Here is a 64,696-nt window from a genome sequence, read left to right as displayed (position 1 = left end):
GACTATAAGGGAAGACTGTGAAGTAGCTCACCTCAGTCGAACAAAACATAAATTATGATTTTTGTAATATAGAATATCAAAAAAATTGTGTCGAGTAGAAAAATAAACATGATGTGATGATCTGTATGTATTTGTTGTGCAGCAACAACCAAAACATGACCAGCTACGATAGGCTGACTGGATGCACAGGACCTGAAGTGGAAGAGGTACTCAGATCTTTTACTTAAGTAGCAATGCAAGAAAAAAACCTGCATTCAAAACCTCACTCAGGTGAATGAACAAAAGTATTACCATCATAAGAGTACGAAAGTCTGCATAGGGAAAAGGTCGACGTGGATGGATGGGTCAACAAAACATCATACTTAAACACTGCAGACTGCTGTTCATTTAAAGTTTACTCCTGACTGTCAAATTATTTATTTATTATTATTTTAAATAAGCATGACAACAATCTTTCTCTTTAACATGTGTTTGTTATTGTAACCATGGTGACGAAGATCCCCTTACCCTAACGATGTAATCATTTTGATTTTAACGCAAACCACAACCTAACCAAACCCTAACCAGAGCTTGTAACATCATGAGATCATTGGCTTAGGTGCGCCAAATCAAATGTATAGTTCTTTCTAGAGGGCATGGGCAAGCTACGTATTTTGTTGTTCCAATGAAATATGAGTTGTTTTAAGCCAGATTGAGAAAAAAAATGTGAACCTTTCGTTTAACAATGCTTTTTAATTATGTTAAAGATCCATTTGAAGCATGACTGTTGGGTCAATGAGAGGTACTTGATGTATCTAACAGGGTCTGTGGGGTTGCATCAGACAAAAAAGCTTGGGAACCACTACTCTATATCTTCTCTGATAAAGACCATGTTGGGCTTTGGCTAAAGATTATATTGTTCCTGACACATCCCTCCTCGGCCTCATCCAACCCTCCACCAGACTTCCATCATCTCAGCACAAATTCACACTGTGCACAGACCGAGTCAGGCTCTGTAAACGCTTATATGTAGGAGTAGCGAATGTCAGCAGAGGTTATTAATATTTGGCTAATCTGATGGAGATATTCATATCAGTTACAATAATTCTTATCACACCATCTCATTCTTTCTTCTCTCCTTCCTCTGAGTTCTCTCATTCACATTTTTGCAGAGCTGTTCTCCCTCTCCGCTCTCATGTGTACATCTGCCATGTGTGCGATGTTTGAGACGCCTCCATCACCTGCTCATTAGAGAGAGGATGATGGTCCGACGGTCCCCCATGACTCTGCTCCAAAAATAACAGAGCCAATTTCCCGCCTGTTAGGCGGCAATTTCACACCAATCTGAGTTGTACTGCCAGCTAGGCCTGTCAGAGAGCGAGAGGCTATACGAGAGAGACAGAAATAAGGTGGAAAGGAAAAATGTAGGTCAGAGTGTAATTGATCGAAAAATACAAGTTCTTTATCACATAAACACACCGCCCTCATCGGCCTCGAGAACTCTATTCACGTGCAATTGTGGCCATTTTCGGAGAGCTTACATTTTAAAGGAAAGGCTCCGTGAATAACCCTTAAAAAACACACAAATTGACACACAAGCTAACGAACGTCAGATTGTAGCTTCATATAATTGTACAGACATGAGTATGGTATCAATCTTCTCATCTAACTTTCAGGAAAAAAAGGAAATAAGCATATTTCCCATAAATGACGTACTGTTCCTTTAATCTTGTGGGTTTGTCTTTAGTAAATGTCCCTAAATAAATGTGTGAGGTGTCAATAGTGGCCCAACCGTAAAGTTTTAACCCAGAGGCCTCTAACAGGTTAATTTACAACACTATGTACTTTACTAATAGCCATACATTTTTAAAACATATGATCAATTTATAAAATAAGATGCATTGTTAAACAGTTTATTAAACTACCCAACAGAATATAGTGAAAATGAGCTCCACCCTCACAAGACACATATTACCTAACATTAATGCATCAGTAATAAATATCTATCTATGTCCATGCCTGTGTATATTGTATGGTGGTATCCCTAAGCTTGAATTGAAAATACTAGATTCTGAATTATCATTGTTTTCCAGTTGTGACATTGCACCAAGGGGCCCGTTCACAATGGTTTGTTCAAATAACCATTTATAATTTCATCACATCAAAAAGTTGTCAAAGCAGTGAGGAGAATAGGTTTGGGTATAATTTCAACATTTCAAATTTTTAATTGAAGCCAGTTAAATGAAGCTACAAACTGTAGCACATCAAATCAAAGTCAACTTTTTTTCAGCTTGATCAGTTGGAATGAACACCTACTTCCACCATTATTGTCTTGTATTTCTAAAAATTTCACGCCACCAGAATGATTTGAAAGATGCTATAAAGATAGAAATGTGTCCCAGAGGGGCTTTAAGTGAAGGATTTGAATACTTCTTCCCCATATGTCTGTCAGTCAGTCAGTCACAGATGTAAACCATGGTGGCGGGCTAGAACAAGTGTTGCAATGAAGCCGGTGTGAGGTTACGGTAAATCTCTCCGTCAGCCACGTCAGTACGGTTACCCCTCCAACCCCCTCACACCACAAGCTTTATGAGCTGTGCGCCCACATGTGACCTCTAACGGACAGGGGCTTGTGTTTGTCCGTGTGTCTACGAGTGGCTGTATGACTTGGATGATGGAGGCAGACTAGCTGATTTCCAAGAAGTTTGTCCGCTTTATTATTTGCAAACATTTGAAAATATTTCATTAGTATTTGTTCAGAATTATCACCTCAGGCTGCATGTTTGACTTTCTGTATTTCTGTAGCCATTAGGGTCGTTAACAGGAGAGAAAATAAAATGCGAAGTAACGGTGGGTCATGAATAAAGTTGTGGAAATCGGTATATATAGAGCCGTATTTAAAAAGAAGATTACTGCACAGAGCATTTTTGTCCGATTTTAATAAATGTAGATGTTCATTTTCCCACATAGCCAAAGGACGTAGCTCGTGCCAAGACCGTGGGTTACCTCGTGGACCAACTTGATTAAATGTACAGTATGTGAGCGCGTGTGCGAATAATTTGTCTTTCTACAACTTTTCGTTCAGCTGACAGAAATTCCAATGAGAGAAATCTTTCCCCCCCTTCCTCTCAAACTGGAGCAACACATTTTATTCATTCGTTTGGCAAACTGTGATAGTGAATTAACTTTGATTCCACAGACGCCCATCCACCAACATACCTGCAACTCTCAGCGCTTTCTATTTAAATATGTGAATATGAATCCATGTTTGTGCTTGTGAGGACCTTCCACTTAATGCACTCTGTCACACTAACCTGAACAATTATTTGCCCCCAAACAGCACTTTGAAGAGGTGAGTACCAGATAGTGTCTTCACTATCTAAAACTGTCCCCAATATTTAAACATTTTGCACAATGTCCCCTTTTTTCATAAATATCCCTAGGTTCCAAAATAACCTCATTTTCCTTACTTTCAATTTTTCAAAGCCATGTTCAAAAATCTTCCACCTTTCCAAAGTGTCCTCGCTTGGCAAATGTCCTCACTTACAATCTAACAATCACATTGTTCACACACACACACACACATACATACACAAACACATATTTTGTCTACTGGCTCCACCATGGTAGAGTTGAGTGCTAATGTGCTGCCGTGGGAACTAAGAAGTGTGTAGCGCCTCAGCAGAAGGAAGCCTGCAGCACTGTTACTGTACACACACTTCCCACATCATTTCTCACACACTGCTGGGCAGTAAAGGGCTGCATGGCCCTCTGCACGTACACTTGTGCACACAGACATTTATCTCCAAAACCTTTCATCGACTGAGAGAAGAGAAACTTTGTTAAAGCTTTGTAAGATGATCCAAAAAGCCTTTTCAAGGGATTGATTAGTAATATGAACGGCCGAGAATTTATTTACTGCACCTCCACTGTACCTTTTAGTCTATTAAAGCTCATAGTTTTGGTTAAATGGCACATTTACTTTTTGTTCAGTCTGTGTTTCATTAAACAAGCTCTGATAAACCGACTGTACACTACCTGATTAGCACCAAACAGCATACAAAATTAGAAACTAGCTGGTCAAGAAAATGGAGCATGTAGCAGCTTAACAGTCATTTTTTTCAGCTCAGGAGTTGGTGGAGAACAAACCAGAGCTAAAAGGAGAGTGAATATTGGACTTGTATTCATAAGTTAGACACAAACACGACTCAAATGGGATGTAATGTTGCTCTGGGTCTGTTGGAAATGTAGGTAACCGTCTGCCAAAAACAACTTAAAAAGGTGATATTATGTCAGGGCTAGTTGTCTTTCAGTTCAATTCAAAGTTGCTTTGTCTCTGCCATTGTTAAGAAACACAAGACCAACTTCTTATTTACCACCTGACAGGACCAACAACAAGTTGTACTAAGCAAGAGACGTTGTGAGGTATCTTCATGGGATGTCTTATACTACACTACACCATATGGGATTGTATAAGAGTGTAAATGAGCAACGTCTATTGGGTAATCTGGCAGTGTATCAGCTTGTTTTTAAATGTTAGTCCTCGAGTGGCTAAATACTTATAAATGCCGCTTTTAAAAGGATCAAATGTAGCAATTTTTTATTTTCGTCTTCCATTGGACAGAGACAACATGTGAACGTCAGCCATTTTTTATTGGTAAGGATGTTTCCACTGTTCCCCTATTGTTTTGTTTTGTACCACAATTGTTATTCTTAGCACCTCACTCAGTGTGTGTGTGTGTTTGTGTGTGAGAGTGTGTGTACGTGTGAGTGTGTGAGTGTGAGAGTGTGTATGTTTGCTGCAGAACAGTGTTGTTTAACAAGCTTAGCAGGATCAGGTGCTGAGTAATCTGCCGGTAATGAGGCTCACAGAGGTGTGTGTTTGTGAGTGTGAGTGTGTGTGTGTGTGTGTGTGTGTGTGTGTGTGTGTGTGTGTGTGTGTGTGTGTGTGTGTGTGTGTGTGTGTGTGTGTGTGTGTGTGTACATACATGGTAGCATTTATGTGTGTGTCTTTCAATTACCAAAACCCACAGCTTTACATCAGCACCAGCTCACATAGTGTGTGCCACGTTTCTATTTCTATATTCTCCTTTTTTCCTCAAACTGACACCCCCAGTCATCCGGCTTCACTTTCTATTATTACCAGCTAAACATGTATGTATATTTCTGTATGACTGCATGCGGTCTTGCATCTATGTGGTGTATTGCCTGCCTGTTGGGCAGGTTCTAACTGAATTAAGATGACTGAGGCTGGTGCTCTTCCCCATCACCCCAGATTGGGTTTTGGAGTGAAAATCCTCCAGGGAAGCACTAATCCCTGACTGTCGGGAGCAATTTTTATTCCGTAAGCAAAGCTTTCTCGCTCTATCTCGCTCTTGCTTGCTCCCTCTTCTGCTCTATCGCTCTATTTATAGCCCTCTTAAGCTGCTCTGCGTGCCACTGTTTACATTTAGAGCCCCAACTCTTTAGATTTAGCGCTCCCCACACACAAACACTTTTCTCCTTCTCCCAGTTGTTCCTTGGCTGAAGAATTAAAAGCAGCACATCTCTATCGGCTAGCGTGCTAACATATAGAAGGGGTCCAGATGGACAGATATAGAGATTATGAGGAACAGAGCAAGACAGATAGAGGTGGAGAGGAGGGAAGACAAAGACCAGGGAGATGCGAAGTGACAAGCAGATCCGAATGTGTATTCCAGGCGGTCAGGCAAGCTGTCTGTGTGTTCTGAGATGACAGATTGAGATAGAGAGGAGGAAGAAGAGGAAGAGCCAGATAATTTGTGTCTTGTTTAGAGGAGCAAAGAAATGGAGATACGGATGATGCAGATATTTTCAAATGACAAGCTATTAAGGACCGAATGTCCTGTGCATTTTATTTTCTGGGTGTTTAAAGGAAGAGTGTGACACAGATACTCTTATTTGCTTTCTTGTCGGCAGTTAGACGTAAAGATTGATACCACTGTCATGTCTATACAGTTAATAGTTGGAGCAGTCGGTTATTTTAAATTATATCTTGTTTGGTTAAGCTGTAAAAAAAAAAAAAAAAAAAAAAAAAAAAAAAAAGAAACACGTTATGTGCCGGACTATTTCTTCATCACTTCTTCAACAAGAAAGAAAATTTGTGGATTTCTTAAAATGTCTCACAAAAAAAATAGAAGAAAATCTTAACTCCCGAGGAGTTGTTTTTCTTTCACACAAGCTACAAATTAGGTTTTTAATTTTCGTTATATCTTTTAGACCCATTATCGTAACTTTGATTGTTAGCAGTAAGCTAGTGAATGAACTAAATATACAACCACTTCATTCAGCATTTCTCCACAAGAATCTAAAGCAGCTTTAAAACCACCACTTAATAGGAATACATTTCACAGAAAATTGATAAGTTAAATTAATAAATAAATGTGTAGAAAAGACTGACTTTTTGTAGTCGATTCAAAATCTTCTCTAAGGTACACGCCAGTGAGAGACATCACCCATTTATTGATTATTCTTTGTTTCTTTAAAAAGAAAGAAAGCTGTAAATGTATGTGTGCGTCCATGGTGATGAGTAACTTGCCCCCCAGTGTGAAAGTGTGGCTCATCAATGAATATTTAACAGTTTCTGGACAACAATGGAGCTCCATAGCACAGAGGAAGGTGATACTGTATATCAGGCTTTGATACACTCATAACAGGCTACTTGTTTGTAGGATTATTTTACTGTTGCTTTGGGCATTATGTTTTTTATTGACAATAAAACAGATATAGAATATCATCACACAATATTTAAAAATTGAATAAAATTTGAATTCTTTTATAGATTTCCATCATTTTATGTTAACAGTGTCCCCTTCCCCAAGCCTTCCTGTTTGTGTCTGTGGAGGTCAGCTTGCCCCTACAGCTGAGAAGTAGCAGTTAAAGGCAGCAGCTAACATTTAGCTCATTATGTAAATGCTAATCATCAGTTGTAGCACAGACCCTGGGGGTTTAGAGAGGCTCAGGCACAACTAAGGTTATTAAACCAGCACGCTGCATTAACAATTCTAGTGAATAAACAAACCGATTAATGGTTTGCGAGGGCTCCGCGGTGGTAATCTGTCAGTTTTGTTCCCTGCACGCTGTGAAGCAGCCGTGATGTAAACTAGTTACGTCACTTAATGTGATGGAGAAGCCTTGTCCTCTGTGTATTTTACACTCAGATGAGGCACGCTTCCACTTGTGCTTCCTGCCCAGTGTCAATAACATAATCAGATGTGGGGCTCACAGCTGCTCTACCTGTGAGTGTGTGTGTGTGTGTGTCTGTGTGAGCAGGAAAAACAGACGAAGGAATAAAGTGCAGTGTTTTTGTGGTGTTGGCTCTGCCTTCTAGTATATTGTATTGAAATTAAAGTCCCAGTGAAATGTTTTTTTTTTTTTCCAGTTGAAATCCTGTGTCCCTGTGTTCATTTGTCACTTGTTATATGCCAAATATATATCAAAAAGTCTGTATCAGTGTATTTTGAGATCAAGATCCCCATCAAATGAACGTCCGCTGAATGACACAAAACTATCCGTGAAAAATCAGTGGAGTTTTGCTGGCGTGAGCTCTGGTGCTGCGGCAATGGACGGAGGCAGGGATTGATCTGTATGTACTGCCTGCACTGAAGTTATACAGAGCCAGTTGAAAATTGGCAAATTTTCCCTTCAATCTCTCCCTAGTTCTTCTCCAAATCTAACGAAGGTGAGGGAGGTGTGTATGGAGCCACCAGTCCTCTGTAGATCTGTATCACGCTACGCTATAAAGCCTCGGTTAGACTGCCCGCTAGGACGGTCGAACGGACATGAGCTGATGTTCCGCCGCAGGATTCTCCTTTGAGACATTCTCAAAGCTCTTCAAAGTTTTCCATTTTGTCTGTATGTCTGCGTCCCCTTAGTTTGAAAATTTTCGATGTACACGGACAGGCATTAACCTGCCGCACGACACGCCAGTGAAGGGCCTTGTCTGATGGTGTGACGTCACTTTGTCCGTGAGGGAACGCGGCAAGGATGCGGCAAGGATAAATCACGCTTAAGCTTTCCTATTTTTTAGCATTCAAATCAAATGCTAAGCATTTTATTTAAATCCTGCATGTAACTTCACAGTGCTCAAAAATTCACTTTAAAAATACATTGTATAAAAGCTAAAAACTCTCTGACTTCCCTTAAACATACAATGACTAAAAGGTGAAGCTGCTGATTTTCAGCTTTTGTTTTTGTTTAGCTCAGATTGGGTAAACAGTGTAGGAACTAGAGACCTGACTTTGTCTTGCTGTTTTGGGGCTGGGGTTTATCCAACATGCCCAGTTTGGTATAATGTTTACACTTGAAGAGTTGCAAAGTCTCCCGATAAGACAACTTCTGGAGAAAAGAGGCCTCTGCACCATAGTTACTTGTAAGAATAGTAGCTGGGATTGAAGCTTTATTTTTATCTGATTTTGGCTTGTAAAAGTGGTTCTGAATTGGGTTATTTAATTGAAAAGACCGCGGTGAAATTGGCAAGCAATCTTCCAGTTTGACCATCTTTTGTGGAAAAGGCTTTTGAGAATTTAAAAAAACAATTGCAAGCTCTCACAGATTGGGAGTTGTCTCTTGATGACCATCACAGAGTTAATCATTAGCACCTCTGTACAACAGGAGTGTATCTGGGGCTCCACAATGCTGCTCATCCATTTAGCCTCCACTCATTAGCTCCTCCTCAGCCAGCTGAGAGCTCTGATCTGCAAACATTGATTGGGATCAATAATTCACACCGCCGCTTTAATATTTGATGTGTGGAGCTATAATCTGTTTGGGGGATAAGTGCCAGCGTTGAGTGTGAAACACACACACACACACACACACACACACACACACACACACACACACACACACACACACACACACACACAGACACACACACATACAGCTCCTGGTGATTTGTGATTATTTCCCTGGCTTTTTCTCCTTTCTGTCTCCAACGCGAGCTGTTTCATGGGTGTCACAGAACTGCAGCTGAATATTCTATGTGTCAGGTTGATTGTGAAGTGGACCCCAGTCACTGAGGGTTTCTCTGTCTCACGGCCCCGGCTCTTGCATTGATCAGAATTGCCGCCTGCTACTCCCTCATCTGAAAATAATGAAGCTATTGAACTGCACTCGCAGAACAGGTATTACAAGCGAAATGCTTCTAACTTGTGTTAACATCCGATCGTTGAGAGCACCAACCTTCATTACAGTCTTCTCTCTTTTATTCATTCTTCTTAGCCTGCTTTTAGAGACACATTGTCAGGATGATTTTAAGGTTAAAGGGCAGGTCCATTTTTTATTTTTTTTAGGTCTTTATATCATTCTGTAGCTTCCTACATATATGTTTATATATATACATACATGTAAATGTATATGTATATATATGTAAATGTATATATATATATATATATATATATATATATATATATATATGTGTATATATATAGGAAACTACAGAATGAGATAAAGACACCAATTACCTTATTATACCTTATTTGTTTAAATACCTACAAAAGACAAAAAAATAATAACTACAATTTATATTTATTTTCAAAGGGTTATGCACAGAACTGATTAAGATTCTTGCCTTTTTGTTGCCACTTTCCCAGAGGTCATTACACTACTTTGGTGAATAAAAATGATGGCCCATTCTACGGAAATAAGACCAACGTTGCAATAAATGGGATTTATTGTTTAAAATGGGTGTTTACATCCACACCAGATTAAGGCTGCATTCACACCAAATCGTAGCGAAAACGCCAGTCCTCCCATTCATTTTAATGTTGGTAGTGAGTTAAGCCAAAGAGGCATAGAATGTTGAACCTAGATCAACTTTCACGTCGTCACACTGCGGTGGCCAACAACGTAACCTGCGATCAATGGGTCATTTAAATTGATCGAGTCAATCAAGGGAGTATCATGCCCCTTTATAAACAGTTCCCTAACTTTGGGAGGCCAAAAGTAATAAGACATGAATAAAGCAATCATATTCATTATTTGCTGTCCTTTGAACTTAGACTGTCTTTAGTCTCGGACAGATTTGTACTGCATCCTACTTCACTATCGACTATGCTAATCACTTCCTCTATTTTATGATACACCCTACTGTGATGAGATTAGAGCTGGTGTATAGAAGCAGACTGAAGAGGTAACCAGTAGTGGAATAAGTATTTTGTAAAAATATCAATATCAAACTGTAAAAAATACTCTGTTACAAGCATTTAAAATGTTACCTCAGTAAAAGTATAAGCAACAGGTATCTATTAGGCAGCAGATCAATGGCACCTTTCATTGAAATGATACAGTATCATAATTGATATTTTCCAATTAATTATAATTTTAACTAGTATACTTTATACACCTGCAAGTACATCAAAATCCAACCTCAGAACAGTGCTTGAGAAATTAACTTTGTTACTTTCCACCACTGGTTGTCGCCCAGTTAAAATACACAACATTTGTGTCGTCCAGTGGAAGACGCAGCAGCAACCACTCACTGTCTGAAAACTTCAACATGATTCATGAATGTGAACCTCAAGCACCCTTTATAAAGCTGACAGCCAGCACTTTAACCTCAAAGTCACTTTTTATACTTAATTTAATACATAGGGACTGCATTGTAGAGTTATAGGTGTAATCTGCAGCCTGAAGTATATTTACCCTTTCTAACTTAATTCTTACTGAATCATTTGATGAACCATTTTAATCTTTCTGTGATTCATCTTTAGGGTCCAACGCAAATGTTTAACAGCTAGAACGTTAATAATGTGCTGGTGCATGACGAGATGTTTGAAACATATTTTCTTTATATTCCTGTACATCTAGAGTTTAGATAGCTGTAATCTGTCATGCCTGGATAGTCAAATAGAAATGGAGCATCTTTCATGCTGAGGGTGGCCACAATAACTCAGGATACAACCTGCTGTGTGACGGATTATTTGTTCACAAGCTTCACTAAGAGTAGGAGTGTCAGCAAAATCCATTTACCCTTTTTACATGAGAGAAATCCTGCACTATATTCCACTAGGATGACTTTAATTCTACTTTGCAGTCCACAGGGACTTTACATACTCCTAAAAGCAGTTGCATGGAAGAAAGTCATTAGGTTGACGACTGCTGCTCCACAGGGAATTATTATTGTCATTATCTACCTTATGGTGGAGTATTATTTAGTCACTGTGGCTCGGAGGTGTCGGGAGAATTAAAAGCCTCCTTTTTCTTTCAAACTAAAGACCAGAAATTGTTTATTTCTTCTCATAAGCGGCGAAGAGCAGTTATTTTATTACTTTCAGTATCAGATTCAAGTGTTTTTTACAACATGACAGGAAGATTTTATCATTCATTTGAAATGTTATCCATTCAGGATCACATTCATATTTTAATCGTGTTCATGTAAAATTCCCTCACAAGCACTCCGAGGGAAATTCATGAAAAACACCGACAATCTGGCAGGCTTTTTATAACTTTCAAAGACACAACTGGTGCCATATGAAAGAGTTCTGAAACTGCACGCGAGTGTGTGTGAATGTGTGTGTGTGCAAGCAGATTTGTGTTTGTGTATATTTAAATGATAGTTGCATTGGAAATGTTTTTCAGCTTCCCTCCGAAATCTCTTGCAGGGAGAGATGAGAGGAGTTGACACACAGAATTAAAAATATCTCTCAATAGCACTCCCACACACACACACTGCAACCCAAGAGGCCACACACACACACACACACACACACACACACACACACACACACACACACACATTTACACACTTTAACACACAGCCTACTGCTGAAGACTCTTTTTGGGTCTCCTTCATCGTTTTTCATTTCTCCTCTTGTGCATATGCATGCATACGTATGATCTGCTGGCTATTGTGCACACAGAGGTGCAGCGGTGTCAAAGACAGCTTTAAAGGTTTTATTTATTGGCTCATCGTTTTGACCCCGTATTGTAGCATTTTTATGCATGCTAACAACATGTAATAACGTCGGAATAAATCCATTTAGCTCCGCACAGTGATTATGCAGACAATGCGGTTCACAAGGTCTTTCAGCGGCTGTATAAATATCGGTGTTTATGCATGAGAGCTCGTTTCTGTGTTCATCCATTCCTCTCTTCCACAGGAGAGACATGGAGCTAATTGTGTTTGTATGAATGGCAGCAAGCAGGTTTATTCATGAATGCAAACAACACTGCAGCAGCTTCCTCAGCCTCGACAGAGCACTCCTATTCATGAATGTGCTGAAGATCCCAGTCTGCTAAGGTCCCATTTATCTGTGTCTGTGTCTCCCTGCCAACTGGCTGCCATCACACACACACACACACACACACACACACACACACACACACACACACACACACACACACACACACACACACACACACACACACACACACACACACACACACACACACACACACACACACACACACACCGGGTCCATGGACAGGAAATCACCTGGCTATGATTAGGAGAGCGAGGCGCCTGACAAATCAAAATCAAAGCTGCAATCTCAGGGTCACCTGGTTCGAGGCGGTGCTAGACTTGGTCTGACATTTTCAAAGTTTATTATAAATTTATGGATTTACTCACTCTACACACATTATGCACACACACACACATCCTCGTACCACACACAGCTACCACTGTATCTGTCCACCTACCTCCACTCACCCACCTTCTGTGTTTTTGCATGGTTGGTGGGAAAGGTTTTGTGTGGTTCGGTCGTCACCTCTAAAGCTTTCATACGAACACCACCCCGTCCTTGATGTCAGAGCCTCAATTTGGAGAAATGTCAGCGAGCACAATGAGCCGACAGGGCAGGGCGCTGTGTCACCGTGGCGCAGACAGATACAAACTCATCAGCTGTTCTCATCATCTCAAACCACCTGAAAGAAAGTCAGAGAGAGAAGACAGAGGAGAGCGACAGAGAGGGAGAGAGCCAATGTGTCAGATTGGGAAACACCTCAGCAGCATATCAGTCACAACTGCTAGCCTTACTGCCTCAGTTGCCATGGCAACGGGGGGACTGTCAAGGCATCCTGGAGGGAGGGATGGTCCGAAAATCTGCAGCTGTCACTTAAAACTTAAAAAAACAACTTAAAAAAACGTAAGTCAGTGAGTTCCATTTATAATTTACAAAAAGTGATGAGGTTGTTTAAAGCCAGACTAAAATTATGGTTTAAGAGGTGCTTAAAAGCCTGAGTTGATGATTCTGTCCTCCTAAACTTATACATTTTTTAATGAATTAACTGGTTAAATGCAGGATAACCATGGCTTCACCCGTCTTAAATAAGGTGGTGGAAGTATCAAAAAGCTCAAACTGGTAGAATAGATATCCGCACACCTAAATCTATGCAGAGAACACTTTATTTTTAGCTTTCGGTCTAAAGGACCTTCATCATAGCATACATGGTTCAGCTAAAATGGCAGGTGTAGAAACAAACAAATCACCACCCAATCACTGTATGCAGAACACCTGTGCACACCCTGGTGGTAGAGGCTCCGCCTCCTGTGGACTACAACAAGGGGCTATGAAGGGGTATCAGGCAGGGGCCTTCATAACACATAGATCCCAAATTCTACATTAAATAACTTTGATTACAGCATAACACCAATATCAGAATCACAGCATAACACTCATATCAAAATCCTTATTGAGGCCTATCAGCTGAAGTGAATCTAAAGTGTCAATCCCAAAAAGCTCCTTTGTTGGCCAATCTTTCTTTCCATATTGCCCCCTCTTGGCAGTTCAATATGTTCAATGCCTTGGAATCCGAGAGAATAGACACAGCGTGAAAATTGTATTAAAATGATGGGCAAAGGATAGTTAACAGCATTGCGCCTGACTTTTGTGCTCACCGATCCTTTGTTTCAGCATGCATGTCATTTCACCTAAATACATCTTATCACATGGGCATTTTAAATTTATAAATACCATTTTCTGTGCTGCGTGGGATAAACCATTAACAGAAAAACTCTTGCCCAGTCTTGGATGTAGTTTTCAATGTGTTGTGGCACTGGGCACAATTGCCGTATGGATAATTCCCATCTTTTAGGGGAAGATTTGTTTAGAGTCTGTTAAGGACCTGCCTAAATGTTGGCTTGCACAAGCTTGTTATCGTAAATGATGACCTCTTCTATAGACCAAAAGGGGAGGATCCTTAAACTGCAGGGCTAATGCTGGATCAGAGGTCAAAATAGGCCAATATTTTAGAATTGATTTCTTGAGAATATGTGCCTGAGGGGTATAGGAGGTGATGCAGGAGACAGAGTAGCTTTTTACTTTGTTGACACTTTGTTAACCTCTCAGTTCAGCACTTTTTGTTTCTACACCTGCCATTCCAGCTGTACCATGTATGCTCTGATGAAGGTCCTTTAGACCGAAAGCTATAAATAAAGTGTTCTCTGCATAGATGTAAGTGTGCAGATATCAAATCTACCATATTAATTAACTGCTTAGAAATGCTAAATTCTAATAAAGTGTTACCATTCATTTATGTCTATCTCACACTCACACAGTTTATCTTGGCCGCTTATTGGAATTTTAAACCAAATTTACCAAATAGTGCTGATAAACGTTTTATCACATAATGTACCACTGGGGGCCATCCCATTCACTTAGTCAGAATTTGGTACGGTGGGCAGCAGAAAGTGAACTCTATAAGTGACATATATTTGCAGCTTATCAACTTTATTCATTGGCAAGTAAGTCCACTGAGAGATTTCCACTAAAGTTTGGAGCTTGAAATCTTCGGACTAACTGTGCGACAGAGCATGACCTTTAGTATGAGATTATAATGACATTAGTTATAATCGTTTGAGTCTACCCCCAGATAGGGGTCAGAATGTCTTTCTGCACCCTATTGATTTCAACACGTCTGACGATGGTGGATATTGACCACTTACTAATTGACTGTGCATGTAGAGACTTTTTGTTATAGGGCGCTCAAAGTGCTTCACATTGACTTCTTCATTGATGAATTCCTCGGAGATTTCAGCGAACTGAGACACGTGACAACAAAAAGCAAGGTCATGGGTCAGGCCACCAAAAAGCCCTCTTTTTGGTTTCAAAAAGGAGTATTTTTCATTTTAGAATACTTATATTTTTGACTTTCTGTCAGATCAGACCATTAAGACTGATGTTAAGCTGTGAGGAGGCAATATATTAAACACATACGAATAAATGTTTGTGTTATTATGTGAATTCTTGTGTATTTTTCCCATCAATCAAACAGACAGGTCGTGTCATGTTCAGTGCCATTTGGAGGCAATCCCTCAATAATAGCTATGCTCTGAATTTGGAATTAGTGACCTTTAAGACTAGAATATTTTCACTGATACTAATGCATGTTATTTAGAATCAGGGCATGTTTATTAGTTTTAATTATTCAAATAAATCAGATTACCACACACCTGGGGCCATGTGGTACTTCAGCATAGGAAGAATGAAGAAACGAGGGGTTAATAAGGGTCCAGCAATGCCCCTGGCCCCCCAAAGAGGTTAGTCTTTGCATACAGTACGAATCAATATGGATATATATAAATACTTCCCATTATTTATGACTGGTACTCAGGTGAGCGCTTAATGTGATATTCTAAAGACCTCTGCTGTTCAAATGACTAATTAGTTTACACTACAGTTCCCTTATGATGTGTAATTCTTATCTCAGACAGCCTATTCTTAAATAGGGTGAACTTCTAATGATCTTTCTCCATGATGTTATTCTGCTACTATATATTATGCTATTTTGCTGACATTTATTTTTCCATATTGCATGTTTATATTCCTTCTATGAGTTAATATTCCTTCTATGAGAAAGTTATATTTTTAACTGAAGTAGGCCTTTATTCTGTTACTGTTTGTTCTACAACTTTTGAATTTTGACTTAAATTCACATTCAATAACCTATATGACAATGATAAACGCTACCCTTTTTGGATGACTCATCACCATTTTGATACAAGCACATTTGTGGATATCCTGCATATCCCTGCTCATTATATTCTTATATAACATGCTCATTTTTTTTTCTTCTGCTATTTTTCAGACCATTTATCCAATCTTCATCTCCCATACTTTATTCCACAGTTCTTCTGAAGGATTTTTGTTGGAATTATCACTTGCATATTCATTTTACTGATGTGCCTTTTTTTCCCACCAGTATTTGTTCTGCAACGACCGGATTTAAATCCTCGTGGGTGTTCAAGTTTCAACTCAAAGTCAAACCTATAATGCAAAGAAATGCACACAGCCATCATATGCACAAATGCATGCACATTCAAATATGCATATAACATGCTCTCAACCATAACAATGGTGCATCACAATTTAAGATGCACGCCATTATTCCTACATTTTCATTGTTAAGTCGTGAAGAGAGCTATTTTTAGCCTCCCTGCACGATTATATACGATGCCTCTCTTACGTTTTTTTCTGTTAATTCTCTGCGCGAAATGAGCACTTGACTCTGCAATAAAATATATGAGGGGAAGAGATGCGGGAAATACCTAATTGTTGCTATATTGGACCATCCACCGGTGCAGCTGGGCTATTTTTAGCGGGGAACTACATCAGCTCTGACTGCAGACACTGAGGGGAAATCACCGGCGCTGTTATGCTGCTGTCTTCACCCAACCACTGTGTGTGTGTGTGTGTGTGTGTGTGTGTGTGTGTGTGTGTGTGTGTGTGTGTGTGTGTGTGTGTGTGTGTGTGTGTGTGTGTGTGTGTGGTCGTCTCAGAGGGGAGAAAAGGAGAGAAAGTAAACCAGGAAAAATATTGTCAAATTATGTTTTTTTGCTCGCAGAGTCTCGTGGTGAGCTGTCTTGATTATCATCTTACAAGCGCGTGGTCCTTTCCTGTGAGTCCTTTTGAGGCGCACGAGCACCGGTTACCCTGTGTGAAGCACCGCAGGTAGTCCGAGAGGGAGAGAGGGAGGGAGAGAGAGGGAGGAGAGAGAGAGAGAGAGGGAGGGAGAGAGAGGGAGGGGAGAGAGAGAGAGAGAGAGAGAGAGAGAGAGGGAGGGGAGAGAGAGAGAGAGAGAGAGAGAGAGAAAGAGAGAGGGAGGGAGAGAAGAGAGAGAGGGAGGGAGAGAGAGAGAGAGAGGGAGGGAGAGAGAGAGAGAGAGAGAGAGAGAGAGGGAGAGAGAGAGAGAGAGAGAGAGAGAGAGAGAGAGAGAGGAGAGAGAGAGAAAGAGAGAGGGAGAGAGAGAAAGAGAGAGAGAGAGAGAGAGGGAGGGAAAGAGAGAGGGAGAGAGAGAGAGAGAGAGAGAGAGAGAGAGAGAGAGAGAGAGAGGGAGAGGAGAGAGAGAGAGAGAGAGAGGAGAGAGAGAGAGAGAGAGAGGAGAGAGAGAGAGAGAGGGAGAGAGAGAGAGAGAGAGAGAGAGAGAGAGAGAGAGAGAGAGAGGGAGAGAGAGAGAGAGAGAGAGAGAGAGAGAGAGAAAGAGAGAGGAGAGAGAGAGAGAGAGAGAGAGAGAGAGAGAAAGAGAGAGAGAGGGAGAGAGAGAGAGAGAGAGAGAGAGAGAGAGAGAGAGAGAGAGAGAGAGGCGTGCTGCACATTGGTCGGGCTACTTTCCTGACGACACACCAACACTCTAACCTGTGGACAGAGCGGTGCTCTGCTCCCTCCGCTGCCACCCTCTCCCCTCTGACACCGAGCCCGACCCTCGGACATCCAGGACGCATGAACTGGGAGAGGGTGCCGGTTCGATTCCCCCAACGGAGGAGAGGAACCGAAAAGTTGTAGCGGGGTCGTGCGCCATCCCCGCTTCATGAATGGCCCGAACATGGAGGAGATGCCATTCGAAAGAGTCAAGACCCGGCGGAGGAAGGGTCACTGCCCGGCCGGCGCGTCCCTGGGCGCCATAACCTGCGAGGACGAGTTCAACAGCCAGGAGCTGGAGTCCCTCTTCCAGAACTACAACCTGAAGCTCGAGCAGACCGCCACCCTCAAGGCGCTGGCGGTGCTCATCGTGGCGGCGTCGTCGCTCTCCCTGGTGGAGCTGCTGTCCAGTCCGCGCCTCACCTTGTCCAAGGGCTCCTACCCGGTGCACTGCGTGGTGTTCCTGTCGCTCTTCATCGTCACCAATGTCAAATACCTGCAGGTGACGCAGCTGCAGCAGATAGCGAAGCTGGCCCTGCTCTTCAGCTTCACCTTTGCGCTGCTCTGCTGCCCGTTCCCGCTGGCGCTCGGCACGTCGGAGCTGCTGAGCGCCGCTGCCCCCGAGCAAGGCGTGTGGCAGCTCATGCTGGTCACCCTCGTGGCTTACGTGCTGCTGCCGGTGCGCACGCTGCTGGCCGTGTTGTTCGGGCTGATGCTGGCCACCTTTCACTTCATCGTTATAGCCACGTCGTTCACGGGAAGGAGACAGAAGCTGTGGAGACCGGTAAGTGCTGCACCTGCACCCCGGTCAGCTCTTCAGTCACTCAGACGACTCTGTTGACTTATGCTTTATAGTTAACAGCTCTTTCACTCAAAGCATCAGCTTATCAAATGGGTAGTTGGGTGAGTCACCCGTGCACTCAAAAAACTACAGTCCCAAGTACCCTTGAGCAACTTCTCCAGTGTAGAAGACTATAGTTGCTCTGCGTAAATGTGTGAAGTGGTGATAAGAAACAACTGGCTTACTCATCCGACTTACCCGGGAGAAGAAAAGGTTAAAAAAACAAACAAGTTCTCAGAGATCAATATCAGTTGCATAGATACTGTGGGTGTAACATTGGAAGCGAGCAGACAGTTTCACTTTGGCGTACACCTCAGTAATGAAGCAGACGGGGAGCTGTCCAGCTGCCGGTGCTGAAACAGGATCCTGCTGAGCCGCATACATAACTTAGTGCTTATTCTTGTCTGCTCCTTGTGCCTTTAGGTTGAAGTAATCCTTTTAGTGTGTCTTTTACAAGTATGGTTAAATATAGTAACAGAGTTATGTAACATCTTGATATTTCTGGTCCTATAAAACAGTACTTCCCAACCCGTTTGGCTTTTTAACCCCTATGTCCTAGATACTCTTCACTTAGTATCTCACATCTTACTTTGCACTTTGTTATGTTCTCTCTATCACAAACAGTCAAACCAGCAGTGTTGTTTGTGCTTGTAGTGAGCCATAACTATAAACACATTTCAAAGATATATACCGACTCAAACCTCAAATCAAATTTCGTGTGATATTTCATCAGCGCTGTCTGCTCTTCTCAGCGCTTAGGAGAGGCCCAGACAACCGGCACTCCAGGTCAGCTGGGGAGCAGCTGATGAAATTATCATCATCTGTAAGATTATGTCAAATATCGTTTTAGAACTGCAGAACTGAGCGTCATTTGCTTTCAATATCCTTCTGATACTGTGCCAAGTAAGTTTTCATTTAGTGTTTGTGAGTAAAATCGTTGCAGTCGACACGACTTTATTGATTTATGTATGTTTCATTATTTAGGGACAGATACAGCATATGAACACAAACAATCTGAAAACAGCTTTCTGATGCGAGTATCATAGCTCACTGGAGCAATGGAGTAACCATGGTGACTGTCACACACCTTCAACTGCCAATTTTCATCACCTGCACATAAGGATTTTGTTAATTAGCAAAGTTTGGAACTACAGCCAGTGACATACTTAATGACATACAACTCTTGGGGATACCACTGATTGTTGCGATCATTTTGGAAGCAATCAGTCTGATTGCTGCAAATCTATAAATACCACGGTGACACTTGTGAGGTGTTATGTTGCACAATAAATACTCTGGCACTGTTGGGACTGAGTAAATGGAAGAAATAGGAGGGAACGAGTGTTCTTCCTCTATGTAGTTGCCGTGATTCACCGTAACGACCCATTGATCAGCAGGCTCGTTTCTATGCATCAACAGTCTTAAGGTGCTTTGCATTGGCCATTTATGGTTGAATGTGGGCGTGTAGAGGGCGGAATGTGAGGCTGAACCAGCTGCGTACATTTACAGATTATTTTCGATATATAAAATGAATTAATTCACTGGCATGTTTAATGAATCTGAATATGTTTTGGCGAATTTCCTCCTTTGAACGTAAGCAAACATATATTGGAGATCCTACTCACTATTTTATAAATGAGACCCCGGATGAGGTGAAATGATCCACTAAATACTAGATAAACTGCAACATACTTCTTTGTAACGAACATGTTTTTTTTTCCCCCTGGTAATCCTTTCACAATCTCTCAAGTTTATTTTGCGTCTCTTTGCATGAATCCAGATCCTTTGGTTGGGAACGACTGCGCTAAAGCTGGAAGTGTTTTCTTATTTTGGTTTTGCTCTAGTATGAACTAGAGTGAAGTCCTGTTGAAGTTCAGGAAGTTGTGTGTTTTGTCATCCACCTTGCTGTGACGGTTTAAAGTGTGACCTTTCACCCCTGACCTTTTTATGAACCAACACCATAGAGTTCATCCTCAAAATTAAGCGTTTGGCACAACCAATAGTTTCGGATCATTATTCAATAGTGTACTTTCTCTGCCAGACATTTCCACTGTATGGCATTTGTTTCTTTAAGTCACACCAACAGTGGGATTCATGTTCTGACCTGGATTGTTCACCATTTAATCCATCCTATGGATTAATCAAGGATTGTGAAGTCTAATCCAGCCAGGATGTATGATTGCACACAGAAATGCACATATGGACATGTGTGTTCCCCTCAGGCTCACGTGCAGTGTGTAGATGCTGCCAGCATTGTTTGGCATGTCTGTTCTTGTTTGTGTGCAGCTGGTGGCCAACGCGGTGCTGTTCACCAGCGTCAACTTGTCGGGGGTGTTTGTGAGGATTCTCACCGAGCGCACCCAGAGGAAAGTCTTCCTGCAAGCCCGCAACTGCATCGAGGAGAGGCTGAGACTGGAGGATGAGAATGAGAAGCAGGTGAATGTGCACGAACACACAAACATGCACAGATAGAGAGAAAACAGAGAGCAGGAGGACGATGCATCCACACATTTAACCTCGCCTTGAGCGCATATGTTCATTAGATCTTCACAGTCTCTCGAGAAGTCTTTTTTTTTTTTTCTTTTTTTTTTCTTTTTTTTTTAAAGGTTTCAGGTGCCAATGTATTCTAACAACCTGCCCACAGGCACGCAGTTACTATGACAGCGGCTATTTAAGGAAAGAACAATTACTGTGGCACATCCACCGGCGCCACACGTTTCACCCACTCCTGCGCGCACCTACATGGAGCGACTTACACTAACAAACGAACAATCGGGCAACTTTAACACACGGAAACACTTTGTTATGAGCCGCACCCTCCCCACCCTCCCCACCCGGCACAAAACCAACCTACACCAGTTGTTAAACAGAGAATTAATTATCCCATGTATGTGATATGCCGGGCTGCACGGTGGTGTAGTGGATAGCACTGTCGCCTCACAGCAAGAGGGGCCTGGGTTCAATTCCCGGGCCAGACAACCTTCTGTGTGGAGTTTGCATGTTCTCCCCGTGTCAGCGTGGGTTCTCTCCGGGTTCTCCGGCTTCCTCCCACAGTCCAAAGACATGCAGCTTAGGTTCATTGAAGACTCTAAATTGCCCGTAGGTGTGGATGTGAGCGTGAGTGGTTGTCTGTCTATATATGTCAGCCCTGCGACAGACTGGCGAACTGTCCAGGGTGTACCCTGCCTTCGCCCATTGACAGCTGAGATAGGCTCCAGCACCCCTGCGACCCTTAACTGGATAAGCAGGTTACGGAAAATGGAAAAAATGTGATATGCCTGTATACGCTAACACTGCTGAGCGCACACGCACACCTCTGCTATGCAGATTAGATGATGATATGCTCTGTTTTCCCCAGCAGTAGACAGTTAATTACACAAGCAGATTGCTTTCTTGCCCCCCCCCCCCCCTACTCCAGTAAAGGTCACAGTGTATCTGGACGGGTGAAACACACGCAAACCCCTGATTGGGATCTATCAACAGCCAGCCAACAGCCTGCAACCAGGCTGATGCTCATGTGCCCACCAACAAACAGCAAGGATTTGAATTTCACTTATCAAACGGGTCTCCGGTTATCATTGGGCTGTTTGCTCGGATTTGAGCCGGATCCATAGGTTGTATCGATTCTTCAACATGTGTAGGCTGCGTGCTGTGGGTCTGGGTGGTTAATTAACTCCTCAGTTCAATAGTAATCTCAGAGCACAGAGGCAATGCGTAGTTTCCTCTATACCCACGTGAAGCGTTCAGGAACAGCACAACCACTGTTCCAAACGTGGAGATGCTGACATTTCTAATACAAACAGGTTGGTCAATATGACAACAACAAAACAATCCCGACACAAGGTTTACTTACTAGTATTCTCTGAACCTTTAAACCATACCGCACTGTCAGCATTACCTTGGTTGTCATGGAGACTGATCTGTTGACATTAAGGCCTCATCCATAGCACTTTTAGGACTTCTCATCCATGTTCTCTTAAAGTGTGAGCATTAAAGTTCATTCTTGACCGCAGAAATATTAGTTTTACCAAAAGATTGTGTGTTATGGATGAAAGCTTTAGGAAAGAGGTAGTATGGCGCACCTTGACTTGGGAGTGGTTTGTCAAGCTACTATTTTCAAAGTCAAGAATGACCATAACTAAAACGGTTAATATGAACCTCACCTGATCTGACAACTTAAACAATTGGTTTAGTTTATGCGACTAAAACTATTAAACTATTGTTCAATCATTATGGAAAGGTCAAAGGTCATGCCCATCCAGCCCCTCTTCTTTACTTAGATGTTTTGCGGCACTATAACAACATCTTACTTACGTCTTTGGTTTTGAGAGAGAACTCGCTTTATTCAGATGACCAAAAAGTAAAGAAAAACTTAACATAGTTCTTTGTAAAACTTATCTTAACGAGGGTCTTAACAAGGTCGATGTACTGGCTTTTTACAGTTTGTTTTGCTCAGTTGTCATGAAGTGACTTAGGTTTGGAACTCCAGTGGTTGCTGTTTTATCATAGGTATCTTGTGCTTTTCTTCTTGGTTCCAATTTTTATCAATCATGTTAAATTAAATGTCTTCATTTTTTCTTCTTTTGACAAGCGTAAAGACAAAAATACTTACACAACCTCCAGACTAAGCATTTATTTTCAAGTTTGTACAAGCAAATTGGATTCCTTTAGTTCAGTGTTTATTTCAAAGATGCTGAGAGTTTTTGAGGGAACTCCCTTGAAAGGATCTGGAGGACGGGGAATCTCGATTTTTAAAGCTAGGGAAAGTGAGCCAGTGGTTCATTAATAAACCACTATGAGGAGAGCCATAGTCAAACAGAGCACACAGTGAATTAAGCCGAGGGTAGATCGGAGAAAGGGGGATTTAAACACGTACAGGGAGGAGGAATGGAAGAGATTAATAAAGCAGGGATAAATTATTTAATTTTACACCTGACACGTAAAAATGAAACACAACCAAATATGGACAAACCCACCTTCACACAGCCTCCAACAGGAAGTGTGATGTCTGTTTCCAGTTTAGTTTTTCATTCATGGGTCAGAAGCAGCTATGTGAATGGAGGTATAATGTGAAACAGTGCTGGAGGGAGACAGGAGAGCCCCGGCTGCTTTTATAACCTGCCTCTCAACAGCTATTCAGCGGAGCCGCCTGATGATTCATTGTGCATTCGCAATCATTCGACATCTTGCAAGAGTCTCAAGAGTTCTCTATGCTGCTGCAACTGAGATGATTAACTCACACAAAAAACAAATATGCTTATGCGTGAGCTTGAAAAATAAACCCAATCGAGTTACGGATCATCAAAATATTTGATAAAAATGATTTCCTGTTGATCAACTAATGGATCAATCGACTAATCGTTTTAGCTTTAATTCAGTTTCCAGTGTTATAAAAGAGAAAATCCTCACATTTGAGATGCTGGAACCAATATATCATCAGAAATGTGCTTAACAAACTGCTTTTACGATTAATAATAATAATAATAATAATAATAATAATAATAATAATAATAATAATAATAATAATAATAATAATGGATTCCAAAAACTATGGATTTACTTTTTATTTCTTGTCTCATTTTGGAATTCTGTTTACGCCTTAGCAAAGGGCAAATTGTTTATATTTGTCCGCTTACACCTGCATGGATACAAACATACAGTACATACAGTCATGTCCTCCCAGTTTAAAGTTCTCACGCTGCCTCTTCTTCTGTTTTAACACTCCTCAGGAGCGTCTGCTAATGAGCCTACTGCCCAGGAATGTTGCCATGGAGATGAAGGAGGACTTCCTGAAGCCGCCTGAACGGATCTTTCACAAGATCTACATCCAACGTCACGACAATGTCAGGTATGGGGGTGTCATGACAACTGTGGGCCTAAGAGATGTACGGAGGGGTCGGAGTGTTTTGATCCAAGTCACCTGGTGTGACGTCAAGGAGACCAATTAAAGTTAGCCCAGATGCAATCAAACTACGTAAAGGGTAGAAAGAGAAAAGGGTCAGAGCACTGTAGCCACCACTGGTAGATTAGGAAAGCTCCTCTGCCACTGTGCGGTAACCAAAGCAGTGAGTGCAATATTATTTTTTAATTGTTGTTTGTTGTTTTAAAAGCTATTTTCTGAACTCAAGGTTCACTTACTATTTTTTTTCTGGAGTTTTCCATCAGTGGAATATTCTGTGAGATGCCAACAACTTTTTTTTTTGTGACAAGCTGATACAACGTCCGTATAACGGCAAACCGTTGACATTTCACCACCAAGTTTTCTATTTTCACCAAAATGCACTGATGAAACATGCTCTTTGTCGCAAATTCACGATAGCCAAAGCAGATTTGTGCCTTAACAGAATTTAAATAACACTTTAAAAGCGGCTACAATTGATATTTCTATTATAACAATGTATGAAATGAAAACACAAGAGGGGTCGCTCATACTGATGAATCTACAGAGAACTGGAAGGGCACTCGGAGAGCAAAGTTCCCCGCCAAGACCATTTTAATTAGTAAACTAATCCTTATATTCGTCCTGTGATTCTGATCCTCTCCGAAATGTAATGTGTTTGCCATTGGCGCATGCTTCACCCTTCCACCAAGTTTAATGAAAATCTGGCCAGTTATCTTTACGTAAACCATTTGATAATCAGACAGAGGTCTGAATGGAGCTTTTGGTTTCAGCTCACTGTTTAGCGGTTCAGTAGTTACTTAACTGTTCTGGTTCACTCTCAACGCTTTCATGGGGACGTTTTAGGTCAGAGCAGGCAGATGTTGTCAGCGTGTAGACGAATATACTTGCTATTTCCAGCACCTCAAATGCTAGGTCTTACTGCTTCTCTCCATCTCTTTTATATCATTGACTCACATCTTTGGGTTTTGGACTGTTGATCAGACAAACATGCAATTGAAGACATTACTTTTGGCACTGGAACATTTTTATCAGCATTTTTTTCAATATCTTCTGACATCTAAAAGACCAAACAATGAATTGATAATCATAAACTAATTGACTACTTGACTGCTGGTTGCACTCAATTTGCACTTACAAAAATGTATTTAGTGTAATAAACAACACATAAATTAGATAATTTATTAAAAAACTTCGTAATGAAAACTATTAAAACAATATCTTTTGCTGCCCTATCCCTGTAAATTCCCTCAGCCTTTTCAGCAGCCCCCTCTATTGCACTTGTAATGAGCAAAATATGACAGAGCGTGAGAACCTGGCCTGACTTTGAGCTGATTACGTTCCAACGAGGCAGGAAAGAGAAATGGAGAGCTGTATCAGTGCTGCTGAGTGTGGGAGTGGAGGGCTAGGTAGCGTGTCAACAGCACTCCTGTCAAGAGACAGTCTCCTCAGCTCTCCGTCGTTCTCTGTCTGTCTATCCGCTCGGCACCCACACAGCTCAGGAACATCACCGCTCGTTCAAAAGCCTGGCTGCTGAACTGGCACACTGCCAAACACCACACTGCTGCACCCAGCGAGCCAGCTCCCGCCCGTCTCCAGGGAGCTGCTACAAACACAGACACACATGCTCCCGTTAACACGTGGGGGTAGAAAAGAAATTAGAAAAAAACCGCCACCTTTAGTTTGCTGAGCAGGGGCATGACATCTCCCTGATCTGGCCCCGCCTTTGATGTGGACCCGAGAACGTTTGATCCCATACCTATTTAGCTCTGCCACCGCTCGGCTCCCCCTCTCCACCGCCTCCCCCACCCTGCCCTCTATTCGCCTTCTCTTCCTCTCCCACCAGCTTTACCTGCAGAACAGCGCCATTCAAAGACAAATCACACAGCAGAGCTCTTCTACTGAGCAGCTGTCGTGATCCCGGCTTTGCATACATCAGGTTCCTGAGCAACTATTCTGCACTGCCAAAAAGAGCATAGCAACTAATTCACGATGCAGAGGAAGAGCCATCTTCATGCAACTAGAGCGGGTTATCGAATCTCAGAACTTATTGGGTAGCGACTAAAAATGTTTCCCTAACAACGAGTATCGAAAAGTGTCAAGTACTGAAAGCTGCTATTGAATGTTTACTTATTCTCAGAGTTCCCACTTTAAAGCAACATTTTTAGACTTCATTTATTGAGACAAACTTCACGTACATTCAGCAAGACTTTTCACACAAGAAAACATAAGCATGTATCTTAGCTGACATTTGCTAACTGGCACTAAACCAGAGGTATAGTTAGGGCTTTACCGATACCTAAGAGAAACTCCTCCAGGTGCAAAAAGAAGTCAAATTGTATAGAAGTCTATGAGAAAATGACTCTACTTCTCACTTGATTCATTACCTCAGTAAACATTGCAGACATGAATATAAATGGTCTCAATCGCAAGTTTAAAGTCTTCTTCAATACAGCATGATGTTCATTTAGTAAATCATGGTCAAGTTTAGAGTAAAATAGACCATAAAGCGGAGTTTGCTTTAGAGCGAGCTTACCGGGATCGAAGGTTGCTACGGCTACCAAAGCCGCATACTCCGTCTCTACTAGGGCTGTGTATTGGCAAGCACCTTATGATCTGATACGTATCGCGAAACACGTGTCGCGATACGATATATCGCAATATGTTGCGATACAACACGAAAGATATTGCAATATATTTATTATATTTTGTTTTTTTTACTGAAAATGTTCAAATAGAGCTGAATATACAACTTGCTGTGTACCACCTGGATAGTTTAATACGTACATCACATATTGATAACTCAGCGGAAAAATTGCATCAAAACTACTTCAAAGGGTATTTGCTTTGCACATAGTCACTCAGCACTAAACACACTGAACTGAAATGCATTTGCCATATAAACTATATGAAAAAGGGTGCATATTGTATTCACATTGTGTGACTGAACACTTTTCTCTAAAATGCACTTGCCACGACTTCATTTGAAAATAAAAATCATACTGTATTTGTTTCTTATTGTGTCACTGACCACTCTTAACTAACATGTAGATGCCATAAACGTCATATGAAATAAATTGCATTAAGTAAAGTTGTCTGTCACTATGGCTGGGTCTCTCCCATTTAACTCCCATTCCTCCAGGTTCAGTTTTCAGTAACTCTGCGATGTTACAGCCTGTACGGACTCCTCAGAGATGTGTGACGTAATCGTAACACTCGAATTGGTGGTCTAGTTGTCTAACATCGCACATCAGGGCAAATCTCTCTCTGCATGGGGGGAGAGGTGTTTTGACACGTTTCTTCACCTCCTCCTATCCTGGGCACTACACTGCTACATCTATCATGTGTCAGCGAGTTGGGATCACATAGCCCGGCTCCACAGTAGAAGGCCGCTTGTGTGTAAGACGACATGTTGTGATTTTGGCCCTATCATGTGACAGGCCGGGTCGAAAAAATGATCTGGTTAGTAAGCTTAATCGATATTTTTGTGCAGCCCTAGTCACTACGTCACTCCTCCGCATTCCAAATATGGTAACTTCCGTTCCTTGGCTGCAAAACAAAACAACATGGCAACGGCTGTAACCCAAGAGGGCGACGGCGAAATTGCCGAACTCAAGGCTTCAAACCATTGGGTGACCATTGTGTGACCTAGTGCTGGTGCCAGAGGGAAAGTCAAAGGATCACCAAAGTCAATAAGATTCATCACCTGAGTACATGTACAACATCTCATCTAATACGTTTTGAGATATTTCAGTCATTCCTAAAGTCACACTTTTGAAAAACCAATGTAACCAATGCCAATTGAGCTCAATCTTGATCTTGAAAACAAAACAAAAAACTGACAGAAAAAATTGTCTGCTTTTTCAAGAGCTATCATGCCTATCAGCTTTAATGCCTTGAATCCACTGGAGGCAGTCATTTTTTTGGGGACTGAGAGTCAATAAGATCCATAACACCTTGTCGCCATCTGGCCTCTCAGCAAATGAATGAGGGGCTAAGTAGCTTTCAACACCTCCTTCATTCCCATTACAGCAGCTAGCCAGGAGCAGGCTTTTTAGCTCTGCAATTGATTTAGTGGTTGGCCTAAATGATGCTTTCACTTATCAGGGATTAGATTATGGTACTCTTGCTTCACAATTGATCGTTATCAGCCAATTTCTCTGCTGATCTCTGTGATCTGTGTGTATTTTAAATCCTTGTTTGTGCAGTCAACATGCCCTCTTTGCTTCTGTAGAATCCATTTCTTCTTGTGTTGAGTAAGTGTTTCCTTCTTGGAGAACATAAGGAAATCAGCTGTCAGGACAAACTGAGTTCTTCAGATCAGATTATAATTTGTCTTTCTCTCTTCTGACAGCATCCTGTTTGCAGACATTGTAGGTTTCACCAGCTTGGCTTCTCAGTGTACTGCTCAGGAACTGGTCAAACTGCTCAACGAACTCTTTGGGAAGTTTGATGAGCTGGCTACAGTAAGTGCTCTCCCTTACCCGCCGCTGCTACCCCTTATTTCATGTGCTTTATAAGGAAAATGATGAAGTGAATAACTTATCCTCAGAGTGTGCATCCAAATCTATGGTTTTACAGTGAAGGTTCTTCCACAGCATGAGAGATCAATTGATGGATCTCCGATAATTGGTGATTATTTATACACATATATAGGTGTTCACGGTCAAGTTTAAAGGGGATATATAAAAATATTCACTTTTTCAATGCTTGTGCACAGACCCAAATTAGTGATTAATGAGACAACCCAGTCAGAGCTTTGTGGGCTACTCAGATCAGAAAACATTATAAAATAAGCCTTTCAGATTTGGCTCTGCTTCCTATGCAGGTTCATTAGAATAAATGGAGGTCCATCGGAGTATCTCCCACCATTACTTGAGAAGCATCTTTGCAAAGGGACGCCATATTTTTCTGGCGTCCCTTTGAAAAAGGTGGTTCCTATTCTGGCGAGCCAATCAGAGCAGACAGGGCAGACAGTATTTGAAAAATCATGTTTCTTTTTTTAACATTAAAACATGTAAACATGTTCTTGTAGAAACCTAAAATTAAACATGGACCTGAACATGACCATGATACATCCCCTTTCATGTAACATTCTTAGACTTTAAGCAGCATTCCAGGCTGAAGAAGCTGTAGATTCAGTGAACACTGACAAAGTATCACCTCATAAAGTTTATATGGCGAACAATAGGCAAACAAATACCTATTTACATATTCGGCAGACGCAGTGACATGAACATTTATTAAAGTCCCGTTTTTGTCTACCTGATGAATTTAGGTCCAATATATATTCTCCTTTTAGCTTTGTGTTTCGTCCCCACCAGCTATTGAGGGAAATATCTGGCTCTTTAACCTCTATGTTCACCAGATAGTGCCAGACACTAGCACACAGTGGGTTTGGAGAACATATTTATAATGAAACAGCCACCTGCTGCTAGAAAGGGGAATGCTGACAGCAATAACACTGAACCGAAACTGTAGATATGCAACAGTGAGCTGAAGGGGACCGCTGAGTTTAGCAAGCAACCCTTTCACCTTACACATAAACATTTTGTCTAGTGTTTACTTTAAAGATAATAGCAGCTTTAAATGTGGGTTATTAAATAATTATGAGGACATGTACCGAACAAGTATAACATAACTTGTCAGTGCTCTTTGATGAACACAGTATGTCATAATGGTAACAAAGATTGTCAGAGATCTAAAACATATCTTTAAGATTACTGCAGTTTCCTGTTACTTCCTAAGATTATGTCTAAATTTCTCATTTCCGCTTCTGTAATTTCCTGTTTTTTAAATACATATTTAATGAGCATCGTTGGAATGAGCATGAGATCTAAGATTTTAATTGCCAAACACTGCTTTACTGCAAATGTTGTGCATACGACAATAAATAACTTGATGAATACACTTTACTGTCATATATTATATCTGCAAATTTTAGTGTATTCTTTCTTGGTTTCAGTGAGTTTTGTGTGCAAACAGATTGCAAGATAGAAAGTGGGTAAATTTAAATCATAGCTTCTGTTATGAAATGATGTCATTGAGCCATCACAGTGAGGAGGCAGGCTGGCAGCAATTGACACCAAACAGTTGGTCAGCCTGTTGTTTCTCTGCAGAGAGCCTCCAAGAAAATGAAATGTATTATTTAGTTCTGGAGCTTATTCATTATGCAAAGGCATATATCGATCCAATAGTGAAAGTAAAGCTGGAGAGGCTGACTGATGAGGAGGAGGAGGAGGAGGAGGAGGAGGAGGAGGAGGAGGAGGAGGAGGAGGAGGAGGAGGAGATGAAGGTCAACAAGGAAAAGGAACTGGAAAAGCGGGAGAGATGAGTGAACAGATTTTTAGACAGAGGGGAGATAAGAGTTGAGGAGGTGGAGTGTTGTGTGTGTGCGTGTGTGATACAGAGAAAGCACTATTGGGACTACTGCACTTCCTAAAGACAGAGAGGAGGAGTGTGTATGGTAGCATGCTCGGTGCACTTTGTGTCAGTAAGCTTGCAAAGCGTTGTTCTCTGGGAAAGAAGATTAGGTGAGTGATAGGGTTAGGTTATCTTTTATCATATTAATGCTGCATAAGACACACACACACACACACACACACACACACACACACACACACACACACACACACACACACACACACACACACACACACACACAGAGAGAGAGAGAGAGAGATACTCCTACACACTTAGTTTTATCATCATAGTTTGGCATAGACCAGTCCTAAGACTACTTCACACACACACACACACACACACACACACACACACACACACACACACACACACACACACACACACACACACACACACACACACACACACACACACACATCTAAATAACCCACAAGGTGCAGCTGTGGGATATAATAGTATGCAAAATATTTTAACATACTTTCTAGCATATCGCAAGGTCTTCATCAGCAGTTGGCATTGGCCCAGCTTTTATCATCAGGTGACCTGCAGTCAAGTGTGTAAATGTGTTCATAACAGGTTGTCGTATGTTCAAAGATGATCTCCGTGATCTTTCTCTGACAAACTCCACTAATGAAGACTGTGAGATATGGTTGAAAGCCCTGGAAAAAGTAAGCAAGAAAGTAGTCCGCAAGTTAAAGGGACAGTGTGTGGGTTTATTGGCAGGTATTGAATATAATATTCATTACTATGTTGTGTCAATGTATAATCATCCCAAACTAAAAAAGGTTATGTTTTCGTTAGCTTAGAAAAAGTAATTTATATCTACGTAGGGAGCGGGTCATCTCTATCGGGAGCTTGTCGTGCCATTTTGCACCGCCATGTTTTTACAGCAGCCCAAAACGGAAACTGGCTCTAATCTGAGCCTTTTTAACGTTTTACCTTATCTTCCGAAACCCAGTGTTAGATACAGAGACACAACTCCAGTGGGATGATACTGTTGGATTTTATCCGTCAAGTTTGTTTTGATGTGTTTTTGCCTCCTTTTGGGCAAAAGTAGGTGAATTAATCTTTAAAAATGAAAATTGAAATTCTGGATTTTGTGAAGAGTACAGTTATTGTTTGTCAGCATGTTAGCCACAACATCTTTTTAAATTAATTGTATAACAGGGATGTGTGTTCATCATGGAACTGTGGAGTTCCTCTGCCCCTAACAGCTGAAATCGTTATCACTTTACCTTTATTGCAAAATGGACTGACAGTGTTTTCCTTGCTTTTTGGATTGTGAGTTATTTGTTTATTTAGATATTTATTTAAATTATAACAATTTATTTAAAAATGTATTTTCAATTTTAAGGATACATTTCTAATGTTAAGCAACTTTTAAAACATCTTTAGCAGTTTGAGCACTACAGTGTTTCATTAAATTCACAAGGTTATTCAAACACGAGCGAATATTTATTTTATCAACAGGATTCAAGCATTTCGCTGCCACCTAACGTCTACGGTTATCAAGTGCAGCCCACACTTAACTTCCCCTTTAACCGCAATCCCGTCACTGCAGTATCGCGGCAAATAGTGCGTCAACTGAAACAAGAAAGTTTTGCTCTAAAAGTAACCTCAGATTTTCTCTTAAGAATCTGGTTGATTCTGTATTTTAACATTTGAATGTCCTTATACAGGGATTTCAATATTTTAAATAGTTATGTTGGGTCATCAGATAGATCTCACTAGGATCAGCGTTTCAGATGTTATGTAAAATTCAATCTGGCCGATAATTTCAGTTACACCACATTCACACTAAACGCTTAGCATGCCACTCGTCTATCCTCTTCTTCTGCTCGATCTCTTCACACAGTTTCCTCGCTCTTCCTACATGCACACACAAACACACACATATACACACAAAAGTCACATGATCAGCAGGATTATCCCTCTTGAGTTCATTCTGCATCTCAGCAATCAGTCATGGCTTAACTCGGGGTGAGAGAGACAGAAGGGGGGGAGAAGGAGCAAGATACAAGGTGATATGTGGCCTGCTATCAGTGCGCCAGCACTCGGAGAGCCATTATATGCAACTCATGTGATGAGGATATATTGTGTGCATGTGTGTGTCTGTGTGTGTGTGTGTGTGTGTGTGTGTGTGTAGCTGCAGCTGCATCCTAATTGAGATTTATACCCTGTCGTGTTAGCGAGGAAGAAATTCACTTTCAAACCGGCTCTGTCACAGCTACTGAGCCCATCTGACTGCTGTATGCTACACAACACATTTATTCCCAGGAGGCACACCCTTAACTCAACAATACACCCAACTTAACCTTAACCTTTACCTAGCCACGATCAAATTGATGACACTGATTTTGCCCCCAATTAGACAAAAGCTGGTTTAAAAATCCCAAATATGTCTGCAAAAACACACACAGATACCTTTCTCCTGAGACATGGCTTGCTGTCAGCTGATCATTTCTCTCTCATTTCGGGTCACACACACTCACACACACACACACACACACACACACACACACACACACACACACACACACACACACACACACACACACGTTTCTCTTCCTAGCACAGGGATAATCATCCACGTTCTGAATTCTCATATCCTCCCACGCCAGAATCTTTCTGCTCCCATGAGCAGAAAACCAGAGCACCCCGTCTCCTCTCTTCTCATCTACGCCTCTAACCCTGCAGTTGTCATGAATCCTCTGTATTTGTTTGTGTGCGCACGTGTGTGTGTATGTGTTTGTCACTCAGAGGCTGCCTGCAGGCTAAGCTTTGTAGGGTCTACCATTAAGATTTTCTGATGACTGTGAGTGATACAGCCCCCAATGGAAACCCTGTTAGTGCAACCAAACCGAAGTACCTTTACTGTATGTTTGCATGTAAACATGCTGCTGTTTGTTCTGCAGGTATGTTTGTTTGTGTGTCCATGTGTCTTAAAGGTGTGTGTGTATTGTTGTTTGTCTCATTGTTGCAGAGTTTGTGCACAATGTGCACTGTGACAAATAGCTGATCTGTCTGGGAATGTGTGGGCGGGTTTCTACTTCAAGAGCATGTCGGAGCAATTAGAGTTGGCCTCAACTGCAAACATACACATGGATGCACAAGCACACACATCTGATTTACATGAGCAGTGATGCATCCACACAGTTTCTGTACAGTTAGATCTCATGTAACAGGAGTAAAAGTACAGTCTTTCTTAATGTCAAGTGTGACCAACTTTCAGTTGTTACATATTAAAATGGTCTACATCATGATTTCAAACTTTGGATTCTTTCCCAAGAGAAACTATTTGGGGTCATCAAGTTCTGTTTTTCATCAGCAGCATATGTTTGAAAGAGCAATAGTCCTGTCATGATAAGTAGCTTGTGGCAAGTAGTCAAAACTAAATAAAAATTGCGATCCAGATCCAAATCCAGACCATAAGGTCTACTGTTTAAAACAAGACTTAGGAGTCTACAGCTATGCTAGTGGCACAGCGCTAACATGCTCACAATGTCAATGGTTACAAACTTCTGTTATGGACGTCTTTTAACTTTGTCCGACATCTTAGTGTTGTGTGTTCGCATGCTAAATAGCAATTTGTTTTGCAGGTATTTAATAATCTTTAAACCACAGTGTTGGTAGAAATGGAAATTTGGACCTGATGATGGTGCTTGAGGAAAAATAAAGGGATGACCTAATGTATAACAATAAATCCTGAAGCCCATTTCATTGCCATCCATAAATAGTTGATATATTTTAGTATGGACCAATGTGAAGGTCCAACCAGCAGACTCATTTTTATCCGAGCCATTGGCGTAGCTCAAAATCAGAGAGGCTATCGCTTTAGTCCCCTCTCTCAAACTAACATATTCCATCTGGCGGACTCCAGTACGTTGTTTCAAATAATCATCTGTCCGTTTCTTTTTTTGTGTCCGTCTGCAGGAGAATCACTGCAGGCGGATAAAGATCCTGGGGGACTGTTACTACTGTGTGTCAGGCCTGACCCAACCCAAGGCAGACCACGCCCACTGCTGTGTGGAGATGGGTCTGGACATGATTGACACAATTGCGTGAGTCCAACACACCAACATGAACACACACACACACCTATGTCTTCTCTATAACATGTATATGGGCGCCCACACATCTGTACAGGTCAACATACAAGGTTTCATTTTACCTGCATGGACACGGTGAATTGGGAAAAAAATGTGGTTGCTGTTACCCCCAATTAGAAACTTGTGTTTTCAGTCCACTATGTTTCTTTTTCTGTTGGTCGCAGAATATAAGAAAATTCATTAGTATTTCCAAGCTCTTGTAATTTGCCATGTTTTGATCACTGTAAAGGTACTTTTTTCACACTAAAAGTTTAACAGGAAGTGCTGACTTCTCCTGCAACTGTTGGTGCTGGAAGATGTACTCTAAAGTTATTAATTGAATGTTGTAGAGTAAAAAGTACGATATTGGCCTCTGACTTGTAGTGGAATACAATTATAAAGTAGCAGACAATGAAAATACACAAGTAACCTTAAAATTGTACAGTACTTAAATAAATGTACTTATATACTTTCCAACAGTGGCAATTATTAGTGAACAAAAACTATTTACGTTCAAAAGTAAAACTGCCTCATACTGAATTTAACCTCGACAACAGTTAAACATGGAGGAAGTTTTGAGTTTGCATTTAACAGTATTAGGAATAACAGCCTCTCTATTTGTAATATTACAAATAAAGGCCTGATTCTCTCTGCCATAAAGGTAATGAAGTAAATCTTATTAAACATATTATTGTGAATTTAAGGTAAGATATTTGGATAGGCACAAAAGCAGTTGTTAATTTGCTCATTGTACTAAAAAGAGCAGCGTTGTTGCATAGTGCTTTATAGTTGTAAATCAAAGATGTCTGGCTGTCGTTCCAGTTTCTAAGAGATATTTTGATCATCTTAAACTTAAATTTAGCATTCTTCTCCCAGTTTTTTTCTCACACTGTCACAGAGTAGACAGCCAAACATTTAAGTTTAACTGTAACACCTGAGGTAAGTGGAGTTCAGCAGCAAGAGGTCCATTGTTTTGTTTGGACACAGCAACGTAATGTCGGAAACATCCATGTAAGTCTTAATATTGACAACAGATATTCTGCAAGCTGAGACAAATGCCACTTGTGACACATTTGCAATCACAAGGACACACATGCTTACCCCCAAACCCCCCAGCTGCATGTTGACTCACACACACACACACACACCCACACACCCACACCCACACCACACACACACACCCACACACCACACACCCACACCCACACACCAACACACACACACACACACACCCACACACCCACACCCACACACACACACACCCACACACACCACACCCACACACCCACACCCACACCCACACACACACACACACACACACACACACACACACACACACACACACACACACAGAGCCTTCACCTCATTTCCTTGTGTGAGTCGCGCCTGTCATGTCTCTGTCTCTGTCTGAGTGGATGGATGCTGCTGTAGGAGTCCTTTATCTCAGAAGACAGGTGCTGCCTTACACACTCTTCCCTCTGTTTCTATGCGTGTGTGCGTGTGTGTGTAACATCAATCCTTCTGCATGATGTGCAGACAAAACATTTTTTTCCCGCTAACCCTGTAAACATACACACAAACATCGTGGCTGAACTTTCACTGGTGGTGAGGAGCTTTCTGTAGGGATTTACTGGAGAGGAAAAGTCCTGCTCTACCTCCTGTGCACCACAACATGGGGAGGTGAAGGTGGTCTACACACAGCCATGCAAGTAGAATGGTTTCATTTTGAGTTAGTTGATGATAATAAGTCAGCAGGCCAGCAGATTATGCCACCTTGATTTAACAAAGTTTATTTTGGCATTCAAAATGGTAAGCTTTTCTCCCACAAAGTCGTTCAAAGAGTTTTAAGGCCTTTTGAAGAAGAAAGGGAAACCAGAAACTACTGAGAGAGAGAATATCTCCAGCTAGGCGTTAAAAATAAGTTTTAGAAATGTTTTATATGCATCGAGTGCAGCATCAAAATAAGCAAAGTTAAGACAGAGCAACAATGCCAATATTCTACTGCCATGTTATAATAATAATAATAATAATAATAATAATAATAATAATAATAATAATAATAATAATAATAATAATAATAATAATAATTAATCCTTTATTAGTCCCACAATGGGGAAATTACAATTCTCTGCATTTGACCCATCCCGGAGGAGCAGTGGGCTGCTAAGAAGCGCCCGGGGAGCAACTTGGGGTTAGGTGTCTCGCTCAAGGACACCTCGGCTTGACGAGCGCTCTACCTCATGTGCCACAGCCCCCCCTGTTAGCGGCCCTATGAGGCTGTTAGTAGGCACAGCGGTGATTTGAGATAAATGCTAGCATCAGCATGCTGACATGCTCAGTCCAACAACACTAACACGCTGGTATTCAGCAGGTTAGATGTTTACTATGTTCACCATCTTAGTTTAGTGTGTAAGAATGCAAACATTTTCTAATTAGTACTAAATATGAAGTACAATTGAGGCTGGTGGAAGTGTGATGAGGTATGTAGGAAAAACGACGTGATCCTACAGAAATACCTGAAATGACTACGACCCCTTAACAGCTCATAACCTGGTTCTGGCACGTAATGTGATAAAATTACATGTCGGCGCTCCAGCAAAACAATATACCTTTAGATTTAGGCAACAAAACGACTGAGTTAGGTTTAAGAAAAACGTCACAAACATAATTTACCAATGAATAAACAACAGTTTGGGTCTGGAACACTGGTCCAGTGGTTAAAAGTCCTGTGCTCGCTGTCTATACTACATCACTAGCTCTGACCGTTGCATCCCAAATCCATTTTACGGTCGTTGAGATATTTCAGTCTGGTCCAAAGCAGTGGACCCACAATCCGGCGGTGACCTGGATTCTCAATCATTCTTGCATGCACACCTGGTACCAGAGCAGCACCGTTAAACTAACACTTGTTCTTTAATCCATTGCCTAAATGTCCACCAAGAACGTGGAAACCATCCTGCTAACAAACAACCAAACAGAGAAAGATGAAAAAAAACACGCTGCAAGTTAAATTTGGTCCTGTTTCAGTTCTGGAGATTAAATTTCTACCCCCCTCATCCCCCCTGCAGGTCGGTGGTGGAGGCGACAGAAGTGGATCTGAACATGCGTGTCGGCCTGCATACTGGACGGGTGCTGTGTGGTGTTCTGGGCCTCAGGAAATGGCAGTATGACGTCTGGTCAAACGATGTCACACTGGCAAATGTGATGGAGGCTGGAGGGCTGCCTGGGTCAGTGCTGACTCTTACACCCACTGAAACTGGTCTCTGAGCAGTCACAGTGCAAACAAAATACACACACGCAAACACACGCGGTATCCCAGCAACAGAGATAGAATACAGACTTAGAATGTGTGCATCCAATCACAGTAGTGATAGATATGGAAATGTAGTCTTTCTGCATAGGCATGACTACGGGAACTCTACATGTTTTATCATAGAGTTGTCAATATGTCCACCATAAAGCATAAGCCTGACGTTATTATTGATTAAACAAATAGATAACAAAGCTACTGAAAAGACACAAAATTCAAATGAATTGAGCCACCTGATAGGTATTGTCCATTTAGCCACAGCCTGAAATATTTCTCAAAAACTACTTTACAGAAGCACATTGCATTTACCAAAGGAAGAAAAACTGGATAAGTTATCTTGTAATTATGAAGCTGTATTATGATGAAGCATCTCTATTATGATTTTATAATTACTAGATCTCTATCTAATGATGATGAGATCTGTATCATATAGTTATGAGATAGCTTTCTTAATTATGAGCTTGTTTTTCGGATACAGATGTTGTAGTTTATACAAAGAGTTAAACATGGTTATCAAAGATGTAGTAAGGATGTCATAATCATGGCTTTTCTTATTATGAGACCTTATCACCTAATAATGAGATATAGAAGTCAGATTCTAATGCGTTTAACAACTGTATATCAGAAAGTAGATGTCTTTGAGTTTGACTAAACTTTCAAATGTATTTTTGCACAGAGGGAGGACTGTGGATTTAGTCTATTACTAGGGTAGCACATTAGGAAGGGATATTTTAACAGCCAGTACGAACAGGGTGAATGATTACAGCAAACAAACAATGTTCAGTACCTGACATTGTTTGAAGTTTTGGCATTTCTGTACTGCAATTTCTTGTTGTCATCTGATACGGAATTATATCTGCAATAAACTAATAATTAATCGGTCTAGCTTTAGCAGTTTATTCCTCCATTGAATCTTCCAGTTCATACAGGTCCACCAAATTTGCCCATTTCTTTTTGAGTGTTGCCAGCTGGGTATTTAAACCTGCTATACCGCCCTGACTGAGATGTTGTTAATTTCTTAACAAATCTCAAATCAGAAAAAAATAGCAAAACACCCCATTGAAGGTTTGTGATAACTGAACAGCATCCCTGAGCATAACCAGTGATGAGTGACTGCATATTTATAGAGAGAGAACTTCCCATGCAAAGAGGAATATGTTATGCACAGATATATAAGCTGTATCAGGCTTTAGCTACAGCTGCACTATGTGTTAGTAGGATTAATTCATTGATGGTTTTGCTCTTTTGATGTGATTTGTTAATAATAGATAAGGATAATATAGTCACATTATCTCATATTTGATCTTAAAAGGTTATTGGGATTCCGATTTTTTTTAAAGAAAGCAGTTAAAATTAAACAGACCATTAGTGTTAAGTTAATACTTCATTCAGAAAAACTCATGTACAGTAATGAGCTGATTTGCATTTAAAAAGCAATGAAGTGAGGTCTCCACATTGGCTCAATTTGGTCTTGTTTCAAGGGCAGTGATGCGATTTTTAGGACTCGTTACCAGATTATGAGTCGTGAGGATGAAAATGTCTTTGCTCTGAAGAATTGTCAGCCAGCCGAGGGCCTATTAGGCCACTGAAAATAATGAGGGTGATAATGATTGGGGACCTTAGTGTTGGACTTTTCTCGCTAACTGCCCTGCGTCCTTTGCTCTGCTTGTGCTCTCAGCAAGGTGCACATCACAAGGACCACCCTGGAGTGTTTGAATGGAGACTACGAGGTGGAGCCGGGCCTCGGCCACGAGAGACATGCCTTTCTTCAGAAACATCACATAGAGACGTTTTTCATCGTGCCATCACACAGGCGCAAAGTACGCCACTGTCATCTTCTTTTTTTTGCATTTTCTCTCTTACTACAGAGGTAACACATCCATCAGTGTCATAACAGTTAATCCTCTGATGCAGAGAGGGAGGCGGACCATGCGTTAAGCTAGCGTACACATGGCAAGGATCACTATCAATCACCACTTACTGTACATGTGCACAAGAGCTGAGTGTGTGTGTGTGCGTGTGTGTGTGTGTCTACTCATGGCAATTTTAAATCCGCAGCTACGGTATTTGTGTGAGTACACACACACACACACACACACACACACACATATACACACATAATACACATAATACACACTTGACATATCTAGGTTTTCTAACGGTGCACACTCACACTGTAAAAATCCCACTCAAGCCTACTTTATTTCCATGAATGAGACAATTCTCAAAAGCACATTCAAATTTGAGCTCAAGAGTGTTGGTAAAAGAGAGAATAATGAGTTTTAAGGTTACATTTTGTGAAAATCAAGACAGCGTGGTTGTGGGTTTTAGTTATCGACATGACTTTTTTAACATTTCTAATTTAGCAACATATAAAGGGCAACATTTCCACTTGTCCTACTCATTGGGTTATACTTCTAGAACATTTTACTGAATTCCAATCAGCTTCAACTGTAGCATGAAGTCAATGCTAAGCTAACATACCATGTCACCATGTTAAATAAAGGCTGTTTACCATGTTAAATAAAGGCATACTAACATGCCAACAATACATGAGGCAATACAACATTCTAACACACATTGAAGTACAATAGACTCTACAATACAAATACTCACTGACTCATCTTTTGTAAATATGATTTTCTTTCTACGTTTTCTGACCTTAGACTTACTTTTAAAAATAAATTGAATTAATATAGATATAGATAATATATAGGCAATTTTGTTCATCTTTAGATTTTTTGTTTAAGAATGTTATAATATCTTATTTTAATAAGTAAAATACTCATTTTAGAAATGTTACATGGGCTAGTTTTATATCTGAAGCTTGTAAAATTTGACAAACGAGCTGAATGATACACACATACAAAATGAGATTAGTTTATTTGATGCATGGTAAGTATGAAGGCATACAGACTAAAGTATTCATCTTTGCCAATAATTTGTGTGTTTATATATTCTGACTCTAACACCACGTACATGTGTATTGGTAGACTGTTATTCGTCTATTGATCCTACATTGATATCAGAATACAGACCCCTCATCTGAGAAGATTGTTGTTCTTGGATGTAATTGTTTCCATATAAATGTTGATATATTTTAGCACTATTAAGTTGTACATATTTTCCAGTACAACATTATGATGGTCAATTTGAGGATTTATCAGCTGTCAGTTAAAAGTCATTTCAGTATCCACAAACACAAGTTGGAAGATTATAGGTCAAAACAAATTGGAAAAGTTTGAATGTTTGTAGTATGTTAGGAGATAATATGTGTTAATAATATGTTACCAGGAGAAAAATCAAAACCTTAAAACGTTTCCCGTACCTCTCAATATCTAGGTTGTTCTTTTTTTCACCCTGTTCATCTTATTATCTTCGTCTCCTCACTTCCAGATCTTTCCCGGGCTTATTCTGTCAGACATCAAACCAGCCAAGAGAATGAAGTTCAAGACGGTGTGCTACCTGCTGGTGCAGTTGATGCACTGTAGGAAGATGTTCAAGGCCGAGATCCCCTTCTCCAACGTCATGACCTGTGAGGATGACGACAAGGTATTTAACAGGCAGTTAAATAGTCTGTATATCATAGAAAATCATCAATTTCTTACATTTGCATGCATGTGTGTACCACTAGTGTGCAGAATAGATAGAAATATATCTTGGTGACATGGTAAGATAAATCCTTTTAATGGGTTTGTATGTCCATTTGTGATAGAGTGAAATCCTGCTTGGATTCCTAATCTGCTACACGCACACACAAACACGCATTAATCTGGATTTCTAGATTTTGCAGCATCATAAATCCTACAGTATGCCTGCATTACAACAACTTCTTGAAAAGTAAACCAGTGCAATAGGTATTATGAGCAACTTTTAATGTAACAATGTAAACTCACTGATTTTAAACTGGTTGAGTGTGTGTGTACACGTGGAACTAATACGTGCATGTGAATACGGGCATTCATTTGAGCTTGTTTACGTGTTTCTCATTATCTTTGTGAGTATATTTGCTTGCTTGAGTCAGTCACAGTGCTGCTGGTTTGTTCCTCAGTCTATTGGTGTTTGGTGGTTGGTGATTGGTGTCGTGGCCTCACAGGGTCTGCCTGTCGGAAATAGCCTGCTAGCCATAATCCGCCCAACTGTGTGAGCTTGGCCAGGCATAAATCCTTCATGATTCTGATGAGGTTTTACTATGACTGCTGGTAATCACCCACAGCCTGGTATCATCTCCTCTAATGGCATTAGCCACATTGTTACATGATTATCCGAGTAGCCAAAATCCTAGCATTGTGACACAGTGGAATTTTATAATGGATATGAATGAATATTACTCATCATGTTGTAGTTGCTGAAAGAGAAAATTAATGTTTCCATGGGGAAAGACTGCACAGATGTATGGCATACATGTAGTGAAGGTGCTGCATAAGAGTTAAACTTTTGCTAACAACTCCAAAATCCTTTGTCCATAAATTATCATGGCAGGTGTTGTGAATATGAATTTTGTTAGTATTTCGTATTACAAAATATAATTTGAAACCTTCAACGCCTGTGCACACTAGGTGCCTCAAAATGCTGCGGGTGCATGCTATGCATTCTGCACGCTTCATTTTTTTTGTGAACCTAAAGTGAGCCAAAAAAAATCAACCAAGCAACAAAAGCAATTATTTATTGTGTTTCTAGTATGCAAATCAGCTTGTTTCAGGATTTGTTGAAATTGTTGTTTTCTTGACACCAGTGCAGCAATCTACTTTATTCTGTCTTGTTTCAAGAAAATGGCACCCTGTTCAACTCAATTCCTGAAAAAAAGGAAAACTGCACCTGGAACATTAGCATTTTTACAAGAAACACCTTCAGCCTTCAAAGATGAAAATTAGACTAAACTACTTGTTAAGATTGATGAACAGTTTGTAAGATCAGAACATTAATTATGTTACAACCTCTGTATCCCTTCCAGTGCAGCTGGATGATTAAGTGAGCTGTTTTCAATTTTACTTTGCAATAGCGGATGTAAATTTTAAGGAAACTTCACATTCTATTTATGATGCTGTACTGCAGCTGTCAAACACCTATGAGTGAGACAGAGAACTGACTGGCAACAGCTCTATTAATAGCTACAGCAACAACTTTAACTATAAATAAGAACAACGTACAGTATGTGCATGCTTTATGACAGATAATGCACATATAATAACATGCTGTATGATATCTAAAATAGGCTAACAGTATGTGCCATTGCATACAATCTTTTATGTTTTCTATTTATCTAACTAAAATTGAAGGAGTCTATGTCTGTCTGTCTCTCCTTTGAGTTTCTCGACAACCGTTCATCCGACCAACTTCACACTTGGTGTGTGTATTGCTGAGGAGCAAAAGGAAGTGCAGTGTCGAGTGTGAAGTTGTTTGGATGAGATAGCCGCGAGCAGCAATACCAGAGGTCAAGCAATCAGCAGAACGGGCACTGCACTAGTTTTGAAATGGAAAAAAAATCCACAAAAACAAGAACTTCCTCCCCTTCCACAAACACAACATTCTGGGTAGAAAGAGAATACTTATGAAACTTGACAAACATAACATTAAATAAGAATAACAAGTAAGTCATTGTAGATACATGGGAATTAAAAAAACGACACATCTATACAAACTTGATATTATTATTGAGAAAGAATAAATAATACCCTTTTTATGCTTCTAGTGTGCCACTCCTTACAGTTTGTTGCACAGATAATTCTGTTTATTTGAGCCTTATTTTATTAGTTTATTGCATCATGACAACTTAGATTAATGAAAGGCATCTCCCCAGGACGCATCCACATGACTTATGCCAACTCTATCTAACCCAAAAGGCAATAACTATAAAACGCACAATATAAATCAAACCACAGTGGAATCTGTTTTTTATCTTCTGAATAATTACTGCCTGGAACGTCAGTTAGTTGTCGCATTAGCATTAAATTAAATAGCAGTTGGCAAGAAGTTCATACTTCATATCATTCTGTTGTAAATTAGACCTTTCTAACTGAGAAAGGTAAAAAAAATAAAAGTCCTCAAATTTTATAGCATGTTTCCAGGTTAGTGTGACATTTGAAATGTGCCACTGTTAAAGTAATGGGCCTATCTTAGGTAGCAAGCTAACTAAAACGTTTTTTCCTAAACAATAGCTACTTTATTATTAACTTGCTTACTCTGATACATGCTAATTAAACATTAGCATAACACCTAGCTAACTTGCTGGAATCAAATGGTACATGGTAAATGCCATATGCTAACTGTAGGTGTGTTGTCTTGCTAGAGTTTTAGCATCACTTTGTTTGTACAGCCATTCCTGTCCCTGCAGTCAGTGCCTCCCTCTTACTATGCTGTTGGTGTACTTTTACCACATAGTTCCACATCAGGTGATAAACAATCAACAAAGGTGGACAGAGTTATCAGTTGCACTGGCTGAATCATAACTGCTTTCAATTTAGGGTAACCAGTCTGGGTTCTGGTCATGCTGGGCAGCTTACTGGGAAACATAAATGGAACAGAACCATCATTAATATGATTAATTACACCTGTGCTTTTGCAGTTACGACCCTGTGTCTGAGCCGTTTAGGCAGCTGTGCAGATTTTAGGTCAATTATTATTTAATTTATAGCTAGTACATCTGTATCCACTTCTAACCTGAGGAAAGTTTTCCATGCACAATTATCCTGATAACAGAAATGTACTGCTCTGGAATCTCCCAGACTGCAATTTGTGCAAAACGATACTGCTAAACATGTGTGCAGATTTTAGGAAAGACACCATACTTACACACATCCTTGCCTCCTTGCACTGGCTCCCTGTCCGCTTTCAAATCTACACTCCCAGGTGTGTAAACTACTGAATCACATGATTTTGTTCCTTCTTCCTTTTTTTCACCTGAAAACATCAGATTGGCTGAGCCTGCAATTATTCTTTGTCATATTCTTGCTTTACAATTTGGATTGATTTGGTCTCTTTTATTAGATTTTCTCTTTTTCATCATGGATTTGCAGGCTTATGTTGTATACCTGATTGTATTTGTCATCCTTAATTTACATCTGTGTTTTTCTTACTGTGAATTGTCAAAATGTCTTACATGAAAAAGACTCATGCTTTCTATGTTTTCTGTATATATTATTATATTTCTATATTTCTCTCTCTCTCTTTCTCTCTCTACATATATATATATATATGTGTGTGTACATATGTTTCTATGAGTGTATTTGTATAGCTACCTGCTGCTGTTCGTTTTTTTAAGCCCTAACCCTCAAAAGACAAACTTGTCATATTTTAAACCCACTTATGGATAGGAGGTTTAACGTATTCTGTCCATATGTGATGAAACTATTTAGTTTGTTGGTGTATATCGCACATTGTAGCCTCACAGGGCGGGCCAGCATGGCTGCCGGCTTTTCATCTGTTTTCCTAAGATGTCTGTAAAGTTATGGAAAAAATCTTACAGTGTTAAAATGCTGACCTCACAACACTCTGCATTGGTATGCCTCACATCACCGGTCAACTTTAACACATCAGACAGGCTTTCGCCTCTGCAGAGACTTATTGTGTTGTCTTCTTGGTGTCTGACAGCGGAGGGCCCTGCGGACTGCGTCAGAGAAGATGAGGAGCCGGACGTCCTTCTCAGCCACGGCTGTGCAGCACTCCCCGGGAACACGAGTCAACCGCTACATTGGGCGGCTCATCGAGGCGCGGCAGACTGAGTCCGAGACCACAGACCTCAACTACATCACCCTGTTCTACAGGAGCAGAGACAAGGAGCGCAGGGTGAGGACACAAACACACACACACACACACACACACACACATCTGCAGGGATGCCAGCAACTTGGATTCATGTTTACAAAATGTAACAAATATATACTTTCCTCATCACACATAATGTAACCTGCTTCGTGACTGCACCCCCCCCCTTGTTCTCTCACAAACACCCTACACGGTCTCTAATTTCTAATTTCTCCCCTTTCTCCCTCCCTCCCACGCCTGTTGTCTGTGATGTATGTACGTGTGTGTATGTGTTTGTGTGTGTGTGTATGAGGAATCCACCCACCTTCTCAGGAGGGGGTGCAGATAATGATTTGGGAACGTCTGAGCGGCACACGTGATATCTTTCTCCTGTGTGTGCGTGGGTAGAGCTATAAAGGAGACACAGAAGAGGGATGGGTTTGTGTGTGTGTGTGTGTGTGTGTGTGTGTGTGTGTGTGTGTGTGTGTGTGTGTGTGTGTGTGTGTGTGTGTGTGTGTGTGTGTGTCAGTATGTCTTTGTTTGTGTGTAATCTAGACGCTCAAACTGGTAGCAGAAGAATTAAATCCCTACACTGTAAAGACAACATTTTTAACAGATTTCAGACTGAAGACTGAAGTTAGTGTTTATTTGCTCTCACGCAACTATGATAAAAAGCATCTTTCATAGTTCAGGACACGTTCGTTGTCCCAGAAATATAGATCAAACCGCACATCCTATTTCTAGATCTGGTGGTAAAGTTAGATTATTTCATATCCAAATGATTATCTAGATTCATTAAATGTAATTTGCTGCGATAAAAGCTTCCATTTCATGCACAAATAAAGAATAACCTCTAGGGCTCTGCCGTGTGGTGAGATCTGAACTTATACAAGATAAAAACAATAACCCTAATGTCATGTTTGCTCTAGCACAACACGTGCTTGGTCCTGCTGACTTAATCATTTCTCATTTTCCCTTCTAATGGCCAGAGGAAGGTCAGTCTTAGGTCAGTTGTTTGGTCGGTTGCCACAACTCTTTGGTTGAAAACATTTTGACAACCAATGACTGGATTAACTGCCGTGAAATCTAAGAACGTTTAAAACAATCATGGTATATGTTAACATTATATTTTCAGTTTTGCGTACTATGAGATGATGACAGTTGATTGAGGACTGGAGAGTTCCCATCCTGCTGTCCTTTTGGTTAGCTGCTTCTCATAAGTGAGTTTCTGCCACCACTTATATCTTCAGGTCTTGTTTACTGAGTTAGATGGAGCGTGAGAACGGCAGGGTGAATAAGCTCTCCCTGGTGGGTTAGCTTGAGGCTGAGTGTAAGGTTGAAGCTTCATCTACGCTCCAGGTATTTCCTGTGATTCAGGAGCTTTGGGTACCAACCAGGAGGCTAATATCATGGATACAAGCAGGTCAAATGAACTTCCTTTATGGTTTGTCTAAGCTCCTCCTGAGGGAGAAGGTAAGGGGCATTCTGGACATTCTTAACTGTTTTTGTATCCAAAAACATATAATCTTTCTGTCACACCAAACACAAAGGCTTGCATAGTTTGTGTGAGGTTGAACATAAAATCAAGTAAGTGAAGTTTTAATGAGGCAATAAGGCTTACAGTATAAATTTGCTAACGTGGTATCCACATTTTTATCAAACCGTCTGTCCAATTAAAGAGTTGAGCTACATTATTTTGATGGGGAAAAAAACAGAGATGCACAAAATTAACTTCCATTCCATTTTCCCCTACAGTGAAGCTGGCGCTGTTAAAATGATTAATGCCAGTATTGAACTTAGGGTATTTGGTGTTCAACGTTCAACTCTGTGGTACCTTGGTCACAGAAGATGGAAGAAAATAGTATTAACTACTATAGCTCAGGTTTGATTGATGTTTCCCTGAAGATTCATGTAAATGTATCTGCAGGTCTACACACACAAGGGTGGAATGTCTAACTGTACGTGTGTGTGTTTTGCAGAGGAGCCTACATGCACACTTCCGAAATTGAAGTGTCACAAGAGCTCATTGTTTGATCCGACTCCTGATGGTAGTTGAAAACTGTCTTCCAAAAGACCCCTCATGCTCTGGAGAGCACAACTACACTCTAAATCTGAAAAAAATTGGTCTCAATGACACACTTCATCATGGAAAATGATTTTTGCTCCTGCTCTTACCTAGACCTAGATAAACATCTGACTGGATGGATGATGGGTCATGCTTCTTATGTTGACATTTTCTCCCCCTTTTGTCCTTTAGTACCACCAGGTGTACGACGACCATTTCATCAGTGCGGTGGTTCTCTCTCTGATCCTCGCTGCTCTGTTTGGCCTTATCTATTTGCTAATGATCCCACAGTACGTACACACAAACGCACACACACACATACACACACACACACACACACACACACACACACTCCACATTTGCAGTTTCTCAATTCCTGTAGCGTAATTGGATCGATCTTGCTAGGGTGTAGTGAGACAATAATACAAGGAAGGTGTTTTCACTGCAGTCAGTGGAAAATTGGAAAAGCCCTTCTCACGCTGGTCTCTCCTCTCCTCTCTCAGGGGGATGCTGGTGCTATTGCTGCTGGTGCTGTGTGTGTGTTTCCACGTGGCCTGTGTCATGTACCTGCATCTCACCAGTGTTCAGGTAAGACTCCCAGACCTCCTCCTACAGGACGCCGCTCAGAAACATAACTCTTTGATGATTCTTTTTCACATAGCTGAGTGGCAAAACAGATGCTCTGAATGGTTAATAAGATAAGATAAGATAAGATAAGATAAGATAATCCTTTATTAGTCCCGCAGCGGGGAAATTTGCAGACTTACAACAGCGTAGAGTAAAGTGCACACAAGAGACATAGTAGAAGAAGACAAGCTAAAAATAAAAAATAAAAAATGAAAAATAAAAATAAAATAAAACAAGTATTATAAATAAGCAATAAAAAAAACAGTAGAAAAAACAACAATAACTGAAATATTATATTTACAGACAGAGAAAAAAACAACAACTATTTTAACTATTTTTAACTTTTTTAACTATTATTGCACAGTGTAATGTGTAATGTATTGCACAGGTTTTTATTGTCATGTTATTATTGTCATGTGGTCATGTGGTCTGCTGGGAGCAGAGTTGGTTGTGCAGCCTGACAGCAGCTGGAAGGAAGGACCTGCGGTACCTCTCCTTCACACACCGGGGGTGAAGCAGCCGGTGGCTGAAGGAGCTGTACAGAGCTGCCAGGGTGTCCCGCATGGGGTGGGAGGTGTTGTTCATCAGGGATGACAGCTTGGCCATCATCCTCCTGTCTCCCACCACCTCCACCGTATTCAATGGACACCCCAGCACACTGCTGGCCTTCCTGACAAGCTTGTCCAGTCTCTTCTTGTCTGCTGCTGAGATGCTGCTGCTCCAGCAGACCACTGCATAAAAGATGGCTGATGCCACCACGGAGTTGAAAAAGGTCTTCAGGAGTGCTCCCTGCACTCCAAAAGACCTCAGTCTCCTCAGCAGATAGAGTAATGCTGTTATATGTGAGATAAAATAAACTCATGCATTGACAACGAAGATGCCAGTCAGTGCATCGGTAGTGGATGTTGACACGTTGCTAAAAATGTAGCTTACTCACACATATATGAGTATTGTAGCTCCAACCAGGAAGATAACATTACCCTGTGGCTGCAGCTATAGTTAATTACCTTTAGCAATTAATGTGTCTACAATTTTTCCAACAGACTAAATCTACTCACAATATAGAAGCTAGAATTAGTAAATGTTTTGCATTTTTGCTTGGTGAATGAATTAAACAATTAGTTTTGCAATTTTCGTATTTCGTATATAACCCCGACTAATAAATTAATTGAAAATTAAATTCATTAAACTAATCGTCTTTGCACTACATTCTGTAAAGAAACCATTTAGACTCTATGTGTCTATGTGAGAAGAGTCTATGTGAAGTCTATGAAAGACTTTATGTGACAAATTATTTTAAACTCAAAAGTGCACGGTTAAAAGCCCTGGAAAATGTAGTAAGTAGTCTTTTGAGTCCAGATTAGTGTTGCCCTAATGCAACACTGAATGAAATATATTTAATTTAGTAAATTATTTATATATAATCTATATATTATGATGTATTATTGTAGATAACATATCCAGCAGTATGTAAAGTAGTAATAGAATAGCAGTAATAAAGTTAGCATTTATTTTACCAGCTGCAATTAAAGTGATCTACACATAAATGCTTCAATATTTATAATCATATTAGATATTTTATTATGAATTTAGCCATTACGCACAATGACAACTTTTACTTTTAATGAAAATAATAAATAAGTACAGAAGCACATAAAAAACTTGACTTATAAGTGATGAGTATTTCTATGCTGTGGTATTGCTACCTTTACTTAAGTCAACTTCTTCCTTCTTCTTCCTTCTTCTTCCTTCTTACTTCTCACTTCTTCCACCATTGTATACTTGCCAGTGACTGTGATGTCTTCTGAATGCTTTGACATCAGGTTCATACTCTCTGTATGACTCTGTGGTATCATGCTACATTGAGCTGTCATCATATCATTTAAGCGTCTCCTCTAATGGGCCTGCACATAATGAGCCACACCACAAAATGCGCTCATTTCATTTCCACTCCCGGCTAATGATGCGTCAAAAATGCTATTTAGGCAGATAAACAGGTGCTTCATTTACTGACTGGTTCCATTTTCCCACCTCCCCTACTCTTTCCTCTGGTTTTAGTGCCAACCGGGCTGCCTCACCATCCAGATCAGAACAGTGCTGTGTGTCTTCCTCGTTCTGCTCACCTACTCTGTTACCCAGGCCTGTGTGGTAAGATTGTAGTTTTTATGTGTACTGTATAATTATCAGTTAAATTCAAGATTATTTGTGAAGTACAACATCATACAAAATCAATTGATGCACTCTACAGTGACAAGACAGAGTGTGAAAGTTCATTACTGACCTTTACCATAGTTAGTATTACCTTTTCTGTGGCTTTCAAGCGCATCTCACGGTCTTCCTCAGTGGATGACGTTTGCTCAGTTGTCCTTATGTGCCCTCAGTAATATCATGTCAAATGCAAGTCACTGAGAAAGACCATAAGATACAGTCGAAAGCTCTAGAAAAGGTTTCTATGTTGACCTTAGGTCAGGGCCTTTTTTGTGTCAGATTAAAATATACTTAAACTAAAAAAAAGCATGATTGATTGATTTTTAAAAACACTGGTTAATGCTGTTTTACAACTATTCATAGTTCATAATAAAGCATTTATTACCTTATTTATTGATGTGATTAGCTTATATTGATCTCAATCAAAGACATGTCTGCACCATTGTATATGATCAGAAACCCATTAGAAACATGCATGCAGGGATATGAAAAAACAGGTAAATGTAGTATCCTTAATATGATCTAAACCAGAACAACACGAAAGCTTGGATATTAGTGTGCATGTAAATGAGTTACAAATAATTCATTAATTGCTCATAAATGCCAAAGACAGAGGTTAAAAATATTGATGTCAACGATACAATGGCTTAAAGGCCTGTATGAAAATAATAGTAATACAACAATTTAGTACATAATGCAGAACAAAGCTTTGGAGTTTGAAACAGTGCCGTCATTTCAAGTCTCTGCAGTACATGAGTTGGCAGAGTCACAGCCGAGCAGATGGTGCTGCAGAGTCTCAGAAGAATAAAACATGTATTGTTCAAGTGTAAAATACCCATTAAAAATATTTAAAATGCAAATTGGTTGGTGTCAGCGTGAGCCCCAGAACTCGGTCAGGCTCTGATGTGTGTCTGTGTGTGGGTGTGCAACTACTGTAGGTGTAAAAATACATGAAGTACAAAGCAAAGGATGTAGTGAAGAAATTGCCCCAAAGCCTTTTTATAATTTTCCTTATCGGTTAATCTAATCATTGCAAGCCAACAAAATGTCAAAGATGAACCTGAGGCTGAAGAGATGCCTAAAACAGCTTGTTTTTTTAAAGAAACGGTCAAAAACCCAAAGAAATTCATGCCAGGCTAGCAGCTCTGTGGGCCTATAGCCCAGCTACTTGATGCAGAACAATGTCCCCCATCACTGTTGAACTATTGTAGGATAGATTATATAATTTGATTAATATTACTCATGCATTCATGTAAAAGCAGGATTTTTTTCTGTCGTAGCCAAGTGAGGTGGAACTTATTTTCTAAAAAAGTAATGATTCTTTTCATCATAGATAAATCTGCTGATTATTTTCCCCATTAATTGATTCATTGTTTGGTTTGTAAAAATAGAGAAAATAGTGAGAATTGTCATCACAATTCTGATGATACTCAGAGCCCAAAGTGACCCCTCCAGTTCTTATTTTTTCGAACCAATAGTATGTGACATAACCTACGTTATATTGTTTTTTTAGTCTTTTAACATAATCAATGTTATAAAAAGTTAATTAGTAATCAATTAATAAATGTTTTGCTTATGTTTCTGCACAAAGCCCTCCCAGTTTCAGTTAGGACACTTTTTTTCATTATTATGAATACATTAAATCCACCTCTTAAGCATAACATACAGTACTATGCATCTGTATCAGTTAATTGCATCATTATAAATAATGTCAGACTGATTAAAGTTTATATATATATATATATATATATATATATAGTATCAGTCTGATATTATATATATATATACAGTACCAGTCAAAAGTTTGGACACACCTTCTCATTCAATGGTTTTTCTTTATATATATATTTTTTTTTTTTTCTACATTGTAGATTAATATTGAAGACATCCAAACTATGAAGGAACACATATGGAATTATGTGGTAAACAAACAAATGCTCAACAAACCAGAATATGTTTTATATTTTAGATTCTTCAAAGTAGTTGAATGAGAAGGTGTGACTGGTACTGTATATATATATAGGGTTGTTCTCTTATGTAACCTGCATCCTTGTCATCTCGTCCCCCAGGTGGGATGTGTTCCTTGGGGCAGAGTTGGGACAAACTCCAGCCTCTTGGTTGAGGACGTCCCTGCAGACGACAACAGCACGGCGGCCGACAAAGCTTGTACCAGCATGGCGTACGCCCTGCTGTCCTGCGTGGCCGGCACCCTCACTCTTGTCCCCTACCTCCGAGTCTCCTCGGTCCCCAAGATCCTCCTGCTCCTCCTCCTCTCTGTCACCTACACCGTCGTCATGGAGACCAGCGGCTATCGCCAAGCCGTGGGGTAGGAATGAGCTGCACATGATGTGTAGTTTGATATAGAAAAGATTTGTGTTTGTGGTCCAATTTTGTTAATATAGCGTATTTATATTTTTTCTTCTCTTCTTGTTTTATTTATTTATTTCCTATAAGGGAATTTAAGGAAGCAAACAACCCATTTTGTTTCTCTGTGTGTGTCTTTCAGAGGAGGGTTTCTCCACACACGGGGTTATGATCCTGTGTTGGCTGCCTTGCTGTTTTCTGGAGCTCTTGCTCTGCATTCAAGACAGCTGGACCTGAAACTGCGACTCGACTATCTCTGGGCAACTCAGGTATGTTTGTTTGAACATGTAGCACACCTGTTGCTGCTCATGTATGCACAGGGCTTTGAATGTGTGCATGGAAATGGATGGATGGATGGTTCGTATAAATAATTAGAGGATGGCGGTAGCTCAGGTCGTAGGGCAGGTTGGCTGTTAATTGTAGGGTTGTTGGTTTGATATTCAGCTCTTCCTGTCTACAGCTTACAACTTAATGTAATTATTATTTTGTTTTTTGTTTTTTGTTTCAAGATACAGACAAAAATCTCAACCAAAATAAAGTTTTTTTTCTTTAGTCATCACAGTATTAATTTAGACCTTATGAGTATGTGTACATATAAGTATGCAGTTGGTGTGCAGATTATTATGAATGTTATAATTGTAACCATACTATGAACCCACTGATTCTCCTCACTGGGTGAACATTTTCATAATTAGGAACTGATTATGTCATTATGTGTGCAATGTTTTGATGGTTCTTCTATTTTATTTTCATGATTTCATTTACTTAGATTTTTTGATTTGTATATTCACCTAGCTCTATCGTATTTAATACAAGAAAATGAAACCAAAGAAATTCACCAAAACAAAGGGGATACAGACACGAGAGAACCACGATGTTTTGTGATGAAACGGTTGAATTTTTGTCACTGTGCTGTCAGCTTTTTAAAACAAAGGTTTCGAGATTCAATGTTTGAATTGAATGTTTGTTTGTTTGCATGCACAGTCTTGTGTGGAACATGGCAGTGTGAATGTTTCTATTTTAAGAATGACAGTGAACATTTGTCTTGTTTGCAAATCATTATCTCCCTCTAGTGATAAGGATAAGCAATTGCATCTGCCTCTGAGCTGTGCGACAATACATGTCCATTGTATTTGGACAATAGGTCGTCAGTTTCACTTTGGATCTGTATCCTTGTCACTCTGTCAGGACTCAGCCATCCTTCTCTGATGTGTTTTGTGTTAATTGCTGATCCAGGCGGAGGAGGACAGAGGCGACATGGAGAAGGTGAAGCTGGACAACAAGAGGATCCTGTTCAACTTGCTGCCGGCTCATGTGGCTCAGCACTTCCTCATGTCAAACCCCAGGAACATGGTGAGAGTCCACAGACAGGCCCAGGCCCGTCCAACATGGATCATCAGTTTAAAGACCGTTAAGGCCCCCGAAACCAGCAAATACTTTCCAGTGTTTTCCTGATACACCCAGGAGGTGCAAGTTTCGGTGATCTACAGTTCTAAAAATACTTCCAGGTTAAAGCTGGGGCCAAATTTGATTGAATATTCTTCGAACATCAAGATCGGTGATTGAAGCGATGTCCTGATGCGAGCAGGGAAAAGTCTGAAAACTAAATTTATTTTGAAATCAATTTTACTACTACTTATCTCATGACCCATTAAACTCATCTTATGACCCATTGGGAGATCCTGGCTCCACAATGGAAACACTGCTTTAGGTTACCTACAGTATTAATGCTGTTTCAGCATTAAAATCACAATATTTCAATTTGAAGCAAGCCCTAACTACACATTGAAACATTCAGACTACCTCTGTTGTTTCAACAGTTATGTGTACTTTAGGGCTTTTGATTTCACAGCAATAAACTAATACAAATTATATGTAAAATATAATAATATTTAATATAATATAAGTAGCTACAACTGATTTTATGTTACTGTATGATCGTTTATAAAAATAACTCAAATAAATATGGACACATTTAAAAATGTAATCCTGATGACAGTGGAATATTATAGCAATATTGTAACATTTGATAATAATGATGTCAGAAATTACATACTAGAATCCAAGTATGTTAAACTCACTGTCAAACACTAAACCTTGGTGAAATCATCCTCTTGGTGAAAAGAGATGGAACGAGTGTTTCTCCTCAGACTTCTATCAGCAGCTGCAGCTAAATATTTAGTTAGTCTGGATTTTAGGGATGATAAAGTTCTGCAAACAGTAATCACATGCATGAGTATATCAGCAGCTGACATGGCTGTTACAGGGACAACCCATGTAGATCATTATTTCTAATTAGTCCCACCTTTTCAGTCTCATTACCGTTGGTTTTGCAAATACAGCCGCTGGTTTTAAAGCCAACTTATACTGCCAGATCAAATCGCAGTAAAACTAGAGGCCCTGATGTTTAAACTAAACTAAACTAAACTAAATGTAGCCGTTAGCACTTTGACCCGCACATCAAGAGGTCTTTTAGCCCATCAATCACTAAATATGTGCTTATTGGCTTGTAAGAAATCTAATATTAACATCTAATGAGCTTTATGGTTCAGGTCTTTTAGGTAATGATGCAAAAGGATAAGTAGATATTTTGCTGATTAAAACTGGAGCAGGTTACAGGTTATAGACTTTCCATATCCCAAAGAAATGCCCTACAAGTGTTGGGGTCTTGATGTGGGAAAATATCCCAGCTGCTTAGGACAATGGCACTACTTCACGTTACCATGTGTTGCGGTGTTGAAGTGGAAGTGTGATCTGACAGCCCTGTGTGTCTGCGTCCATTGATTGATGAACATCCCCTCCACTGATCTCTGTTCCTTCCTCGGCCCCCTCCTCCTTTTCTCGGGAAGTGATGAAAACATACATCCTTTCAGGAAATTCATAGCCCCTCAAGCGGACAAGCTTGGTAGGTAAACACTAAAATGTGTCCATATTTGTTATGATGCAAACGTCATGAATATATATACTACATGAACTGAAACATTAAGTATGGAGCTGATGGCCCATAACCAGTAATAAAATAATAATAAATAGATAGATAATTCCTGTCAAGAAACATTTTCAAATGAATATCAAACGTAACAAAGTGGAAGCAAACTCACATTCTAATGTTAAAAGTTAAAATATGCAGGGTTTCCTTTAATTTCTTCCTTATCTTCTATGGTTTATATTCTGAAGTCTGCTTTTACCTTTTTACCATGAAGGTTACGTTCATTAGCATGCAGACTGTGTAATTGTAATACTTTGTATATTTTGTGTAAACAGAAGAGAACTGTTAGGACACAGCTTTGATGTTGCAAGCCATAATTGATCCTTTTTAGCATATTAAAAAAAATGCATAATGAGCTCAAGAACTGCAAGAACATATCCAGTCTCTGATATGGGTCAGGCTCCAAAAATACAGGATGCTTCAGTTCCCATAAAACTAGACAGTTTATTTTTACCACACCACCTTTGCCTGGTAAATGTCCATGTTCTTCAAACTCCATGCCCTTATGTTTGTTACTCTTCTGTTTAAAATTTAAAGTCTACAATCCCATACTAAAATAACCCTGATGACATCACAATGACATCATCAACAGTTTTTTTCTCACAACTGACTGAGACTCCCGCGGAGCCACAGATTATAACAACATGTGCATCTGAGTCCTATGAGTCCCTTATTATTCAAAAACCCCAAAAAGATCAATACTTTATGCACTGGGTGACATCTTCCTTTATTGCAATGAACATGGTCATTGTAGTTTATTTTGAAAACATCTCCAGAACTACCTTTTATACCTTTAACAGACGTAACTGAGTATGTCCAGAGACATGTTTCCATATTAACGCTGACGAGATGAGAGGAATAAACTACAATGGACACAGTAATCATTCTAAAAGAATATGTAACCCAGTATCAACAGTTTAATCATTTATTTTGAACAGCTCTTTGAACGACAGTGGAGCTCTTTAGCACAGAGGCATAAGCCATAAAGGCTTTGGCCACACAGACTATATTGGTAAGTAGTTTAAGTTCATTGTTTATTTTGGTCTGGTCATGGGATTTGCTAAAAATAATAAAAAGAAATAAGTTCTTATTGTTTAACAATCAGTGGGCTGTGCATCAGACGGTGCAGGGATCATCTGAGGCTGAGACTAGTAAACGCTAGGGGCAGGAAGTCAGGAAGTATGTTCCCGGCACATTGGTGACCCCTCGCAGCTACAGTGTATAGAAAGGCTTCCTCTCTTTCCTCTGGGCTAAAGTTCACCCGTACACTGTATTCATAACACAGCGCAGTGGGACTCTTCTGCCTGGATGTTCAAAGTTTCAACGCTCCAACATGACGATTGAAAGATTGTTTTGTAGCATTGGAAACAACTTGCAAGCATCCCGGTTTTCTTTTCCCTTCACAAACACAACCTCAGTCAGTATGTGAACTGCAACCCAAGAGGTTGTCTTTGGTTGTTTTATGTGCTTGTTATGTATTTCCGAATGACTTGGCACTTCATTGGTAATACAACTGCAATTTTGCTGTCAGAAACAACATGACAAAGAAGCTCTCTTGAATCTTAAATAATGTGAATTTATCAAGGACTTTACTGTGTCACAGTTGGAACTTGGTTGCACAATATGAAGTCATACAACCTTTATTTTGGTCTTAATTGCGCCTTTATAGTTTTTGGCCACTCAAAGCTCTGTACATTACATGCCAAAATTCTCCCATTCACACACACATTCAAACACCGATGGCAGAGGCTGCCATACAAAGTGCCACCTGCCCATCAGGATCTCATCATATACTCATACACACTCACTCACACACCAATAGCACGGCTCTCGCTTATTTTTGGGGCTAGAATCTCACCCAAGACTTTGACATGCAAACAGGAGGAGCTACGGATCGAACTGCTGATCCTCCAATTGCACACCTGTAAAGTTTGGTGACTGCATCTTGCACGATTGTGATGCTATTGTGGTGACAAAATCTGTCCACAGACAGACAGACAGAAATATAACACACGGTAAAGTACTCAAAAGTGCTCCTGTGGTACTTCTTGCTACAACGGGTATCTCCAGGACCACATTTTGTCATGATGATACACACACACACACAGATTCACAAGGTGAAAACGATACCACGTTGCTGTCGGGGCTGGTAATTAAACTAATGGAAACTACATTACATTATTAATCGTCCTAAAGAAAAATTACAACGTGAAAGACTGCCTCTGAAGGCAAGGCATAATGTTCTGGTCTTGTTTCAGTGAAAGTAAATTAAATGTCACTTGGAGGTTTTCAGCAGGAGTCAGTAGTGCTTAATAAGGTATATAAGTGCTAACATGGGCAAAAATCATATGGGCTAAGAACTGTTCAAACACTGACTCCAATAGTACAATTAAAGTAAATAAACTGTATTTGTGATGCTCACAATAAAAATAAAGAAATTGAACAGCAATACATCCTTTCATAAACAGTTTCCCTGTTATGCTGGATTATCCACAGAACACAGTGTTATCCTTTTTTTAAGGGGACTATTTCCTCAGTGGAAAGTATAGTTCAAATGAAAACTGTTCTCAGTGAGGTCTGTAGATTAACAGAGTGACTATTCACCTCCATTGTCTTGGCATGAAGGCAGAAATTTCAAAGACAGATATCTCAGAACTTGACCAAAAAATATATGAGACCCTTTAATGGCTTGTGAGTCCCGCAGTAGTGCAGTCCAGTTTGGTCGAACCAGTTTTGATTAAACTTCTCTCCCCTCCAGGACCTGTACTACCAGTCCTACGCTCAGGTTGGAGTGCTGTTCGCCTCCATCGCCAACTTCAACGACTTCTACATTGAGCTGGACGGGAACAACATGGGCGTCGAGTGCCTCAGGCTGCTCAATGAGATCATTGCTGACTTTGATGAGGTGAGTAAATTCTTAGTTGCATCGTAAATCTTTAGTTTTTATATATATTTATATATATATAAATATTTATTTTTTGGCAGTTTTCATGTCTGCTTGCTCTGCCTTTGGAGAATTTTGGGGGAAGCTGACGCTGGTGCAATATGACCTCCGTCCTTTTCAAAGATGACATTGTGGCCATGGGTTTAAAAGACACTGTGTTTATTGATGCAATATAATAAGCAATGGTTGCAGTTGGAAATGTTTTTCAAAATAAGGAATTACTTACAGATGACTTCTGGCCTGCTTGAATCTATCATCAACAACATAAAGCATCAATTTACTCAAACAGGCTAAAATAGTCCATTTATATTGCATTTGGGTTTGTTTGCCAACTTATAATATAAAGGAACCGAAACTTACAATTTACTCCGGTTTGATTTGAATTTTGTAATTGTAGTAATGCTTTCCTTCTGTTTTTATCCCCTTTTTTTTTTCTTTTTTCCCCCCTCCAGCTGATGGACAAAGACTGCTACAGGGATATTGAAAAAATCAAGACTATTGGCAGTACATACATGGCTGCTGTAGGGCTGGTTCCTACAACTGCCTCCAAGGTACACATGCAGTAGCTATATTTGATCCTGTGTGAGTTTTTTGTGTGTGTTTGCAGGGTATTAGCACTTTTTGAAACCGTTCAGAAGGCACACTGCAGCTTTGAGAGGCATAATATTTGCAGGTAGCTATTTGCTGGGCGTTGATTTTTAGAACGCTGTCATGTTTCTCTCCACAAATCCTCTGCGAAGGATTAACGGCATCTGTGGCGTCAGCATATTCTGCATTCATAAAGTTTCTTTATATCCTGCAAAGCTGACAAACAAAAGAGCCCTTTCTGCAACTCCTGCAAAACTTCACTCAAACTTAACAGTCACAAAGGTGGTTTGACTTTGAGTAAAAACCCTGGTGTGTGTTTTTCTGGCGATCGTAGATGATATTGTGTAAAATCACATCAGGGAAACAGAAATGAAGGGTAATATCACTTCATAACTGGGATTTAAGCATGCTTGTTGTGCATTTATCTGTGTTTTCCTTATATCTGTGTTTTTTCTGATTCACAGGCAAAGAAGTCCATCACCTCACATTTATGCACAGTGTCAGATTTTGCCATTGATATGTTTGACGTCCTGGATGCCATCAACTACCAGTCTTACAACGACTTTGTCCTGAGAGTAGGTGAGTGAAAACACACACACATGCACATACATAAACACTCACACATGCTGATCTATATAAACATTTGCGTCGGAGCTTCTGACCTATTGCATAGGACAACACCGACGCTCATTGCTGGTAAGTTTGGGAGGAAATGCATCACTGGGAGAGCGTTCCCTCCAGGAAGCTCGTCACAGCGAGCGCTGAAGTTCTGGGTTCCATTGTGTTGGGTATCCTGTGGGGAGCCTGCAACAGGAGCCCTTGTTTAATCCCAGCGTAGCCTGGTGTACACAGTGCCATCCTGTCTGCAGACTGTGGGGCTCCATGTGCAAAAAACTGCATGTGTTTGTGTTTTTGGCTAAACCCATGTTGCAAAAACGCAATTTTTGATAATCTGCGTAATGCTGGATTTCCAGTAAGTGCAGATAAACAAAGTTTGGCCTGGTTTCACTTTGTCTGCATGTGCCATGCTGCTCTCTTAAACCTGTAGAACTGTGGCTGTAAGAATTAAGCATGTCATTGATTTGCAATGACATGTTGTTACACAGATGAAACTCATTTATTTTCAATACTAAAGACAGGCATAGAATACCAGCAGCTGCCATGGAGATACAGTAGGAGTGGGCTGATCGATACATTGATATCAGTACTTCCGATTCTAAGTCTTGTTTTGAGCATCAATAGGATTGATACCAAAAAGAAAATATAATAGATGATTTTCTGGGCGTGCATACATTTTACACAATACACAAATGTGTTATCACTTTTGTCACTGAAAGCTTCATCTGCTCCTCATGCTAGGCTTTGAAGAAGCAACCCATGGCTCAATATAGTCTGTTTTTATTGACAAAATAACCCAGAAAGGCATTTTGGATAAAACAGATGAAAATTAGATGAGTTTACTTTGATATCACTGAGAGAGCTTGGAACAGTCTTGTTTTTTATTTTTTCATCTTTCGTCTCTTTCGTCTTTACAAATACGCATAGCAACCCTTGTTTTATGCCTACTTTATTTCAAAAACAACATTGACAGTGTTCAAATGTCATGTCATTTGAACTGTCAACACTAGGGGATCTTCCTGAGAGTAAAAGTTATCTTAAACTTGCGTGTTCATTTTTTTTTTTCATGTGTCCAGGTATCAATGTGGGACCAGTGGTGGCAGGAGTGATTGGAGCCAGAAGACCTCAGTATGACATCTGGGGAAACACAGTGAACGTAGCCAGCAGGATGGACAGCACTGGAGTACAAGGAAAGATACAGGTACAGAACAGCTGTCCACTGCAGTCTTCTCTATTTCCCACAGGAAAAAGATTACTTCAGATTAGAATCTGTTTCAAGAGAGACCTTCTCAAAAGGACAGCATCAAAACAGAAAAGGAGAAAAATTGTGGTTTTAGGGATACGTCCGTTTAGCTATTTCTTTGCAAAGAACTTCTGGGCATAGTTGATGTGTGTTGCTTTCTGAAATATTGTTGTTATAGTAAATTTGCCATGTTTAGTACCATGTGCCTGCACAGAGATCCATGACCTGTCTCATACCATATCTGGCAACCCCTGGTATAGTCTGGGACAGAAGAGCTGGGTGGCTGGATAAACTGTTATATGTCAAGACATAGTCCAAAAACCTATCTCCCTGTAAAATCACTCATTTCTGTGTATGTACAAACACGATACATTTGTTTCCAGGCTTTATGCTAACTAAGATAATGTCTCATGGCTGTAGCTTTAAATTGGACATACAGACATGAGAGTGTTTCTAATTTTCTCTCAGAAAATGAATATGGTAGGCTATATGACAATTTCAAGACCTTTTGTAGTTTATTTCAAATTAAATCAATGCAGCTTATTTGAGTCTCTTATTGGGAAGAACTGACATCTGTAAAACTTTATGAGAAACACAGAGAAACTCGTCCCTCCATGTTTTCTTCTTCAGGTGACAGAAGAAGTCCATCGTATCATTACAGACCACTACGACTTTGTCTGCCGAGGCCAGGTCAGCGTGAAGGGAAAAGGTCAGATGCTTACATACTTCCTGGAAGGGCGCAGGCAAGGCAGCAGGCTGTCTCAAATCCAGCACCAGTCCGGCAATGCAGAGCGCCGGTCCAGCGCGTTCACCCAGGGCAGCGTTTGCACCCGGCTAAGCCCCGCCCCCACCGTGGCCACCTACGCTACCAGCAGGACCCCGAGCCTGAGCGTGGGCAAACCAACCACCTCCACCAGCACCACCAGGTACCTGCCCACTGTCCCCACGGCAACGGTGTGACAGATGCTGTCTTCGTGGTGATTGTGGAAAACAAGAAAATTGAGAGTGGAGGTGGGGAAATAGCGTGGATGGCAACAAGACAGTAGTAGCAGAAAGTTTATTGCAAGATGATAAAGTAGAGCCGACCTCCACTCTTCTACTGTCGCTGGGAGGCAGCAGAGACACTGATCGTCTGATGGGAGGCCTGGACTCTGGCCTGGACTTCTTTTAGGACTGGAGTCTGAGGGGGCCCTCAATCGGACTCTCCCTCCACACTAGGGGCCCTGTTTGTTGTTGCACACTAGGGTGTCGTGAACAGGATACAGGAGGCTTTAGCCATGTTGCTCTGTAACCAATCCAAGGCCAAGGCGACTCCCAAAACTGTTTCCACAACTAAATCAGCATCAATATAGAAACGATCGCACAATTGATAGTGTAACACGCAACAACCACATCCAGAAATTCCTTTAATAACTTAAGCTGACCCTTTTCTCTCAGTATAAAACCAAATCAGTGCTGTTGCCTAAGTGACCACTCCTCACAAAGACTTTGTTGCCATCTTTTTTGTTGCCTTTTAGTTTCTTTATTGATTTATTGGACACCAATTTAAATGAATTACCTTACATGGGCCGTTGTTGTCCGAGAGATATATGTTTTTAAAGTGGATGAAGCCAAACGTGTAATTGTAACTGGCAGTTAACGGTATAAACTTGCCAAAATACGACAGGGCATTGCCTTCAATCATCACCTGGACGTTTATGCCCCTTCATTTTAACCCTCCAACGGCACATGAGGTTATCTCTTGAATCCCTGAGCCCGACCGCTCAGTGTCTTTAAGTGCATGATGCCACTGCTGCATTTCAGTCTCGTTTGCTGTCTGTTTCCCTGTGATGCTTGACTTCCAGATTCTTCCTCGTCAAAGTGTAGCAATAACGCGGTTCGTCTCCTATCTCAGCCCCTTGCATGTAGCCAGCTGGACCCTTTTTTGACCTGATAGTGTATGTAGCCAATATAGTGTGGATAGCTAGCCACACCAGTCTGTATCTCCGTGGAGTTGAAGCATGACTTAGACAAAACTTATTTTCTGTAATAGTGAGAGTGTGACTCCTTCCTCATGGAATTGTATTTAAAAAAGAAAAACTTTTTTTCTGCGTGCTTGTTTATTAAGAAAATATTTTCTGTTGTTAAGATATTCTGTTCTACTATTTTCATGAACTAAAAAGCTGCTTCGGTCGGGGGAAGAAAACTGCTGTTTATGAGGAGACACCCAAACCTCTGTGTCTGGCTTCATCATACAAATCCAGATGATTTATTTCATGGTATAGCATGCTACTCACAGTACGGCTTACCACAGCCATTAACTCTCCTCTAATCTGTTCTAGCATGCACTGCCTGCAAGCCTGTGGCTCTTACATGCATGCTTTGATGAAACATTCATACAGGCCGAGCAGCGGACACAAAGTGACTCTTTTTTAATGTAGTCCTCATGCATGCGCTAACGGTAGCGGTCCTCTTGAATGTAAGGTGCTTTATTGACCCGTGTCTTCTTCATGAGCTTGGCGTGTGAACTTTTTTCGAGGACTTTTTCAGGACGGTTTTGACATCAGGCCGAGGGGGTCCCTCCTCCTTCCGGCTCCTGCTGTAGTCAACAGGTAGCCGGTTTTCAAATGTGCCAACCTATTTTCATAAACATATCAAACTTTTTGGTGTTGAGCTGTAGCACAACTGAATGTGTGGCTACGGTTATTGTGGAATTCCTTTTGTTGAATGCCTGTATTTTTACTGTTTGAGCTGTTCTTTAACAGTTTTGTAACTCAATGATCAAATGATGGCAAATGTGGAGAGATTTATTTGGACACCATAACATGACTGAAATAATGTATACTTCTTATCATATTCAAAATAGATTTAAAGTCTATATAGTAGCTCGGATGCTAACTTTCAGTTTCTAAGAGATTAAAAATGAGGATTTTTATACACTTGCTTTAAACAGTTTATGGAGAGTTCATGGAAAGAAGTTATGTACAATATTTTTTCCTGTAAATTGGATATTTTCATACTGTATGATACGGGTTTCAATTGTTATATGTAGGTACTACTTGCTATTATTGTACATTGTAGAGTCTTTTTCAGAGATATATTATGAATTATAAGATATTTGTCAAGTTCTTTTGTTGAAGATGTATTTATTGAGATGTTTTATGTGAATGTAAATTTTGTTAAAGACGATA

The 64,696-nt window shown here is 40.3% G+C and overlaps 1 protein-coding gene across 1 annotated transcript; it reads left to right on the top strand.

Moving 5' to 3' along the window:
* The first annotated feature begins 17,745 nt into the window (after positions 1-17,745).
* On the top strand, positions 17,746-62,486 carry LOC129094658 (adenylate cyclase type 1-like). Its single transcript, XM_054602918.1, has 20 exons — positions 17,746-18,360; positions 20,704-20,853; positions 24,147-24,265; positions 28,671-28,782; positions 34,673-34,800; positions 37,896-38,054; positions 39,816-39,957; positions 41,534-41,689; positions 45,728-45,922; positions 48,138-48,235; positions 48,449-48,533; positions 50,631-50,720; positions 52,850-53,106; positions 53,287-53,413; positions 54,381-54,497; positions 58,892-59,038; positions 59,530-59,628; positions 60,130-60,244; positions 61,360-61,484; positions 62,157-62,486. Exons 1-20 carry the CDS (start codon positions 17,746-17,748, stop codon positions 62,484-62,486), a joined length of 3,366 nt encoding a protein of 1,121 aa, XP_054458893.1.
* The last annotated feature ends 2,210 nt before the right edge of the window (positions 62,487-64,696 follow it).

The sequence above is a fragment of the Anoplopoma fimbria genome, chromosome 8, assembly GCF_027596085.1.
Source record: "Anoplopoma fimbria isolate UVic2021 breed Golden Eagle Sablefish chromosome 8, Afim_UVic_2022, whole genome shotgun sequence".
Lineage (NCBI taxonomy): Eukaryota > Metazoa > Chordata > Actinopteri > Perciformes > Anoplopomatidae > Anoplopoma > Anoplopoma fimbria.
The sequence above is the reverse complement of the archived record's forward strand: the minus strand, read 5'-3'. Positions and strand labels throughout refer to the sequence as shown.

What these genes read in the sequence shown, in the direction of transcription:
- LOC129094658 (XM_054602918.1), top strand. Translation starts at nt 17,746, where the DNA reads ATGAATGGCCCGAACATGGAGGAGATGCCATTCGAAAGAGTCAAGACC. An exon ending in GACATGATTGACACAATTGC is followed by an intron (nt 34,801 to 37,895) that starts GTGAGTCCAACA and finishes TCCCCCCTGCAG; the next exon opens with GTCGGTGGTGGAGGCGACAG. An exon ending in CGACTTTGTCCTGAGAGTAG is followed by an intron (nt 60,245 to 61,359) that starts GTGAGTGAAAAC and finishes TCATGTGTCCAG; the next exon opens with GTATCAATGTGGGACCAGTG.